We start from the raw sequence: 72,089 nt of genomic DNA, 5'->3' as shown, positions 1-72,089 counted from the left end.
TTTGGGTGATGGAAGTGGATGGGAGTTTGGTGATGGAAGTGGATGGGAGTTGGGTGATGGAAGTGGATGGGAGTTGGGTGATGGAAGTGGATGGGAGTTGGGTGATGGAAGTGGATGGGGATTTGGGTGATGGAAGTGGATGGGAGTTGGGTGATGGAAGTGGATGGGAGTTGGGTGATGGAAGTGGATGGGAGTTGGGTGATGGAAGTGGATGGGAGTTGGGTGATGGAAGTGGATGGGGATTTGGGTGATGGAAGTGGATGGGAGTTGGGTGATGGAAGTCGATGGGATTTGGGTGATGGAAGTGGATGGGGAGTTGGGTGATGGAAGTGGATGGGATTTGGGTGATGGAAGTGGATGGGGAGTTGGGTGATGGAAGTGGATGGGAGTTGGGTGATGGAAGTGGATGGAGTTGGGTGATGGAAGTGGATGGGAGTTGGGTGATGGAAGTGGATGGGGAGTTGGGTGATGGAAGTGGATGGGAGTTGGGTGAGGGAAGTGGATGGGGATTTGGGTGATGGAAGTGGATTGGAGTTGGGTGATGGAAGTGGATGGGGATTTGGGTGATGGAAGTGGATGGGGAGTTGGGTGATGGAAGTGGATGGGGAGTTGGGTGATGGAAGTGGATGGGAGTTGGGTGAGGGAAGTGGATGGGGATTTGGGTGATGGAAGTGGATTGGAGTTGGGTGATGGAAGTGGATGGGGATTTGCGTGATGGAAGTGGATGGGGAGTTGGGTGATGGAAGTGGATGGGAGTTGGGTGATGGAAGTGGATGGGGAGTTGGGTGATGGAAGTGGATGGGGATTTGGGTGATGGAAGTGGATGGGAGTTTGGTGATGGAAGTGGATGGGAGTTGGGTGATGGAAGTGGATGGGGATTTGGGTGATGGAAGTGGATGGGAGTTTGGTGATGGAAGTGGATGGGAGTTTGGTGATGGAAGTGGATGGGATTTGGGTGATGGAAGTGGATGGGGATTTGGGTGATGGAAGTGGATGGGGAGTTGGGTGATGGAAGTGGATGGGGAGTTTGGTGATGGAAGTGGATGGGAGTTGGGTGATGGAAGTGGATGGGGATTTGGGTGATGGAAGTGGATGGGAGTTGGGTGATGGAAGTGGATGGGAGTTGGGTGATGGAAGTGGATGGGAGTTGGGTGATGGAAGTGGATGGGGAGTTGGGTGATGGAAGTGGATGGGATTTGGGTGATGGAAGTGGATGGGAGTTGGGTGATGGAAGTGGATGGGAGTTGGGTTATTGTTCTCCGGAGCAGTTTACCTGGAGAGTGCTGGGTGGTTGATTTTCTTTGGAACTTCTTTGTATTTCCGGTTCATGGGGCTTTTTTTTGTTTTTTATTACCGTAGCGGAAGTTAGGTGAGAGGGTAGTCGGGAAGGGGGAGTGGGGGATGTAAAAAGAAGGCAATAGTAGACAGCGGGCAGCGTCGGGAGCAGGTAGCGGAGTGAGGTGGGAGCAGAGTGAGACTTATAAGGGCTTTGGCTCACTGGGCTTAGGCGAGAGCAGGCTTAGAACATAAGAACATAAGAAATAGGAGCAGGAGTAGGCCATCTAGCCCTTCGAACCTGCCCCGCCATTCAATAAGATCATGGCTGATCTGTCGCTGCTCAGTTCCACATTCTCGCCCTCTCCCCATAACCCTTAATCCCCTCTCTTATCAAAAACCCATCAACCCGCGTCTTAAAAATATTTAGCGAGGCAGCCTCCACCACTTCAACGGGCAGAGAATTCCAGAGATTCACCACCCTTTGAGTGAAGAAGTTCCTCCTCAACTCTGTTCTAAACCGCCCCCCCTTTATCTTGAGGCTGTGCCCCCTAGTCCTACTGTCCTTTCTGAGTGGGAAGAGTCTCTCCACCTCTATCCTATCCATCCCATTCATCATCTTATATGTCTCAATGAGATCTCCCCTCATTCTTCTAAACTCTAACGAGTACAAGCCTACTTTATTCAGCCTCTCCTCATAGCTCAACCCCCTCAACTCCGGTATCAGCCTAGTAAACCTCCTCTGCACTCCCTCCAGGGCCAAAATATCCTTGCGTAAGTGCGGCGCCCAAAACTGCACACAGTACTCCAGCTGCGGCCTCACCAATGCCCTATACAGCTGCAGCAAGGCCTCCCTACTTTTATATTCAATCCCCCTCGCTATGAAGGCCAGCATCCCATTCGCCTTCCTGACCACCTGCTGCACCTGCAAGCTGGGTTTTTGCGACTCATGCACAAGGACCCCGAGGTCCCTCTGCACCGTCGCTTAGGCAAGGTGAGTTACTGTTTCCATCTTTCCTGTGTTCCATTTCTGTATTCATAATTCCAAGGGTGGTCAGGTAAATGGCAGGGTCTATGGGGAGAAACTTCAGCTGTGTTAGGTGCCATATGTGGGAGTTCCTGGAGACAACACGTCTCCCGAAGGCCCACATCTGCATCAAGTGTTTAGAGCTGCAGCGTCCGAGGGCCCGGGTCAGGCAGTTAGAGCTGCGTTTAGAGGATGTATTTCTGGTCCGGGAGAAGGAGGCAATAATGGATATGAACCATGGTCAAGTGGAGGTCCCAGGGGCTGAGGAACAGGATGGATGGATAACTGTTAGGAAGGGGAAAAAGAAGAATAGTCCTGGTCCAAAGACCACCCCAGTGGCCCCCCAAAAGGCATCGACAGGGGTACAAAAGGAAAGACAGGAGGGCCAGAATGACTCAGAGGGAAGGAAGGGGGCTGGCAATGAGATAGTGGTGGGGGACGGGCGGGTCAAAGGAATTGACAGGAGGTTCTGTGGGCAAAAGCGTGACTCCAGGATGGTAGTCTGCCTCCCTGGAGCAGGGGTACAGGACATATCGGAGAGGATAGAGGGAATTTTGAAAGGGGAGGGACCCAGGCAGAAGTAATAATACACATAGGAGAGAAGGACGTAGGAAGCAGAGTAGAGCAGATGTACGCAGGCAATTTAGGGAGTTGGGGTCCAAACTGAAGAGCAGGACCTCCAGGGTGGCATTCTCTGCCTCGTACCAGCAGGGCTAGGAATAATGAGATCATGCAGCTGAATGCATGGCTTAGGGATTGGTGCAAGGTAGAGGGCTTTACCTTTGTAGATCACTGGGAATTATTTGTGCGAGAAGGGCACCTGTACAGGAGGGATGGGGAGAATTTGAATGGGAGGGGGACAAGTGTTTTAGCAGGGAGGTTTAAACTAATAGGGAGGGGGAGTGGGGATGAGACTGATAGCTCATTAGACACTGGAGTCGGGAGTGAGTTGGGTGATAGGGTAGGTTTGGGTGAAAGGAAAATTATCAGGGGGAAGGAGGTTCCGAGTGGGCCTGGAGGGTTGGACTCCGTCTGTTTCAATGAGAGGAGTGTGATGGGTAAAACGGATGAGCTTAGGGCCTTGATGTTCGTGAGGAATTTAGACGTGGTTGCAGGACTGGCAGCTGAATGTTCCTGGGTATAAGTGTTTTAGGTGTGACAGAGGAGGGTTGAAGAGAGGTGGCGGGGTGGCACTGTTAGTAAAGGAGCACATCACAGCAGTGCAGAGGGAGGATAATATAGAGGAGTTAGGGATCGAGTCGCTGTGGGTGGAGTTGAGGAATAAAAAGGGAGAGATTACGATGCTAGGGGTATACTATAGGCCACCCAACAGCCCGAGGTCAGTGGAGGAAGGTATTTGCAGAGGCATTTTAGATAGGTGCAGAAAGAATAAGGTGGTTGTAGTGGGTGACTTTAATCTTCCTGGAGTGGATTGGAAGGTGCCTAGAGCTGGAGTTACGGACGGGGAGGAATTTGTAAAATGTGTGTTGGAAAGGTCCTTGGAGCAGTACGTAACTAGCCTGACTAGGGAGGGGGCTATATTGGATTTAGTGTTGGGTAATGAGCTGGGGCAGGTGGTTGAGGTTGCAGGAGGCGAACACGTGGCTAACAGTAGCCACAAGCCCGTCTACTTTAGGATAAAAATGGAAAGGGATGAGTGCCGTCCGAAGGGGAGGGTGCTGAACTGGGGGAAGGCGAGCTATCGCCGGATTAGGAGGGAGCTGAAGGACACTGATTGGGAGGGGTTGTTAGCGGGCAAGTCCACGGTTGTTAAGTGGGAGGCTTTCAAGGGCAAACTGATAATGTTGCAGGAAAGGCATGTGCCGGTAAAGAGGAAGGATGGAAAAGGCAGGATTAGAGAGCCGTGGATTACAGGGGGTATTGAAGACTTGGTCAGGAAGAAGGGAGAGGCATATGTTAGGTCAAAACAACTGGGAACGGAGAGAGCGCTGGAGGAATATAGAGAGAGTAGGAGGGAGCTTAAAAGGGGAGTTAGAAAGGCAAAAAGAAGGCATGAAATGGCTTTGGCTGATAGGATTAAGGAAAATCCAAAGGCATTTTACTCTTATATTAGGAACAAGAGAGTGGTTAGAGGGAAAATTGGTCCTCTTAGGGGCAAAGGAGGGGAGCTATGCATCGAGTCTGAGGGAATGGGGGAGATCCTGAAAGAATACTTTGCGTCGGTATTCACGAAGGAGAGGAGTTTGGTGTCGTGTAATGTCTTGGAGGGAGCTGTAGATCATTTGTAGGAAATATCCATTACAAGGGAGGAAGTGCTAGGGTTTTTAGGTAGCATAAAAATAGATAAAGCTCCGGGGCCTGATGGTATTTATCCCAGGCTGCTTAGGGAGGTGAAAGATGAAATTGCTGGGCCTCTGACGCAAATCTTTGTCTCTTCTTTGGACACAGGTGAGGTCCCAGAGGACTGGAGGGTAGCTAATGTGGTACCGCTGTTTAAAAAGGGCAGTAGGGATAACCCTGGTAATTATAGACCAGTGAGTTTGACATTGGTGGTAGGAAAATTATTGCAAAAAATTCTTAGGGATAGGATGTATAAGCATTTGGAACATTGCAATCTGATTAGGGATACGCAACATGGCTTTGTTCAGGGGAGGTCTTGCCTTACGAATCTGGTAGAATTCTTTGAGGAGGTGACAAAAACGGTTGACGATGGACGAGCCGTTGATGTCGTCTATATGGATTTCAGTAAGGCGTTTGACAAAGTCCCTCATGGTAGGTTGGGTCAGAAGATTAAAGCTCATGGGATATGTGGTCAGGTATCTAGATGGGTAGAGAACTGGCTTGCAAAGAGGAGTCAGAGAGTAGTAGTGGAGGGGTCCTTTTCTAGCTGGAGGTCTGTCACTAGTGGTGTGCCGCAGGGCTCGGTACTGGGACCTCTTCTCTTTGTAGTGTATATAGATGATTTGGAAGAGGGAGTAGGTGGTGTGATCAGCAAATTTGCTGATGACATCAAGATGGCTGGATTGGCGGGCGGTGAGGAGCAGTGTCTGGCAATACAGCGGGATATTGATAGGCTGGTTGATTGGGCAGATACATGGCAAATGGAGTTTAATCTGGATAAATGTGAGGTGATGCATTTTGGAAGGAATAATGCAGGGAGGAGTTATATGATAAAAGGTAGACCGATTAAGAGTATAGAAATGCAGAGGGACCTGGGAGTGCAAGTGCACAAGTCTTGAAGGTGTCAACACAGGTAGAGAAGGTTGTGAAGAAAGCTTACGGAATGCTAGCCTTTATAGGAAGGGGTATAGAGTATAAGAGTTGTCGTCTAATGCTTCCGTTGTACGGAACGTTGGTCAGACCGCATTTGGAGTACTGCGTCCAGTTCTGGTCACCTTACTACCGGAAGGATGTGGAGACCCTGGAGAGAGTGCAGAGGAGGTTTACCAGGATTGAACATAGAACATAGAACATTACAGCGCAGAACAGGCCCTTCGGCCCACGATGTTGCGCCGACCAGTTAAAAAACAATGACCCTCTAACCTAAACCAATCCCTTTCCATCCATAAACCTATCCACGGATCTCTTAAACGCCCCCAAACTAGGCGCATTTACAACTGCAGCAGGCAGGGCATTCCAATCCCTCACCACCCTCTGGGTAAAGAACCTACCCCTGACATCCGTCCTATAACTACCACCCCTTAATTTAAAGCCATGCCCCCTCGTGCTAGCTTTCTCCATCCAAGGAAAAAGGCTATCACTATCCACCCTATCTAAACCTCTAATCATCTTATATGTTTCAGTAAGATCCCCTCTTAGCCGCCTTCTTTCTAACGAAAACAACCCCAAATCCCTCAGTCTCTCCTCATAGGATCTCCCCTCCATACTAGGCAACATCCTGGTAAACCTCCTCTGCACCCTCTCCAAAGCCTCTACATCCTTCCTGTAATGTGGGGACCAGAACTGCACACAGTACTCCAAGTGCGGCCGCACCAGAGTTGTGTACAGTTGCAACATAACGCTGCGGCTCCTAAATTCAATCCCCCTACCAATAAACGCCAAGACACCGTATGCCTTCTTAACAACCTTATCTACTTGATTCCCAACTTTCAGGGATCTATGTACACATACACCTAGATCCCTCTGTTCAACCACACTAGGATACCAGGATGCTGCCTGGTATGGAAGGACTGGGTTACGAGGAAAGATTGGGTAAATTGGGGCTGTTTTCCTTAGAAAGACGGAGATTGAGAGGGGGATCTAATAGAGGTGTATAAGATAATGAAGGGTATAGATAGAGTCAACAGTGGCAGGCTTTTCCCTACATATTGGATACAAATATCACGAAGGGCCATGGGCTTAAGGTGAGGGGGAAGAGGTATAATTTGGATGCTAGAGGGAGGTTTTTCACACAGAGGGTAGTGGGGGTATGGAATGCTCTGCCAAGTAAGGTGGTGGAGGCAGGCACGCTGGAGTTGTTTAAGAGTAACTTAGACAGGCACATGAACGAAATAGGGATGAGGGATATAGGAGACTGTTTTAAATAAGGATCAGAGCCTCGGGGCGTTCCTGGAAATCAACTGTTACATGCGTTGATGTTTTTCTCTTTTACTCCGCAGGTGTGTCGGTCCACCTTGTTGTCAAACGAGGGGCATACACACAGTGGGTCATGCGTGGACTGCTCTTGAATATTTTGAGAGTGGCCTAGTACTTCGTGTCGTTGTGTGTGCTTAAAACTGGACCAGCAGACGGGCACCACAACAGCTCAGTGACTATCACTGCTAGCTGTGCAGATACATGGATTTGGGCCTGTGTCTGTGGGAGTTTGCGCATTCTCCCCGTGCTTGCGTGGGTTTCCTCCGGGTGCTCCGGTTTCCTCCCACACCCCAAAGATGTGCTATTAGGCTGACTGGTGTAACAAATTGTCCCTAAATTATTCTCCCCTTAATCTGGTTTCCAATGGGGGTCCCATAAGCATAGACATGGGTCAAGGGTGGAGGAGGAAAAACACATTGTTAAGATGGTGGTGTGGGCTCGTTGGGCCGAAGGGCCTGTTTCCCGTGCTGTGTTGTTCTTTGTTCTTTGTTTTGTTGAGGAGGGGATCAGAGAATCACAGTTGGAGTGGTTCCTGCAGGATACTGACAGGGAGTGCAGGGAAAAGGTGTTTATTGGTGGCACCATGCTGGAGTTGGTAGAGGATGATCCTTTGAATGCAGAGGCTGGTGAGGTGAAAAATGACAGCAGAGGGACCCTGTCAATGTTCTGGCCTGCTGTGTGAGGCAAGGGAGGAGATTGTAATTTCAATTTTCAATCCTCTCTGGCTACAGGACAGATGCTGGTGTTGGACTGGGGTAAACACAGGAAGAAGTCTCACAACACCAGGTTAAAGTCCAACAGGTTTATTTGGCAGCACAAGCCACTAGCTTTCGGAGCACTGCCCCTTCATCAGGTGAGTGGGAGTTGTGTTCACAAACAGGGCAAATAAAGACACAAACTCAATTTACAAAATAATGGTTGGAATGTGAGTTTTTATATTAAAATATAAATATTTTAAATTATTAAAGATATTATTAAAAATATTAAAGATAGAAGGATGGTAGGAGTTGAGGGCCTGAATGTGATTACTGTCACTAGAGAGGTAGTGCTTGATAGACTAACGGGACTGATGGTGGACAAGTTCCCAAGACTGGATGGAATGCATCCCAGGGTTCTGAAGGAAATGGCAGAGGTGATAGTGGATGCCTTAGTGATTATTTAGCAAACTTCACTGGATTCCGGGGAAGTGCCAGAAGATTGGAAAATGGCTAATGTTACACTGCTGTTTAAAAAAGGTAGCAGGCAAAAGGCAGGGAATTATAGGCTGGTTAGTTTAACGTCTGTAGTTGGAAAAATGCTTGAATCCGTCATCAAAGAAGAAATAGCGAGGCACCTGGAAAGGAATGGTTTGATAGAGCAGATGCAGCACGGATTCGTTAAGGGGAAGTCGTGTTTGACAAATTTATTGGATTTCTATGAGGATGTGACAAGTGCGGTGGACGGAGGGGAACCGGTGGATGTGGTGTTTTTAGATTTCCAAAAGGTGTTTGATAAGGTGCCTCATAAAAGGTTGATGGAGAGACTTCTGAGGGACAAGATTTACGAGCATTTGGAGAGGTTTGACATGATCAGAAATAGTCAGCATGGATTTGTCAAGGGCAGGTCGTGCCTTACAAGCCTAGTTGAGTTCTTCGAAAATGTGACTGAACACATTGACGAAGGAAGTGCAGTGGACGTGGTTTACATGGACTTCAGCAAGGCGTTTGATAAGGTCCCCCATGCAAGACTTCTTGAGAAGGTGAGAGGGCATGGGATCCAAGGGCCTTTGGCCTTGTGGATCCAGAACTGGCTTGCCTGCAGAAGGCAGAGAGTGGTTGTGGATGGGTCTTTTTCTGAATGGAGGTCAGTCACCAGTGGAGTGCCCCAGGGATCTGTTCTAGGACCCTTGCTGTTTGTCATTTTCATAAATGACCTGGATGAGGAAGTGGAAGGATGGGTAAGTAAGTTCGCTGATGACACGAAGGTCGGTGGTGTTGTGGATGGTCTGGAAGGATGGCAAAAGTTGCAGCAGGACATAAATAGGATGCAGGACTGGGCGGAGAAGTGGCAGATGGACTTCAACGCGGATAAATGTGTAGTCGTCCATTTTGGCAGAACCAACGGGATGAACGAGTACACTATCAAGGGCAGGAGTCTTGGTAGTGTTGAGGAGCAGAAGGATCTTGGGGTCTGGGTCCACAGGACTCTTAAATCGGCCTCGCAGGTGGAGGATGTGGTTAAGAAGGCGTATGGTGTACTGGCCTTCATAAATCGAGGGATTGAGTTTAGGAGTCGGGAGGTAATGCTGCAACTTTATAAGACCCTTGTCAGGCCTCATTTAGAGTATTGTGCGCAGTTCTGGTCGCCTCACTATAGGAAAGACGTAGAAGCTATTGAAAGGGTGCAGAGGAGATTTACAAGGATGTTGCCTGGACTGGGAGGCATGCCTTATGAAGTTAGGTTGAGGGAGCTGGGACTCTTTTCCCTGGAGAGACGAAGGTTGAGAGGCGACCTGATAGAGGTTTATAAAATGTTGAGAGGAATAGATAGGGTGGATTCTCAGAGGCTATTTCCCCGGGTTGAAATGGTCGCTACGAGAGGACACAGATTTAAGGTGCGGGGAGGAAAGTACAGAAGTGATGTTAGGGGTAAGTTTTTCACTCAGAGGGTGGTGAGTGAATGGAATTGGCTGCCGTCAGTGGTGGTGGAGGCGAACTCGCTGGGGTCTTTTAAAAGACTTCTGGATGAGTATATGGGGTTTTATGGGATTGGGGGTTATAGATAGGAGTTGATGTGATCGGCGCAACTCGTGGGCCGAAGGGCCTGTTTGTGCTGTAGTGTTCTATGTTCTATGTTCTATGTTGCTTCAGAAGGTTAAGGGGCATGGAGTTGGGGGTAAGGTGTTAGCGTGGATAGAGGATTGGTTGTCTAATAGGAGGCAGAGAGTTGGTATCAACGGGTGCTATTCTGGTTGGCAGTTGGTGACTAGTGGAGTGCCGCAGGGATCGGTGCTGGGGCCTCAACTGTTTACCATTTATATAGATGATCTGGAGGAGGGGGCTGAGTGTAGGGTGACGAAATTTGCTGATGACATGAAGATGAGTGGAAAAGCAAATTGCGTGGAGGGTGTGGAAAGTCTGCAGAGAGATCTGGATAGGCTGAGTGAGTGGGTGAGGACCTGGCAGATGGAGTATAATGTTAGCAAGTGTGAGGTTATCCACTTTGGCAGAAATAATAGTAGGAGGGATTATTATTTAAAAGGCGAAAAGCTGCAGCATGCTACGGTGCAGAGGGACCTGGGGGTCCTTGTGCACGAGTCGCAAAAACCCAGTCTGCAGGTGCAGCAGGTGATCAAGAAGGTGGATGGAATGTTGGCCTTTATAGCGAGGGGGATAGAATATAAAAGCAGGGAGGTCTTGCTGCAACTGTACAGGGTACTAGTGAGGCCACAGCTGGAGTACTGTGTGCAGTTTTGGTTGCCGCACTTGCGGAAGGATATTTTGGCCTTGGAGGGAGTGCAGAGGAGGTTCACTAGGCTGATACCAGAGATGAGGGGGTTGGCCTATGAAGAGAGACTAAATAGACTGGGTCTGTACTCGTTGGCGTTTAGAAGGATGAGGGGGGATCTTATAGAGACGTATAAGATAATGAAGGGGATAGATAGGGTAGAGGTAGAGAGATTCTTCCCACTTAGAAAGGACAGTAGGACTAGAGGGCACAGCCTCAAGATAAGGGGGGAGCAGTTTAGAACAGAGTTGAGGAGGAACTTTTTCACTCAAAGGGTGGTGAGTCTCTGGAATTCTCTGCCTGTTGGAGTGGTGGAGGCTGCCTCGCTAAATATATTTAAGTCACGGGTAGATAGATTTCTGATAGACAGGGGAATTAAGGGTTTTGGGGAGAAAGCGGGAAAGTGGAACTGATCCACTTCAGATCAGCCATGATCTTATTGAATGGCAGGGCAGGCTCAAAGGGATAGATGGCCTACTCCTGCTCCTATTTCTTATGTTCTTATGTTTTATGTTTTACAGGTAATCAAGTCTTAAAGATACAGAGAATGTGAGTGGAGAGATATTTAAGCGCAGGTTAAAGAGATGTGTATTGTCTCCAGACAGTACAGTAAGTGAGGTTTTGCAAACCCAGGCAAGTCACGGGGGTTACAGATAGTGCGACATGAACCCAAGATCCCTGTTGAGACCGTCCTCATGTGTGCAGAACTTGGCTATCAGTCTCTGCTCAGCGACTCTGCGCTGTCGTGTGTCGTGAAGGCCGCCTTGGAGAATGCTTACCCGAAGATCAGAGGCTGAATGCCCGTGACCACTGAAGTGTTCACCAACAGGAAGGGAACAGTCTTGCCTGGTGATTGTCGAGCGATGTTCATTCATCCGTTGTTGTAGCGTCTGCATGGTCTCCCCAATGTACCATGCTTCGGGACATCCTTTCCTGCAGCGTATCAGGTAGACAATGTTGGCCAAGTTGCAGGAGTACGTACCGTGTATCCGGTGGATGGTATTCTCACGTGAGATGATGGCATCCGTGTCGATGATCCGGCATGTCTTGCAGAGGTTACAGTGGCAGGGTTGTGTGGTGTTGTGGTCACTGTTCTCCTGAAGGCTTGTGCTACCAAATGAACCTGTTGGACTTTAACCTGGTGTTGTGAGACTTCTTACTGTCCAGGAGAGATGCCAGAAGACTGGAGGACAGCTAATGTGGCACCATTATTCTGTGTATTAGACTTGAACTGTCATTTTTTTTTCCATAAAGATAACTTATTGTTGGTTGATTATTGATTGTGTGTCTTAAATAAATATTGGTTGTACTAACAAGACATCTATTCACAGTTATTTGTCCACCATATAAAGATTAAAACAGACTGTGCAGCAGGCACAATAATTGAAGAAGGGAAGTAGGAAAAAAACCAGGTAATCACAGGCCAGTAAGTCTAACGTTAGAACAAAGATCAAAGAAAATTAAGCACAGGAACAGGCCCTTTGGCCTTCTGAGCCTGCACCATGAATTAGTGATAGGGAAATTATTGGAAAAAATTCTAAGGGACAAAATTAATGGAGGGGTAAGGATTAGTGAAAGAGAGATCATGTTTCACAAATTTGATTGAATTTTTCCAGGAGATGACTAGATGAGGATAATGCGGTTGATGTAGTCTACATGGGCTTGGAAACTAATGAAGAAGCTAAGAGCCATGGGATTCAGGGCAATTTGTCAAACTGGCTCCAAAATTGGCTTAATGACAGGAAGATCAAAGATTGTTTCTGTGAATGGAAGCCTGTGTCCAGTGGTGTACTGCGGTGCTAGGTCACTTGCTGTTTGCTGTTGACATTAATGATCTAAACGTGAATGTAGGGGTCTGATCAGTAAGTTCACAGATGACATGAAAATTGATAGTGTGGTAAATAGCGAGGAGGAAAGGCTTGGTTTACAGGATGATATAGACGGGCTGGTCAGATGGACAGAACAGTAACAAATGGAATTTAACCCTGGAAAGTGTGAGGTGACACATTTTGGGAGACTAGCCAGGTAAGGGAATACACAATGAATGGGAGGATGCTAGAAAGCACAAAGGACCAGAGGGACCTTGGGGTTCATGTCCATAGATCCCTGAAGGTATGGGTGATTTTAATACTCACATAGGCTCATAGAGTCATAGAGATTTACAGCATGGAAACAGACCCTTCGGCCCAACTTGTCCATGCTGCCCTTTTTTTTAAAACCCCTAAGCTAATCCCAATTGCCCACATTTGGTCCATATCCCTCCATACCTATCGCACCCATGTAACTGTCTAAATGCTTTTTAAAAGATAAAATTGTACCCGCCTCTACTACTACCTCTGGCAGCTTGTTCCAGTCACCACTCTCTGTGTGAAAAAATTGCCCCTCTGGACACTTTTGTATCTCTCCCCTCTCACCTTAAACCTATGCCCTATAGTTTTAGACTCCCCTACCTTTGGGAAAAGATATTGACTATCTCGCTGATCTGTGCCCCTCATTATTTTATAGACCTCTATAAGATCACCTCTCAGCCTCCTACACTCCAGAGAAAAAAGTCCCAGTTTATCCAGCCTCACCTTATAACTCAATCAAAAAGTCCCAGTAGCATCCTAGTAAATCTTTTCCGCACTCTTTCTAGTTTAATAATATCCTTTCTATAATAGGGTGACCAGAACTGTACACAGTATTCCAAGTGTGGCCTTACCAATGTCTCGTACAACTTCAACAAGACATCCCAACTCCTGTATTCAATGTTCTGACCAATGAAACCAAGCATGCCGAATGCCTTCTTCACCACTCTGTCCACCTGTGACTCCACTTTCAAGGAGCTATGAACATGTACCCCTAGATCTCTTTGTTCTGTAACTCTCCCCAATGCCCTACCATTAACTGAGTAAGTCCTGCCCTGGTGCAATCTATCAAAATGCATCACCTCACATTTATCTAAATTAAACTCCATCTGCCATTCGTCAGCTCACTGGCCCAATTGATCAAGATCCTGCTGCAATTGGAGATAGCTTTCTTCACTGTCCACTATGCCTCCAATCTTGGTGTCATCTGCAAACTTACTAACCATGCCCCCTATATTCTCATCCAAATCATTAATATAAATGATAAATAACAGTGGGCCCAGCACTGATCCCTGAGGCCCACTGCTGGTCACAGGCCTCCAGTTTGAAAAACAACTCTCTGCAACCACCCTCTGATTACACATAGATCGGAAAAATCAAATCGGCAAGGGTAGCCTGGAGACAGAGTTCATTGAATGCATTAGAGATTGTTTCTTGGAACAGTATGTTGTGGAACCAACCAGGGAGCAGGCTACTCTGGATTTGGTACTGTGTAATGAGGAGTGATTAATTGATCACCTCATAGTTTAAAGATCCTCTGGGGCGGAATGATTGTAGTGTGATAGAATTCAAAATTCAGCTAGGGGCTGAGAAAGTGGAGTCCCACACGAGCATTCTGGAATTAAACAAAGGAAATTACGTTGGCTTTGGGACAGATTTGGCCCGAGTAGAGTGAGCGGGAAGGTTAAAAGATCAGACAATTGTTTAAGGAAATACTTAAATCCTCACAACTAAAATATATCCCAGTGAGGAAGAAAAATGGTAAGGGGGGTGTGGAGCGAATAAATATCCAAGGCTAAACAAGGAGGTCAAGGACAATATAAAGACAAAAATTAAGGTATACCATATTGCAAAAGCCAGTGGTAGGCTGGAAGATTGGGAAACTTTCAAACATAAACAAAGGGATACTATTAAAGTAATAAAAAGAGCCGAGGTAAATTACGAATGAAAACTAGTGCAAAATATCAAGAAGGAAAATAAAAGCTTCTGTAGGTATATAAAAGGGAAGAGAGTCACTAGGGTGGATGTTGGGTCCCCTGGGAAATGAAACTAAAGAGTTAATAGCAGGGAACACTGAAATGACAGAGATGCTAAATCAATACTTGCCTCAGTTTTCAGACTGGAGGAATGTGTAAATCAGAGACAATAGATAGGGCAGAACTTAGAATATTTTCATTTCTTGTGGATCTGCACATAGATGATCTTGTTGATCCTTAAGAAGCTCTACTCTTTCCCTTGTTACTCTTTTGCCCTTTATGTATTTGTAGAAGCTTTTTGGATTCTCCTTTGCCTTATCTGCCAAAACAATCTCATGGCCCCTTTTTGCCCTTCTGAATTTCTTTCTTAACTTTACTCTGACAGCCTCTATATTCTTGAAGAGATTCACCTGATTCCAGCTGCCCGGGTATGCCATGTGCCTCCTTTCTCTTTTCGACTGGGACCTCAATATTCTGAGCCACCCAGGGTTCCTGATTTCTACCAGCCTTACATCCTCAAAGATTCCAACAGATTTGTCAAGTATGACTTCCCTTTTGTAAACCTGTTTTGACTCTATTCGACCCTGCCACCATTTTCCAAGTGTTTTACTACAAAATCTTTGGTAATGGATTCTAAAATTTTCCCAACATCAGACTGACTGATTTATATCCTGTTTTCTCTCTACCTCCCTTTTTAATTACATTCATTACCGTCCAATCTGTAGGAACTACTCCAGAGTCGATAAAATCTTGGAAGATGATCACCAGTGGATCCAATATTTCTCGGGCCACTTCCTTAAGTACTCTGGGATGTAAATTATCGGGCCCTGGGGATTTATTAGCCTTCAGTCCCATCAGTTTCCTCAACACAATTTGTCTACTAAAACTGATTTCCTTCAGTTTCTCCCACTCTATCTTCCCCAACATTTCTGGTATTTTATTTGTTTCCTTTGTGAAAACAGAACCAAAGTATGGATTCAGCTGCTCGGCCATTTCTTTATTCCCCATTATAAATTTCCCTGTTTCTGACTGTAAGGGACCTACATTTGCCTTCAATCTTTCTCTCTTTACAAAATGATAGAAACTTTCACAGTCAGTTTATATGTTCCCTGCAACCTTATTTTCATTTTCTATTTTTCCCTTTCTGAATTAATCCCTTGGTCCTCCTTTACTGAATTTAAATTGTTCCCAATCATCAGGTCTGTTGTTTCTCTGGCCAATTTGCATGTCTCCCTATTGGATCTAATATTATCTCTAATTTCCCTTGTAAGTCACTGTTTGGCCACCTTTCCAGTTTTACTTTTGGGCCAGACAAGAATAAACATTGTTACAGTGGACGATCCACTTCACGAATGTGTCTGGGGCGGTGGATAGAGGAGAGCTGGTGGAAGTGGTCTTTCTTGATTTTCAGAAGGCGTTTGACAAGGTACCTCACAAGAGGTTGTTGCAGAAGGTCGAGGGACATGGAGTTGGGGGTAGGGTGTTAGCGTGGATAGAGGATTGGTTGTCAAATAGGAGGCAGAGAGTGGGGGTTAATGGGTGCTATTTGGATTGGCGGTTGGTGACTAGTGGGGTGCCCCAGGGGTCGGTGCTGGGGCCTCAGCTATTTACCATTTATATAGATGATCTGGAGGAGGGAACCGAGTGTAGGGTGTCGAAATTTGCTGATGACACCAAGATTGGTGGAACGGCAAATTGTGCGGAGGGTGTGGAGAGTCTGCAGAAGGATCTAGATAGGCTGGGCGAATGGGCCAGGAAATGGCAAATGGAATTTAATGTTGGCAAGTGTGAGGTGGTCCACTTTGGTAGGAATAATGGTAGGAAGGACTATTACTTACGTGGCGAAAAACTGCAGCAGGCGACGGTGCAGAGGGACCTCGGGGTCCTTGTGCATGAGTCGCAAAAACCCAGCCTGCAGGTGCAGCAGGTGGTCAGGAAGGCGAATGGGATGCTGGCCTTCATAGCGAGGGGGATTGAATATAAAAGTAGGGAGGTCTTGCTGCGGCTGTATAGGGCATTGGTGAGGCTGCAGCTGGAGTACTGTGTGCAGTTTTGGGCGCCGTACTTACGCAAGGATATTTTGGCCTTGGAGGGAGTGCAGAGGAGGTTTACTAGGCTGATACCGGAGTTGAGGGGGTTGAGCTATGAGGAGAGGCTGAATAAACTAGGCTTGTACTCGTTAGAGTTTAGAAGAATGAGGGGAGATCTCATTGAGACGTATAAGATGATGAATGGGATGGATAGGATAGAGGTGGAGAGACTCTTCCCACTCAGAAAGGACAGTAGGACTAGGGGGCACAGCCTCAAGATAAAGGGGGGGCGGTTTAGAATGGAGTTGAGGAGGAACTTCTTCACTCAAAGGGTGGTGAATCTCTGGAATTCTCTGCCCGTTGAAGTGGTGGAGGCTGCCTCGCTAAATATTTTTAAGACGCGGGTTGATGGGTTTTTGATAAGAGAGGGGATTAAGGGTTATGGGGAGAGGGCGGGAATGTGGAACTGAGCCACGACAGATCAGCCATGATCTTATTGAATGGCGGGGCAGGCTCGAAGGGCTAGATGGCCTACTCCTGCTCCTATTTTGATGTTCTCATGTTTGCCAAGAGGTACTCAACTACTGTCTGAGAGTATGGTGGAGACAGATCCACACAGCGAGTAGTTAGGATCTGGAATGTACTGTCTGAGAGTGTGGTGGAGACAGATTCACACAGTGAGTGGTTAGGATCTGGAATGTACTGTCTGAGAGTGTGATGGAGACAGATTCACACAGTGAGTGGTTAGGATCTGGAATGTACTGTCTGAGAGCGTGGTGGAGATAGGTTCACACAGTGAGTGGTTAGGATCTGGAATGCACTGTCTGAGAGTGTGGTGGAGATAGATTCACACAGTGAGTGGTTAGTATCTGGAATGTACTGTCTGAGAGTGTGGTGGAGACAGATTCACACAGCGAGTGGTTAGGATCTGGAATGTACTGTCTGAGAGTGTGGTGGAGACAGATTCACACAGTGAGTGGTTAGGATCTGGAATGTACTGTCTGAGAGTGTGATGGAGACAGAGTCACACAGTGAGTGGTTAGGATCTGGAATGTACTGTCTGAGAGTGTGGTGGAGACAGATTCACACAGTGAGTGGTTAGGATCTGGAATGTACTGTCTGAGAGTGTGGTGGAGACAGATTCACACAGTGAGTGGTTAGGATCTGGAATGTACTGTCTGAGAGTGTGGTGGAGACAGATTCACACAGTGAGTGGTTAGGATCTGGAATGTACTGTCTGAGAGTGTGGTGGAGACAGATTCACACAGTGAGTGGTTAGGATCTGGAATGTACTGTCTGAGAGTGTGGTGGAGACAGATTCACACAGTGAGTGGTTAGGATCTGGAATGTACTGTCTGAGAGTGTGATGGAGATAGATTCACACAGTGAGTGGTTAGGATCTGGAATGTACTGTCTGAGAGTGTGGTGGAGACAGAATCACACAGTGAGTGGTTAGGATCTGGAATGTACTGTCTGAGAGTGTGGTGGAGATAGGTTCACACAGCGAGTGGTTAGGATCTGGAATGTACTGTCTGAGAGTGTGGTGGAGACAGATTCACACAGTGAGTGGTTAGGATTTGGAATCTACTGTCTGAGAGTGTGGTGGAGACAGATTCACACAGCGAGTGGTTAGGATTTGGAATGTACTGTCTGAGAGTGTGGTGGAGACGGATTCACACAGTGAGTGGTTAGGATCTGGAATGTACTGTCTGAGAGTGTGGTGGAGACGGATTCACACAGTGAGTGGTTAGGATCTGGAATGTACTGTCTGAGAGCGTGGTGGAGATAGGTTCACACAGTGAGTGGTTAGGATCTGGAATGCACTGTCTGAGAGTGTGGTGGAGATAGATTCACACAGTGAGTGGTTAGTATCTGGAATGTACTGTCTGAGAGTGTGGTGGAGACAGATTCACACAGCGAGTGGTTAGGATCTGGAATGTACTGTCTGAGAGTGTGGTGGAGACAGATTCACACAGTCGTTAGGATCTGGAATGTACTGTCTGAGAGTGTGGTGGAGACAGAGTCACACAGTGAGTGGTTAGGATCTGGAATGTACTGTCTGAGAGTGTGGTGGAGACAGATTCACACAGTGAGTGGTTAGGATCTGGAATGTACTGTCTGAGAGTGTGGTGGAGACAGATTCACACAGTGAGTGGTTAGGATCTGGAATGTACTGTCTGAGAGTGTGGTGGAGACAGATTCACACAGTGAGTGGTTAGGATCTGGAATGTACTGTCTGAGAGTGTGGTGGAGACAGATTCACACAGTGAGTGGTTAGGATCTGGAATGTACTGTCTGAGAGTGTGGTGGAGACAGATTCACACAGTGAGTGGTTAGGATCTGGAATGTACTGTCTGAGAGTGTGGTGGAGATAGGTTCACACAGCGAGTGGTTAGGGGCCTGGAATGCACTGTCTGAGAGTGCGATGGAGACAGATTCACACAGTGAGTGGTTAGGATCTGGAATGTACTGTCTGAGAGTGTGGTGGAGACAGATTCACACAGTGAGTGGTTAGGATCTGGAATGTACTGTCTGAGAGTGTGGTGGAGATAGGTTCACACAGCGAGTGGTTAGGATCTGGAATGTACTGTCTGAGAGTGTGGTGGAGATAGGTTCACACAGTGAGTGGTTAGGGTCTGGAATGTACTGTCTGAGAGTGTGGTGGAGACAGATTCACACAGTGAGTGGTTAGGATCTGGAATGTGCTGTCTGAGAGTGTGATGGAGACAGATTCACACAGTGAGTGGTTAGGATCTGGAATGTACTGTCTGAGAGTGTGGTGGAGATAGGTTCACACAGCGAGTGGTTAGGATCTGGAGTGTACTGTCTGAGAGTGTGGTGGAGATAGGTTCACACAGTGAGTGGTTAGGGTCTGGAATGTACTGTCTGAGAGTGTGGTGGAGACAGATTCACACAGTGAGTGGTTAGGATCTGGAATGTACTGTCTGAGAGTGTGGTGGAGATAGGTTCACACAGTGAGTGGTTAGGGTCTGGAATGTACTGTCTGAGAGTGTGGTGGAGACGGATTCACACAGTGAGTGGTTAGGATCTGGAATGTACTGTCTGAGAGTGTGGTGGAGACAGAGTCACACAGTGAGTGGTTAGCGCCTTGGTGAGACCAAGTATACATTTACTTGGACTCCAAGGATGAAATTATGAGGAGAAATTACACAAACAGGGTTTGTGTTAATGGAGTAATTTAATCAAATGTTTCTAGACATTAAGGGAAGGAGGTAGGTAGGTAGAGAGAAACTATTTCTACTGATTAAGGAGTCGAAGAGCACAGTCTAAAAGTAAGAGGTAAACAGTTGGAAATAGTTCTATACAAAAAGGGTGGCAGTAGTTTGCAATTCTCGTCTGCCATCAGCTACTGATGTTCGACCAAAGTGAGATATATGGAGTTAGGTGACAGAGCTGTCATCATCTGACTGAGCAGTGACACAAGCTCCAGGGGCCAAATGGTCTCCACTACCAACATTTCTAATAGATTAGATTAGATTCAGGATCTTTCTGTCCCGCCAACAGCAGCAACCCACCCCCACCCGCCCCCCCCCCCCCCCCCCCCCCCCCACCGAACCCTGCCACAGCGGCACTCATTGAGAAAGCTCTTTGAGAACGGTGGAACCAGAGACCTGGATGCAGGTTAACTGTGGGCCGACTCTGCCTCTGTGAAACAGATGGTGGATCGCACAGAAAATCCCACCCAAGCTTAACCCTGTATCTATCTCCACAGACACTGCCAGACCTGCTGAGTTTATCCAGCTTTTTATGTTTTTATTTCAGAATTCCAGCACCAGTATCAGGCGTTTGCTTTTATTCCTGCAGGAAAACCTTGTGGTCAGTGAGTGATTGTGTTTGTTTGATTTTGGATGGAATGAGCAGCCATAATGGAAAGATTTGAAGTTTTATTCTCTCAATTTCATGCCCACTGTCAGAGCGATGAAAGAAACTACAGAAACAGAATTTGCTTTGAGACAGTTAGAGACAAGTCTGATTGGTGACACTCACATTCGTGTCCAATGACAGCTGGCTCCAACAATTCCATTGGCTTGAAGGAGATTACCACAGGTTTCAGCCGAAGCCAATAGAGACTTGTCAATCACTCATGGATCGCAGCTTATGGATCGGCTCTGACCTCGGGCTGGTTCCCCAGCTTTTCCTCATGGATCACCGGGATTGGTCGGTCTTGCTGGTTTAAATCATCTCCTGTTCTGATTTTTGGGCAGCAGAGAGTCAGCAAACCGTCATTGGACAGCGAGCAGGTCATCGATGCCAGGTCCAGGTTACTGGGCAGATGGTAAATGCGGCGAAACTCACGGGAAACTCGACCTTGCTCCTCCTGTACAGAGGGAAATGTTAATCAATCCACATTAGCAGAAACTCTCCTTTCACTGTCATGTACCTGGGATGGTCATTTACAACTCCTTTCACACGGGGGTACCTGGGAGACTGAACCCCACTGGGGACCAAGGGGAGCCACAGAACATTGGTAGAATTTGTAACGAATACGTCAGATCTGTCTTCACCCAGAGAAGTGGGAGGTGATGGCTGAGTGGTATCATCGCTTGATCATTAATCCAGAAAGCCAATTAATGTTCTGGGGACTCAGGTTCGAATCCCACCATGGCAGATTTGGAATGAGGAATCTACTAATGACCATGAAACCACTGTTGATTTTCAGAAAAACCCATCTGGTTCACCAATGTCCTTTAGGGAAGGAAATTCACTGTCTTTACCCAGTCTGGCCTACATGTGACTCCAGAGCCACAGCAATGTGCCTCTCAACTGCCCTCTACAATGGCTGAACCAGTCACTCAGTTCCAAAAATCACTACAAAGAAAATAAAAAGAAATGAAACTGGACAGACCACCTGGCATCGACCTTGGCACCGGAAAAGACTGGCAAAAGGGGTAACTAAGAAGGTAGATGAGGACAGTGCAGTTGATGTTGTCTACATGGACTCTAACAAGGCCTTAGACAAGATAATGCTTGGTAGATTGTTGCATAAGGTTAAATTTCACGGGATCCAGGGTCAGGTATCTAAATGGATACAAAATTGGCTTCTTGACAGAAGCCAGAGGGTGGTTGTAGAGCGTTGTTTTTCGAATGGGAAGCCTGTGATCAGCAGTGTGTCTCAGGGATCAGTGCTGGGCTCAATGTTATTTGTCATTTATATTAATGATTTGGATGAGAATATAGGAGGCATGGTTAGTAAGTTTGCAGATAACACCAAGATTGGTGGCATAGTGGACAGTGAGGAAGGTAGAGGCGGACACATTGGGATCATTTAAGACTTATCTAGATAGCCACATAAACAGACTGGGAATGGAGGGTACAAACGAATTTTCGTTGGGCGCATGAGCTGTGCAGGCTTGGAGGGCCAAAGGGCCTGTTCCTGTGCTGTATTGTTCTTTGTTATCTCCAATTGCAATGGGATCTTGATCAATTGGACCAGTGGGCTGACAAATGACAGATGGAGTTTAATTTAGACAAATGCAGGGTGATGCATTTTGATAGATTGAACCAGGGCAGGACTTACTCAGTTAATGGTAGGGTGCTGGGGAGAGTTACAGAACAAAGAGATCTAGGGGTACATGTTCATAGCTCTTTGAAAGTGGAGCCACAGGTGGACAGAGTGGTGAAGAAGGCATTCGGCATGCTTGGTTTCATTGGTCAGAACATTGAATACAGGAGTTGGGACGTCTTGTTGAAGTTGTACAAGACATTGGTAAGGCCACACTTGGAATACTGTGTACAGTTCTGGTCACCCTATTATAGAAAGGATATTATTAAACTAGAAAGAGTGCAGAAAAGATTTACTAGGATGTTACTGGGACTTGATGGATTGAGTTATAAGGAGAGGCTGAATAGACTGGGACTTTTTTCTCTGGAGCGTAGGAGGCTGAGGGGTGATCTTATAGAGGTCTATAAAATAATGAGGGGCACAGATCAGCGAGATAGTCAATATCTTTTCCCAAAGGTAGGGGAGTCTAAAACTATAGGGCGTAGGTTTAAGGTGAGAGGGGAGAGATACAAAAGTGTGCAGGTCTTTTCACACAGAGGGTGGTGAGTGTCTGGAACAAGCTGCCAGAGGTGGTAGTAGAGGCAGGAACAATTTTATCTTTTAAAATGCGTTTAGACAGTTACATGGATAAGATGGGTATAGAGGGATATGGGCCAAATGCGGGTGATTGGGATTAACTTAGGGGTTTAACAAAAAAAGGGTGGCATGGACAAGTTGGGCTGAAGGGCCTGTTTCCATGCTGGAAACCTGTATGACTCTAAAACAAACAGCCTTGTTGATTGTGCAAAGTCCCTCTTACTTACTTCTGGAGCCAAGTGCCAAAATTGGGAGAGCTCTCGCACACACTGGTCAAACAACAGCCCAACACAGAATGATACCTTACAGATACCCAGTTTGCAGGTGCAGCAGGTACACCTGCATATTGAGGAGAATTGTTTGATAGAGCTGAAGCAGCACGGTTTCGTTAAGGGGAAGTCGTGTCTGACAAATTTATTGGAGTTCTATGAGGATGTGTCTAGGGCGGTGGATAGAGGAGAGCCGGTGGATGTGGTCTTTCTTGATTTTCAGAAGGCGTTTGACAAGGTACCTCACAAGAGGTTATTGCAGAAGGTCAGGGGACATGGAGTTGGGGGTAGGGTGTTAGCGTGGATAGAGGACTGGTTGTCAAATAGGAGGCAGAGAGTGGGGGTCAATGGGTGCTATTCGGATTGGCGGTTGGTGACTAGTGGAGTGCCGCAGGGATCGGTGCTGGGGCCTCAGCTATTTACCATTTATATAGATGATCTGGAAGACGGGGCTGAGTGTAGGGTGTCGAAATTTGCTGATGACACAAAGATGAGTGGAAAAGCAAATTGCGTGGAGGGTGTGGAGAGTCTACAGAGGGATCTGGATAGGCTGAGCGAATGGGCCAGGAACTGGCAGATGGGGTACAATGTTGGCAAGTGTGAGGTTATCCACTTTGGCAGGAATAATAGTAGGAGGGATTATTATTTAAAAGGCGAAAAACTGCAGCAGGCGACGGTGCAGAGGGACCTCGGGGTCCTTGTGCATGAGTCGCAAAAACCCAGCCTGCAGGTGCAGCACGTGGTCAGGAAGGCGAATGGGATGCTGGCCTTCATAGCGAGGGGGATTGAATATAAAAGTATGGAGGTCTTGCTGCGGCTGTATAGGGCATTGGTGAGGCCGCAGCTGGAGTACTGTGTGCAGTTTTGGGCGCCGCACTTACGCAAGGATGTTTTGGCCTTGGAGGGAGTGCAGAGGAGGTTTATAGAACATAGAACATAGAACATTACAGCGCAGAACAGGCCCTTCGGCCCACGATGTTGCGCCGACCAGTTACAAAACAATGACCCTCTAACCTAAACCAATCCCTTTTCGTCCATAAACCTATCCACGGATCTCTTAAACGCCCCCAAACTAGGTGCATTTACAACTGCAGCAGGCAGGGCATTCCAATCCCTCACCACCCTCTGGGTAAAGAACCTAACCCTGACATCTGTCCTATAACTACCCCCCCTTAATTTAAAGCCATGCCCCCTCGTGCTAGCTTTCTCCATCAGAGGAAAAAGGCTATCACTATCCACCCTATCTAAACCTCTAATCATCTTATATGTTTCAATAAGGTCCATATAAGATGACTATGCTGATACCGGACTAGGCTGATACCGGAGTTGAGGGGGTTGAGCTATGAGGAGAGACTGAATAGACTCGGTCTGTACTCATTGGAATTTAGAAGGATGAGGGGAGATCTCATTGAGACGTATAAGATGATGAAAGGGATAGATAGGGTCGAGGTGGAGAGGTTCTTCCTGCTTAGAAAGGACAGTAGGACTAGAGGACACAGCCTCAAGATAAGGGGGGTGGCAGTTTAGAACGGAGTTGAGGAGGAACTTCTTCACTCAAAGGGTGGTGAATCTCTGGAATTCTCTGCCCGTTGAAGTGGTGGAGGCTGCCTCACTAAATATATTTAAGTCACGGGTAGATAGGTTTCTGATAGACAGGGGGATTAAGGGTTATGGGGAGAAAGCGGGAAAGTGGAACTGATCCACTTCAGATCAGCCATGATCTTATTGAATGGTGGGGCAGGCTCGAAGGGCTAGATGGCCTACTCCTGCTCCTATTTCTTATGTTACTATGTTCTGATCGAGCTGGTGGGGTTCTAATGGATATAACTGCTAGACTGGGTCTGCAGCAGGTGGTGAAGGAACCAACAAGAGGGAAAAACATAGTTGACCTCATCCTTACCAATCTGTCAGCTGCAGATTCATCTGTTCATGACAGAATCGGTAGGAGTGATCACTGCACAGTCCTTGGGGAGATGACATTGAGAATAAACTCCATTGTGTTGTGTGGCACTATCACCGTGCTAAATGGGACAGACTTCAAACCAATCTAGCAACTCAAGACTGGGTATCCATGAGGCTCTGTGGGCCATTAACAGCAGCGGAATTGTACTCCAGCACAATCTGTAACCTCATGGCCAGGTATATCCCCCACTCAACCATTACCATCAAACCAGGAGATCAACCCTGGTTCAATGGAGAGTGCAGGAGGGCATGCTGGGAGCAGCACCAGGCATACCTAAAAATGAGGTGTCAATCTGGTGAAGCTACAATACTAGACTACTTGCATGTCAAAAGGTAAAAACAGCAAGTGATAGACAGAATGAAGTGATCCTACAACCAATGGATCAGATCTAAGCTCTGCAGTCCTTCCACATCCAGTCGTGAAAGATGGTGAACAATTAAACAATTGAGGGGGAGGCTCCACAAATATCCCCATCCTCAGTGATGGAGGAGCCCAGCACATCAGTGAAATAGACAAGGCTGAAATATTCGCAGTAATTTTCAGCTAGAAGTACCGAGTGGATCCATCTCAGCCTCCTCCAGTGGTTCCCAGCATCACAGGTACCAGTCTCCAGCCATTCGATTCACTCCACATGATACCAAGAAATGGCTGGAGGCACTGGATACTGAATAGTACAGCACAGGAAACAGGCCCTTCAGCCCTCCAAAGGCAATGGGCCCTGACAATATTCCAGCCATAGTACTGAAGACTTGTGCTCCAGAACTTGCTGCTCTCCTAGCCAAGCTTTTCCAGTACAGTTACAGCACTGGCATCTACCCAGCAATGTGGAAAATTGCCCAGGTATGTCCTGTACACAAAAAGCAGGACAAATCCAACCCGGCCAATTACTGCCCAATCAGTCTACTCTCGATCATCAGTAAAGTGATGGAAGGGGTCATCGACAGCGCGATCCAGCAGCACCTGCTCAGCAATAACCTGCTCAGTGACACCCAGTTTGGGTTTCACCAGGGGGTCACTCAGCTCCTGATCTCATTACAGCCTTGGTTCAAACATGGATAAAAGAGCTGAATTCCAGAGGTGAGGTGAGAGTGACAGCCCCTAACATCAAGGCTGCATTTGACCCAGTGTGGCATCAAGGAACCCGAGTGAAACTGGAATCAATGAATATCAGGAGGCAAACTCTCGGCTGGTTGGGGTGACACCCGGTACATAGGAAGATGGTTGTGGTTGTGGAGGATCAGTCATCTCAGTTCCAGGAGTCCTTCAGGATACTGTCCGAGGCCCAACCATCTTCAGCTGCTTCATCAATGACCTTCCCTCTGTGATAAGCTCAGACGTGGGGATGTTCGCCAATGATTGCACAATGTTCAGCACCACTCGCGACTCCTCAGATATTGAAGCAGTCCATGTCCAAATACAGCAAGACCAGGACAATATCCAGGCTTGGGCTGACAAGTGACAAGTAACATTCACACCACACAAATGCCAGGCAATGCCCATCACCAACAGAGAGAATATAATCATTGCCCTTTGACATTCTCTGCAACTGGATCTGAACTTCCGAACCCACAGATTGCAATCAGTAAGGATAGGCAACAACACCTCCTCCACAATTTTCCTCAACACCAATGCCCCACAAGGCTGTGTCCTCAGCACCTTCCTATAGTCTTTATGCTCAAGAGTTGGCAAATTATGTGGCAGCTATAAAAACCTTGGTTAGAACACATTTGAAGTATTGCGTGCAGTTCTGGTCACCACACTGCCAGAAGCTCATAGAACATAGAACAGTCCAGCACAGTACAGGCCCTTCAGCCCTCAATGTTGTGCTGAGCTTTGCCCAACCCCAAGATCAGGCTATCCCACTCCCTATCATTCTGGAGTGCTCCATGTGTCTATCCAATAACCGCTTGAAAGTTCCTAAAGTGTCCGACTCCACTATCACAGCAGGCAGTGCATTCCACACCCCAACCACTCCCTGAGTAAAGAATCTACCTCGGACATCCCTCCTATATCTCCCACCATGAACCTTATAGTTATGTCCCCTAGTAACAGCTACATCCACCCGAGGAAATAGTCTCTGCACGTCCACTCTATCAATCCCCCTCATTATCTTATAAACCTCTATTAAGTCGCCTCTCATCCTCCTCTGCTCCAAAGAGAAAAGCCTCAGCTCCCTCAACCTTTCCTCATAAGACCTACCCTCCAAACCAGGCAGCATCCTGGTAAATCTCCTCTGCACTCTCTCCAATGTTTCCACATCCTTCTTATAGTGAGGTGACCAGAACTGAACACAATATTCCAAATGTGCTCTCACCAAGGTCTGGTATAGTTGCAGCATAACCCCACGGCTCTTAAACTCAAACCCCCTGTTAATAAACACTAAGAATTCTAATTGTGGGTAAATTGAGTGGGAATCTCCCCAGTCTCCAAATGAATTTCTGAATTTGAAAATGCTGGAAAATCTCGGCAGGTCTGGCAGCATCTGTAAAGAGAGAAAAGAGCTGACGTTTCAAGTCCAGATGACCCTTTGTCAAAGCTAAAAGGCATAGAAAGTGGGAGATATTTATACTGGAGGGTGAGGGACACTCACATTTCATTCCCTTATTCTGCAGTATAAATACCAGTTACACTGAAGGAGAACTTAGCATGGTACATTGGGTAGCACTGCTGCCTCACAGCGCCAGGGATCCGGGTTCGATTCTGGCCTCGGGTCACTGTCTGTGTGGAGTTTGCACATTCTCCCCATGTCTGCATGGGCTTCCTCTAAGTGCTCCGGTTTCCTCCCACATGCACAATGTGTGGGTTAGGTTGTTTGGTCACGGTAAATCGTCCCATAGTGTCAGGGGGACTAGCAAGATAATTACATTGGGTTAAGGGGATAGGTACTGGGTGGGATTGTGGGCAGTGCAGACTTGATGGGCCAAATGGCCTCTTTCTGCACTGTAGGGTTTCTATGATAAAGAAATTGACAAGGGAGAGGGAGAAAAACTATTTCACCTAAAGAGGAAGAGTGTAGGACAAGACTGGGGTGTGTATTTTGATCTGATTTATTATTGTCAGATGTATTAACATTACAGTGAAAAATATTGTTTCTTGCGCTATACAGACAAAGCATACCGTTCATAGAGAAGGGAATGAAAGGGTGCCGAATGTAGTGTTACAGTCATAGCTAGACTGTAAAAAAAGATCAACTTAATATAAGTTCAACTTTAGAATTAGCGCTGGCCTTTCTAGGTGATATCAGGAAATACTTCTTCACGCAAAGCGAGGTGGAAATCTGAACACAGAGGAATTTATCTTCATGTAAATGCCACAGGATTTTTAGCACATGTTCTTCTGAGAACCAGTTCAGAGCTGTAGCTTAAAGTATTTCTCTGGCTGAATTACTTCCTGCAGGTTAACCCTGGAATGTAACTAACTGACGTCTTTGGTGGGGAGTGGGGGGGAAGAGGTTACTACTACACCGGTTGAAGAGAGTTTAAATTAATATAACAGGGGGGTGGGAATCTTTGCAAGAGATGGGTGAAATCCTAAATGAATATTTTTCATCAGTATTTACTGTTGGGAAAAGCATGGATGTTAGGGAACTTGGAGAAATAAAGTGAAGTCTTAAGGAGTGTACAGATTACAGAGAAGGAGATGCTGGAAGTCTAAAAGTGCATCAAGGTAAATAAATTTGTGGGACCTGATGAGGTAAATCCCAGGACGTTGTGGGAAGCTAGGGAGGAAATTGCGGATCCTCTAGCCGAGATATCTGAATCATCGATAGTTCACGGGTGAGATACCTGAAGATTGGACAGCAGCAAACGTTGTGCTCTGTTTAAAAAGGGCTGCAGGGAAAAGCCTGGGAACTACAGGCCAGTGAGCCTCACATCTGTGGTGGGTAAATTGTTGGAAGGTATTTTGAGAGACAGGATCTACAGGCATTTAGAGATGCAAGGACTGATTAGGGACAGTCAGCATGGCTTTGTGACTGCAAATCATGTCTCACAAATTTAATTGAGTTTTTAGAAGGGGTAAACAAGAAGGTAGATGAGGACAGTGCAGTTGATGTTGTCTACAAGAACTTTAGCCAGGCCTTTGACAAGGTACTGCATGGTAGATTGTTGCATAAGGTTAAAGTTCATGGGATCCTGGGTCAGGTATCTAAATGGATACAAAATTGGCTTCTTGACAGAAGCCAGAGGGTGGTTGTAGAGAGTTGTTTTTCGAATGGGAAGCCTGTGATCAGCAGTGTGTCTCAGGGATCAGTGCTGGGCTCAATGTTATTTGTCATTTATATTAATGATTTGGATGAGAATATAGGAGGCATGGTTAGTAAGTTTGCAGATGACACCAAGATTGGTGGCATAGTGGACAGTGAGGAAAGTTATCTCCAATTGCAGCAGGATCTTGATCAATTGGGCCAGTGAGCTGACGAATGGCAGATGGAGTTCAATTTAGATAAATGTGAGGTGATGCATTTTGATAGACTGAACCAGGACAGGACTTACTCAGTTAATGGTAGGGCACTGGGGAGAGTTACAGAACAAAGAGATCTAGGGGTACATGTTCACAGCTCCTTGAAAGTGGAGTCACAGGTGGACAGAGTGGTGAAGAAGGCATTCGGCATGCTTGGTTTCATTGGTCAGAACATTGGATACAGGAGTTGGGACGTCTTGTTGAAGTTGTACAAGACATTGGTAAGGCCACACTTGGAATACTGTGTACAGTTCTGGTCACCCTGTTATAGAAAGGATATTATTAAACTAGAAAGAGTGAAGAAAAGATTTACTAGGATGCTACTGGGACTTGATGGATTGAGTTATGAGAGGTTGGATAGACTGGGATTTTTTTCCCTGGAGTGTAGGAGGCTGAGGGGTGATCTTATAGAGGTCTATAAAATAATGAGGGACACAGATCAGTGAGATAGTCAATATCTTTTCCCAAAGATAGGGGAGTCTAAAACTAGAGAGAGTAGGTTTAGGTGAGAACTGAAGGGCTTTGGCTCAATGGAATCGGGCGAGGCAGAGTAGGTTTAGTTCTTAGTTTGTAAAAGCTTCAAAACTAAGTGAATAAAATAAGGATGGAGAGTCATGTGATGTGCTGTCCTTGCATGAAGTGGGAGCTAGTGGACCCTGATGTGATTCCCAGTGAGCATGTCTGCAGTAAGTGTTAGTTGCTTGAGGAACTCTGGCTCAAGGTTGACGAGCTGGATTCTGAGCTTCAGACACTGCGACACATCAGGGAGGGGGAGATTTACCTGGATGCTATGTTTCAGGAGACAGTCACACCCCTTAGACTAACTAATTCAGCCGGTGGTCAGGGACAAGAGGGTGTGGCTGCGAGTCAGGCAGGGAGTGGGAAGAAGAAAGCAGGAAGTGGGATCCAGGAAGGAGAGTTCCAAGAGCCTCAGCCCCTGAATCTGTACAAGAGGTTTGAGATTCTTGCTCCCAGTGTGGACGGGAACGGGGATAGCAAGGAGGATGAGCAAACTGCCCATGGCACTGTGGTGCAGGGAGCCGTTCAAGAAGAGGGAGAAAAAAGAAATGTAGTAGTGATTGGGGATAGTGTAGTTAGGGGCATTGACAATGTTCTTTGTGACCAGGATCGAGAATCCCGAAGGTTGTGTTGCCGGCCTGGTGCTCGGGTCCAGGATATCTCATCTGGGCTGCAGAGGAACTTGGAGTGGGAGAATAAGAATCCAGTTGTCGTGGTCCACATAGGTGTCAATGACATAGATAGAACAGGAACAAAGGGTCTGCTAAGGGAATATGAAAAGCTAGGAGCTAAATTAGAAAGCAGAACCAACAAGTTAGTAATCTCTGATTACTACCTAAGCCACGAGTGAATTGGCGCAGGGTCAATAAGATTAAGGAGGTAAATGTGTGGCTCAAAGATTGGTGCGGGAGGAATGGGTTTGAATTCATGGGACATTGGCACCAGTATTGGGGAAGATGGGACCTGTTGTGATGGGATGGTCTTCGTCTGAATCGTGCTGGGACCATAGTCCTGGCGAATCGTATAACTAGGGCTGTAAATAGGGCTTTAAACTAAATAGTGGCGAGGAGGGTTCAGGGGTATGGGGAATTACAAAATCAAAGGTAAAGGAGAGGGTACGAGTGCCAGTTAATGATGAGGACATTCAACTAGTTAAAGGAGTCGAGGGCTCAGGAGAGGTTAGTAGCGTTTCCAGACCATGTGAAAGGACAGAGAGTATAGAAGGTGGCAGGAATCTAACCTCAGGCAGAGTAAAAAAGGCAACAAACACAAGAAGAGAGGCGGTCAATGCAGTGCAGGGAGATGGTCTGGGGAAGGATAGCCAGTCTGTGACAGGTAGGGACAGAGCGTGCAAACACAAGAATGCACTCAAAATCGGGTCCAGATAAAGGCTAGCATGAAGACACTTTACCTGAATGTACATAGCATTCGAAACAAAGAGAATGAGTTGATGGCATAAATCAGTACAAATGGGTATGATCTAGTGGCCATTACAGAAACGTGCTTGCAGGGTGACCAGGACTGGGAACTGAGTATCCAGGGGTATCAGACATTTTGGAAGGATAGACAGGAAGGAAAAAGAGGCAGGATAGCTCTATTAATCAAGGATAACATAGATTTACAAGGACGTTGCCTAGATTGGATGGCATGCCTTATGAGGATAGGTTGAGGGAACTAGGTCTTTTCTCCCTGGAGAGACAAAGGATGAGAGGCGACTTGATCGAGATTTATAAGGTATTGAGAGGTATAAATAGGGTGGATTCTCGGAGGCTATCTCCCAGGGCTTAAATGGTCGCTACGAGAGGGCACAGTTTTAAGGTGCTGGGGAGTAGGTACAGAGGAGATGTCAGGGGTAAGTTTTTCACTCAGAGGGTGGTGAGTGAGTGGAATCGGCTGCCGTCGGTGGTGGTGGAGGCGAACTTGTTGGGGTCTTTTAAGAGACTTCTGGATGAGTACATGGGATTTAATGGGATTGAGGGTTATAGATAGGCCTGGTAGGTAGGGATATGATTGGCGCAACTTGTGGGCTGAAGGGACTGTTTGTGCTGTAGTGTTCTATGTTCTACGTAACATCAGAGCAGTAGTGAGAGAAGATATAGGCTCTAAGGAGCAAAATGTGAAATCAATGTGGGTGGAGATAGGGAACAGTAAGGGGAGAAAGTCACTGGTGGGTGTGGTCTATAGGCCCCCAAATAATAACTTTGAGGTGGGACGGGCTATAAGCAAGCAAACAATGGATGCGTGCAAAAACGGAACGGCAATAATCATGGGGGATTTTAACCTGCATATTGATTGGTTGACTCAAGTCGGACGCAGTGGACTTGAGGAAGAGTTCTTAGAATGCTGTCGGGATAGTTTCCTCAAACAGTATGTTACAGAACCTACAAGGGAGTGAGCTATCTTGGATCTGATCCTGTGTAATGAGACAGGTAAAATTAAAGATCTTCTTGTGAGGGATCCTCTTGGAATGAGTGATCACAATATGGTTGAATTTCTAATACAGATGGAGGGTAAGAAAGTAGGGTCCCAAATCAGTGTCCTCTGCTTGAACACAGGGGAGTGTGATAGGATGAGGGTGGAATTGGCGAATGTAGATTGGGAGCGCAGACTGGTTGGTAGGACAGCTGACGAACAGTGGAGGATTTTTAAGGAGATTTTTCTCAGTACTCAGCAAAAATATATTCCGCTGATAAAGAAGGAATGTAAGAAAAGGGATAACCAGCCATGGATAATGAAGGAAATAGAGGAGAGTAATAAATTAAAAACCAATGTGTACAGAGTGGCCAAAACTAGTGGGGAATTAGAAGATTGGGAAAGCTTTAAAAAACAACAAAGAATTACTAAGAAAGCGATAAAGAAAGGAAAGCTAGATTATGAAACTAAACTAGCGCAAAATGTATAAACTGATAGTAAAAGTTTTTACAAATATATAAAAAGGAAAAGAATGGCTAAAGTGAATGTTGGACCCTTAGAAGATGAGAAGGGGGATTTAATAATGGGAAATGAGGAAACGGTCGAGGCCTTAAACAAGTTTTTTGTGTCGGTCTTCACAGTAGAGGACACAAATAGCATAGCGAAAATTGACAGTCGTAGGACTGTAGGGGGTGAGGACCTTAAAACAATTACTATTACGAAAGAGGTAGTGGTTGGTAGGCTAATGGGACTAAAAGTAGACAAGTCCCCGGGACTGTGTGGAATGCATCCCAGGGTACTAAAAGAAATGGCAGAAGTAATAGCAGATGCCTTAGTTGTAATTTATCAAAATTTGCTGGACTTTGGAGAGGTACCAGATGATTGGAAAACAGCTAACGTGACACCACTGTTTAAAAAGGGAGGGTGACAAAAGGTGGGTAACTACAGGCCAGTTAGTTTAATGTCCGTAGTTGGGAAAATGCTGGAATCCATCATCAAAGAAGAAACAGCGAGGCACCTAGAAAAGAATGGTTTGATCAAGCAGATGCAGCATGGATTCATGAAGGTAAATCCAGAAAATTTACTGGATTTTTATGAAGATGTAACAAGTGAGGTTGACAGAGGGGAATCGGTGGATGTGGTGTTTTTAGATTTTCAAAGGGTGTTTGATAAGGTGCCTCACAAAAGGTTGCTACAGAAGGTCAGGGTGCACAGAGTTGGGGGTAAGGTGTTAGCGTGGATTGAGGTTTGGCTGTCTAATAGGAAGCAGGGAGTTGGTATCAATGGGTGCTATTCTAATTGGCGGTTGGTGACTAGTGGAGTGCCACAGGGATCGGTGCTGGAGCCTCAGCTATTTACCATTTATATAGATGATCCGGAGGAGGGGGCTGAGTGTAGGGTGACAAAATTTGCTGATGACACGAAGATGAGTGGAAAAGCAAATTGCGTGGAGGGTGTGGAAAGTCTGCAGAGAGATCAGGATAGGCTGAGTGAGTGGGCGAGGACCTGGCAGATGGAGTACAATGTTAGCAAATGTGAGGTTATCCACTTTGGCAGAAATAATAGTAGGAGGGATTATTATTTAAAAGGTGAAAAGCTGCAGCATGCTACGGTGCAGAGGGACCTGGGGGTCCTTGTGCACGAATCGCAAAAACCCAGCCTGCAGGTGCAGCAGGTGATCAAGAAGGTGAATGGGATGTTGGCCTTTATAGCGAGGGGGATAGAATATAAAAGCAGGGAGGTCTTGCTGCAACTGTACAGGGTACTGGTGAGGCCGCAGCTGGAGTACTGTGTGCAGTTTTGGTCGCCACACTTGCGGAAGGATATATCGGCCTTGGAGGGAGTGCAGAGGAGGTTCACTAGGCTGATACCGGAGATGAGGGGGTTGGACTATGAGGAGAGATTGAGTAGATTGGGTCTGTACTCGTTAGAGTTTAGAAGGCTGAGGGGGGATCTTATAGAGACATATAAGATAATGAAGGGGATAGATAGGGTAGAGGCAGAGAGATTATTTCCACTTAGAAAGGAAAGAAGAACTAGAGGGCACAGCCTCAAAATAAGGGAGAGTCAATTTAGAACAGGGTTGAGGAGGAACTTCTCTCAGAGGGTAGTGAATCTTTGGAATTCTCTGTCCATTGAAGCAGTGGAGGCTATCTGTTTAAATGTGTTTAAGTCACAGGTAGATAGATTCATGTCACACTATCTGTAACTCCCACAACTTGCCTGGGTTTGCAAAATCTCACTAACTGTCCTGTTTGGAGACAATACACATCTCTTTAACCTGTGCTTAACCGTCTCTCCACTTGCATTGTCTGTACCAATAAAGTCTTGATTATCTGTAAAGACTCGCATTCCAACCATTAACTTGCAACTGAGTCAGTGTCTATATATGTCATGTTTGTGAACCCAACTCTCCACTCACCTGATGAAGGAGCAGTGCTCCGAAAGCTCATGCTACCAGATAAACTTATTGGACTTTAACCTGGTGTTGTGAGACTTACCCCAGTCCAACGCTGGCATCTCCATATCACACCTACAATGTATGAGACAGGAGTGTAATGGAATCTTCTCCACAGGGATTGTAGTGTTCAATAAGGTGACTCATCTCCACCTTCTCAAGGACAATGAGGAATGGGCAGTAACTGCTGGCCCAGTCAGAGACGCCCACACCCCATCAATGATTACATTTTAAAAAGCTGCTTTATAGGCAGGAGGCCCCCGAGTCAGCCTCACTCACAAAACCACTTTGCTCAGGGCAGTCCAGCAAGCCTAAGGCATCATGGTTAGTGCAGGTCCACAGTCAGGGAGAAGAGGCAAGAACAGTAGTGATAGGAAGCTGATTAGTGAAAGGGATAGATAGTCTCTCTGTAGCTGTAGATGTGACTCCAGGAGGATGTTACTCTCCTGCTGCCAGGGAACAACATCAGTAAAATGAGGGATCTGAAAGCAGATTAGAGAGTGCTAGAAAAGAGACTTAAAATACAGGACTTCAATCTCAGGATTACTCTAAGTAGTGTGTTTCTGTGATTACAGAAATAGGAAGAAACAGCAAATTAAGATGTGGCTGGACAGGAGGGTTGGGTTTTCCATTTCTGAGGTCCTGGGGCCACTTCTTGGGCAGTTGGGACCTGAACAAGAAAGAAGGCAAACACCTGGACCAATAATCTCACAGGGAGATTTGCACTGTTGGAGAGGGTTTATATTGTGAGGGGGAAGGGGAACCCGAGAGGGAATTCAAATCAGAAAAAAGCTGATCATCGGGAGAAAAGTAGCAAATGAAGTGAGAAAGCAGTGAAAACAAAGGTCAAACTAAGGTCAAAATCACAAAAAATGTTATGAAGGCAAAATTAAAGGCTCTCAAGTTCAAAACATTTGCAACAAGGTGGAGGAAACAAGGATGTTGGAATGGCCATTGGAGAGACATAGCTGAAAGGTGAGTCAGGCTGGAAACTGAAGGTTTAAGGTTATTCAACATTTAGGGAAGGCCAGGAAAGGAAGAGAAGATAGGCTAGCGCTGTTAATAAAAGATTAGATTCGTGCAGGAGTGAAACAGGACCTTAGATCAGAGGATTAAGATGTAGCATCAGATTGGCTGGAGCTGAGAAAAAAGAGGGGGCAAACATTGGTAGGTGTTGTTTGTATATCACCCAACAGCAATGACAGTGTGGGGCATGGTATAAAGAAGGAAATTACAGGTACATGTGACAATCTGAATATAGACCGGCAAAACCTACTTGTCATTAATGCTGTGAAAGATAAACCTGGAATGTGTATGCAATGGTTTTCTCCAACAAGATGTTGAGATCTGAATTAGGCAACAGGCTATTTTACTGTGAAGTAAGAAATGGATAATTAACAATCTAGTTATCTAGTTAACAATCTTGTAAAGGGAAGAGTCACCATAATATAGAACCACAGAATCTCTGATCTGGAAAAGCATCGTTTGTCGATATGGCAAGTTATTCCTAGTAATATACCACAGGGATCAGTGCTGGAACTTTAACTCTTTACAATTTCTATAAATGACTTGGACGAAGTGATTGAAGGGATGGTTCTAAATTTGTTGATGATACAAAAATAGGTTCTGAAGAGGACATTAAGAGGTTACCAAAGGGGTAGGGTAAATGAGTGGGCAAAGATAGAGCAAATAGAATATAATGCGAGAAAATATGAAATTGTCCATTTTGGCATGAAGAATAAAAAAAGCATACTATCTAAACAGTGAGAGATTGCAGAGCACTAAGGTTCAGAGGGATCTGGGTGTCCTAGTGAATGCATTACAAAAGGTTAGTAAGTAGGTACAGTGAGTATTTAGGAAAGCTAATAGAATATTATTGTTTATTATGAGAGGAATTGAACACAAAAGTAGAGGTTATGCTTCAGTTGTACAGGGCAATGGTGAGACCATATTTTTTTAAATTCATTTGTGAAACATGGGCGTCGCCGTTGGCCAGCATCTATTGCCTGTCCCTAGTTACCCTGGAGAAGATGGTGGTGAGCTGTCTTCTTGAATCACTGCAGTCCACAATGACATTAGGGAGGGAATTCCAGGATTTTGACCCAGCGACTGTGAAGGAACGGTGATGAGTCAGGATGATGAGTGACTTGGAGGGGAACTTGCAGGTGGTGTTGTTCCTATTAGCTGCTGCCCATGTTCTTTTAGATGTAAATTGTCGTGTGTTTGGAAGGTGCTGTCTAAGGATCTTTGATGAATTGTTGCAGTGCATCTTGTAGATAGTACACGCTGCTGCTATTGAGGCTGGAGGTGGAGGGATTGAATGTTTGTAGATCTGGTGCCAATCAAGTGGGCTGCTTTGTCCTGGTAAAGTGGAAAGCTTCTTGAGTGTTGTTGGAGCTGCACCATCAAGGGAAATGGGAAGTATTCCATCACACTCCTGACTTGAGCCTTGTAGATGGTGGACAGGCTTTGGGGAGTCAGGAGGTGAGTTCTTGCAGCTACTGTTATGCGATGAGTCCAGTTGAGTTTCTGGTCAATGGTGACATCAAGGATATTGACAGTGGGAGATTCAGTGACGGTTACACTGATGGTGATGATTAGAGTGTCTCTTATTGGTGATGGTCACTGCCTGGCATTTGTGTAGCGCGAATGTTACTGTTACATGTTGGCCCAGGTCTGGATATTGTCCAGATCTTGCTGAATAAATAACAAAGAACAGTACAGCACAGGAACAGACCCTTCGGCTCTCCAAGCCTGTACTGATCACACCTACCTGTCTAAACCAACCGCCTGTATCTCTGTATTCCACTTCTGTTCCTGTGTCTATCAAGGTAAGTCTTAAATGTGGCTAATGTAACTGCCTCAACCTCATCACTTGGCAGTGCACTCCAGGCTCTCAACAACATCTGTGTAAAAAACTTCCCCTGCACATCTCCACTGAACTTTCCCTCCCTTACTTTGAACTTATGCCCCTTTTGTGATTGTCATTTTTGCCCTGGGAAAAAACTTCCAACTGTTCACCCTATCTTTACCTCTCATAATTTTATAAACTTCTGTCAGGTCTCACCTCATTCTCCGTCTTTCCAGGGAGAACAACCCCAGTTTACCCAATCTCTCTTCATAGCTAATACCCCCCCATACCAGGCAACATCCTGGTAAACCTTTTCTGCACTCTCTCCAAAGCCTCCACACCCTTCAGGTAGTGTGGTGACCAGAATTGGACACAGTATTCCAAATGTGGCCGAACCAATGTTCTATATAGCTGTAACATCATTTGCCAATTTATATACTCAATGCCCCAGCCAATGAAGACAAGCATGCCATATGCCTTCTTCACCACCTTTTCCACCTGTGCTGCCACTTTTAAGGATCTGTGGACCTGTACTCCCAGATCTCTCTGTGTGTCTTTGCTTCTAATGGTTCTGCCATTTATTTTATAGCTCGCACCTGAACTGGATCTACCAAAATGCATCACCTTGCATTTGTCTGGATTAAATTCCATCTGCCATTTCTCTGCCCAATTTTCCAACCTATCTATATCCTGCTGTAATCTCTGACAATCTTCATCACTATCCGCAACTCTGCCAATCTTAGTATCATCCACAAACTTGCTAATCAGACCAGCTACGTTTTCTTCCAAGTCATTTATGTATATTACAAACAGCAGAGATCCCAGCACTGATCCCTGCGGAACACTACTAGTTACAGAAAAACACCCTTCCACTGCTACCCTCTGGCCTCTATGAACAAGCCAATTCTGAATCCATCTAGCTAGTCCACCCTTGATTCTGTGTGATTTAACCTTTTGTACCAACCTGCCATGAGGGACCTTGTCAAATGTTTTACTAAAGTCCATGTAGACAACACCCACAGCCCTTCCCTCGTCAATCATTTTTGTCACTTTCTCAAAAAACTCAATTAGTGAGACATGATCTCCCATATACAAAGCCATACGGTCTGTTGCCAATAACACCATTTAGTTCCAAATGTGTACAGATCCTATCCTGAAGAATCTTTTCCAACAATTTCACTATGACTGACATCAAGTTCAATGGCCTACAATTACACTGGTTATCCTTGTTACCCTTCTTAAATAACGGGACAACATTGGCTATCCTCCAATCCTCTGGGACCTCACCTGTGGCCAACAAGGAAACAGAGATTTCTGTTAGAGGCCCAGCAATTTCATCTCTTGTCTCCCTCAGTAGTCTGGGATAGATGCCATCTGGCCCTGGGAATTTCTCTACCTTAATGCTTTTTAAATCACTTAATCTTCCTTCCTCAAAATGATAGAAACATAGAAACACAGAACTACAGCACAAACAGGCCCTGCCCCAAACATGTCCCTACCTTAGAGATTACTAGGCTTACCTATAACCCTCTACCTTACTAAATTCCATGGACTTATCTAAAAGTCTCTTAAAAGACCCTATCGAATCCACCTTCACCATCATTGCCGGCAGCCCGTTCCACGCACCCGCCACCCTCTGAGTGAAAAACTTACCCCTGACATCTCATAAGAACATAAGAAATAGGAGCAGGAGTAGGCCAACTAGCCCTTCGAGCCTGCCCCGCCATTCAATAAGATCATGGCTGATCTGTCGTGGCTCAGTTCCACATTCCCGCCCTCTCCCCATAACCCTTAATCCCCTCGCTTATCAAAAACCCATCAACCCACGTCTTAAAAATATTTAGCGAGGCAGCCTCCACCACTTCAACGGGCAGAGAATTCCAGAGATTCACCACCCTTTGAGTGAAGAAGTTCCTCCTCAACTCCGTTCTAAACCGCCCCCCCTTTATCTTGAGGCTGTGCCCCCTAGTCCTACTGTCTTTTCTGAGCGGGAAGAGTCTCTCCACCTCTATCCTATCCATCCCATTCATCATCTTATACGTCTCAATGAGATCTCCCCTCATTCTTCTAAACTCTAACAAGTACAAGCCTAGTTTATTCAGCCTCTCCTCATAGTTCAACCCCCTCAACTCCGGCATCAGCCTAGTAAACCTCCTCTGCACTCCCTCCAAGGCCAAAATATCCTTGCGTAAGTTCGGCGACCAAAACTGCACACACTACTCCAGCTGCAGCCTCACCAGTGCCCTGTACAGTTGCAGCAAGACCTCCCTACTTTTATATTCAATCCCCCTCGCTATGAAGGCCAGCATCCCATTCGCCTTCCTGACCACCTGCTGCACCTGCAGGCTGGGTTTTTGCGACTCATGCACAAGGACCCCGAGGTCCCTCTGCACCGTAGCATGCTGCAGTTTTTCGCCATGTAAGTAATAATCCTTCCTACCATTATTCCTACCAAAGTGGACCACCTCACACTTGCCAACATTAAATTCCATTTGCCAGTTCCTGGCCCATTTGCCCAGCCTATCTAGATCCTTCTGCAGACTCTCCACACCCTCCGCACAATTTGCCGTTCCCCCAATCTTGGTGTCATCAGCAAATTTCGACACCATACACTTGGTTCCCTCCTCCAGATCATCTATATAAATGGTAAATCTCCTCTGTACCTACTCTCCAGCACCTTAAACCTGTGCCCTCTCGCAGCGACCATTTCAGCCCTGGGAAATAGCCTCTGAGAATCCACCCAATCAATACTTCTCAACATCTGATAAACCTCTATCAGGTCACCTCTCAACCTTCGTATCTCCAGGGAGAAGAGTCCCAGCTCCCTCAACCTATCTTCATAAGTCATGCCTCCCAATCCAGGCAACATCCTTGTAAATCTCCTCTGCACCCTCTCAATAGCTTTCACATCCTTCCTGTAACGACTTGTTCTAAAGGGTTTACATTTACCTCTGAGACACCATCAATCAAAGTGTCCCTGTCCTTTGTGAATACAGATGCAAATGACTCATAAAGGATTTCACCCACTTCCTTTGGTTCTATGTATAATTTCCCTCCTTGTTTCTTAAGTGGACCAACTCTTCCTTGAGCTACCCTCTTGTTCCTAATATATGTATAAAATGCGTTGGAATTCTCCTTAATCCTGCCTGCCAAGGATGTTTTGTGACCCCTTTTGCCCTCCTAACTCCCTGTTTGAGCTCTTTTCTACTTTCCCTGTATTCTTCAAATGCTAAATCTGTTTTTAGTTGCCTACACCTCATGTATGCATCCTCTTTCTTTTTGACCAGACTTGCAATTTCCCTGGCCATCCACGGTTCCAGAATCCTGCCTTTCCATTCTTTCCTTTTCACAGGCACATGCCTGTCCTGTACTCCAAATGATTGTTCCTTAAAAAACTCCCACATGCCAAAAATGGATTTGCCCTCAAACAGCCTCTCCCAAACAACAGCCTTCAAATCCTGCCTAATCTGGTTGTAGTTAGCCTTCCTCCAGTTTAGCACCTTAACCCTAGGGCAACACTTATACTTTTCCATGAGTACCCGAAAACTTACGGAATTATGGACACTGTTCGCCATGTGTTCCCCCCACTGCAACTTTGATGACCTGACCAGGCTCACTCCCTATTGCCCGGTCTAGCTGAGTCCCCTCTTTAGTCAGGCTGTCCACGTATTATTCCAAAAAACCTTCCTGGACAAATTCCTTATCATCTGGACCCTTAACACTAAGGGATTTCAATATGAGGAAAATTAAAGTCTCTCACTACAACAACCCTATTATTTCTACATCTGTCCAGAATCTGCTTATGTATCCGTTCCTCAACATCCCGTGGGCTGTTGGGAGGCCTGTAGTGGACCCCTGTCACGGTGACTGCTCCTCTCCTGCTTCTGAACTCTACCCACAGTGTCTCGTTACATGATTCTTCAAGGTGCTCCTCCTTCTATACAGCTGTAATATGTTCCCTAACTCCCATAAGACCATAAGACATAGGAGCAGAATGAGGCCACTCGGCCCATCGAGTCTGCTCTGCCATTCAATCATGGCTGATATTTTTCTCATCCCCATTCTCCTGCCTTTTCCCCATAACCCCCGATCCCCTTATTAATCAGGAACCGATCTATTTGCTGCAAATGGCTGTGGAGGCCGGGTCACTGAGTGTCTTTAAGACAAAGAATTCCACACATTCCCCACTCTCTGACTGAAGAAATTCCTCCTCATCTCTGTTTTAAAGGATCGTCCCTTTACCCTGAGGTTGTGCCCTCTCTGGTTCTAGTTTTTCCTACTAGTGGAAACATCCTCTCCACACCCACTCTATCCAGGGCCTCACAGTATCCTGTAAGTTTCAATAAGATCCCCCCTCATCCTTCTAAACTCCAACGAGTACAGACCCAGATTCCTCAATCGTTCCCCCATCTCTCTTACCTTCTCCTCTGTCTCACCTAAAGCATTAATATCCTAGAATACTTAGCTGCCAGTCCTGTCCCTCTTTTAACCAAGTCTCCGTTATTGCAACCACATCCAAGTTCCACACAAGAATCAAGGCTCTAAGTTCATCTGTTTTACCTGTTATACTCCTTGCATTTAAGCAGATGCATTCCAGGCCTCCAGGCCCAGTCAGCTGCATTTGAACATGAACTGCTTCAGTATCAGGAGTTGCTAAGTATTGTGTATTGGAGTATTGTGTACAGTATTGGCCTCCTTATTTAAGGAAAAATGTAAATGCATTAGACATCGTTCAGAGAAGATTTACCAGACTAATACCAGGAATGGGTGGGTAATGGGCAGCACGGTGGCACAGTGGTTAGCACTGCTGCTTCACTGCACCAGGGACCTGTGTTTGATTCCCGGCTTGGGTCACTCTGTGTGGAGTCAGCACGTTCTCCCCATGTCTGCATGGGTTTCCTCTAGGTGTTCTGGTTTCCTCCCACAGTCTGAACCATGTGCTGGTTAGGGTGCATTGGCCACGCTAAATTCTCCCTCAGTGTAACCTGAACAGGCAACAAGGGGAATATCATACTAACTTCACTGCAGTGTTAATGTTAGCCTACTTGTGACTAATAAATAAACTTTAACTTTAACTTACCTAATGAGGAAAGGCTGAACAGCTGAGGGTAGTTCTCCAGTGGAATTCAGAGGAGTAAAAGATGACCAGATTGAGATCCTGTGAGTTATTAAAAGGATGGATGTGGAAAGAATGTTTTCACTTCTCAGATCATCTAGAACTAGTGGCCATTGTTTAAAAATAAGATGTTATCCATTTAAAAGGGAAATGAGGCAAAATTCTCTCTCTCAGTGGGTCACGAGCCTTTGGAACTCTGTTGTAAAGGCGGTGGATTCAGAGTTTGTGCACAGTTTTAAGGCAGAGGAGGATAGATTCTGAGTAAGAAAAGGGGTGATAGGTTAACGGGGGGAAGGCAGGATGGAGGTTTGAGGTTACTATCAGATCAGCTGTGATCTTATTGAATGATGTGGAGATGCCGGTGTTGGACTGGGGTAAGCACAGTAAGAAGTCTCACAACACCAGGTTAAAGTCCAACCAGTTTATTTGATAGCACGAACTTTTGGAGTCTCAGACTCCTTCACCAGGTGACTCATGAAAGCTCGAGCTGCCAAATAAACCTGTTGGACTTTAACCTGGTGTTGTGAGACTTCTTACTATCTTATTAAATGGCAGAGCAGGCTGGAGGGGCTGAATGGCCTACTCCTGCTCCTTGTTCATATGTTTGTCAGGAAGCAAATAGTATGTTGGCCTTCATCATGAAGGGTTACAGTACAGGAGTAAAGATGTCTTGCTGCAGTTGTATCAAACTTTGGTGAGGCCACACGTAGAATATTGTGTACTGTTTTGGTCTCTGTACCTAAGAAAGATTATACTTTCCAAAGAGAAAATAAATGTCCACCAGACTCATCTCTGGCATATCTGGATTATTCTTTGTGCAAAGTTTAAAGTTTATTAGTGTCACAAGTAGGCTTATGAAATTAAACTTGCAGCAACACTGCTATTAAACAATAGCTATCGGGACTTGATGGATTGAGTTGTAAGGAGAGGCTGGATAGACTGGGACTTTTTTCTCTGGAGTGTAGGAGGCTGAGGGGTGATCTTATAGAGGTCTATAAAATAATGAGGGGCACAGATCAGCAAGATAGTCAATATCTTTTCCCAAAGGTAGGGGAGTCTAAAACTAGAGGGCATAGGTTTAAGGTGAGAGGGGAGAGATACAAAAGTGTCCAGAGGGGCAATTTTTTCACACAGAGGGTGGTGAGTGTCTGGGACAAGCTGCCAGAGGTAGTAGTAGAGGCAGGTACAATTTTATCTTTTAAAGAGTATTTAGACAGTTACATGGGTGTGATGGGTATAGAGGGATATGGGCCAAATGTGGGCAATTGGGACTAGCTTAGGGGTTTTAAAAAAAAGGGTGGCATGGACAAGTTGGGCCGAAGGGCCTGTTTCAATACTGTAAATTTCTATGACTCCATGAATTAAGTTACTGTGAAAATCCTTTAGTTGCCACACTCTAGCACCTGTTCAGGTATACTGAGGGAGAATTTAGCATGGCCAATCCATCTAACCAGTACGTCTTTCAGACTGTGGGAGGAAACCCACGCAGACATGGGAAGAATGTGCAGACTCCACACAGACAGTAACCCAAGCCAGGAATGAGTAATTTTAAGGAGGAGTTAGACAGATTTTTAATTGATAAAAAGTTGAAAGGTTATGGGGAGAGTACAGGAATGAGATCGAGAATCTGGTGAACTGATGCGGCAACAATAATCTCTCCTCAATGTCAACAAAACAAAGGAGCTAGGCATTGACTTCAGGAAGTGTAGTGGGGAACATGCCCCTGTCTACATCAACGGGGACAAAGTAGAAACAGTCCAGAGCTTCAAGTTTTTAGGTGTCCAGATCACTGACAACCTGTCCTGGTCCCCCCCATGCTGACACTATAGTTAAGAAAGGCCACCAATGCCTCTACTTTCTCAGAAAACTAATAAATTTGGCATGTCAGCTACGACTCTCACCAACTTTTACAGGTGCATCATAGAAAGCATTCTTTCTGGTTGTATCACAGCTTGGTCTGGGCTCCTGTTCTGCCCAAGACCGCAAGGAACTACAAAAGGTCATGAATGAAGCCCAATCCATCGCACAAACCAGTCTCCCATCCATTGACTCTGTCTACACTTTCCCCTGCCTCAGAAAAGCAGCCGGTATAATTAAGAACCCCACCCTCCCCCCCCGACCATGCACCCTGGACATTCTCTCTTCCACCTTCTTCCTTTGGGAAAAAATACAAAACTCTGAGGTCACGTACCAACCGACTCAAGAACAGCTTCTTCCCTGTTGCTGTCAGACTTTTGAATGGACTTTCCTTGTATTAAGTTGATCTTTCTCTACACCCTAGCTATGACTGTAACACTACATTCTGCACTCTCTCCTTTCCTTCTCTATGAATGGTATGCTTTGTATAGTGAGCAAGAAACAATACTTTTCACTGTATTCTAATACATGTGACAATAATAAATCAAATCAAATCAAAAATCAGGAAATTGGGGATGAGGAGCACATCAGCCATGATCGAATGGTGGAACAGACTCGAAGGGCCAAATGGCCTAATTCTGCTCCTATATTTTATAAACTTATGAAATGAAGAGAAATGTCTTCACTCAGAGGTTGGTGGATGTTTTGAATTCTTTGCTCCATAGAGTTGTGAAGGTTCAGTCATTGAGTTCCAGAAAGAGATCGATAGATTTCTAGATTTTAAAGATATCAGGAATATTGGGATAGTGCACGAGAATGGCATTGAGTTGGAAGATCAGCCATGATCTAGCTGAATAACAGAGCAGGCTCAAGGGGCAGAATGGCCTCCTCCTGTTTCTATTCTTTATGTGTAACAGGATGTCAGATCTTCCACAAATTCACAAAGAGCAGCAGAAATTTCACACTTTGCTTCTATCTCAGTGAGAGTAGTCCCAGGGTATCCGGCTGTGTCCCAAATATGCCTCCAACCCTATCCACCGGGATATCCGACTCTGCGTCCAGATACCTCAGCCACCCCCATGATATCTGAATCCACCCCCCCCACCTCCCCAAACATGATGAATCTTACCAGGCCTAGCTTAGGGACCCCATCATTCTTAGCCAGTTCTGCTGATACACGTCATACATAAGAACACACAACAACAGCAGGAGTAGGCCACCTGGCCCCTCAGGCCTGCTCCACCATTCAGTAAGATCATGGCTGATCTTTTCATGGACTCAGCTCCACTTACCCGCCTGCTCACCATAACCCTTAATTCCTTTACTGTTCAAAAATTTATCTATCCTTGCCTTAAAAATATTCAATGAGGGAGCCTCAACTGGGCAGGGAATTCCACAGATTCACAACCCTTTGTGTGAAGAAGTTTCTCCTCAACTCAGTCCTAAATCTGTTCCCCTTATTTTGAGGCCATGCCCCCTAGTTCTAGTTTCACCCACCAGTGAAAACAACTTCCCTACTTCTATCTTGTCTATTCCCTTCATAATCTTATATGTTCCTATAAGATCTCCCTTCATTCTTCTGAATTCCAATGAGTATAGCCCCAGTCTACTCAGTCTCTCCTCATAATCCAACCCTCTCAACTCTGGAATCAACCTAGTGAATCTCCTCTGTCCCCTCTCCAGTACCAGTATATCCTTTCTCAAGTAAGGAGACCAAAACTGTACACAGTAACTCCAGGTGTGGCCTCACCAGCACCTTATACAGCTGTAACATAAGCTGTACCTACACACCAACTTTTTGCAATTCATGCTGAGGCAAAGGGCTCTTGTAGGCTGCAAAGAGACATTGATAGGATGCAGAGCTGGGCCGAAAAGTGACAGATGGAGTTTAATCCTGATAAGTGTGAGGTGATTCATTTTGGTAGGACAAACTTGAATGCGGATTACAGGGTCAACGGCAGGGTTCTGAGGAATGTGGAGGAACAGAGAGATCTTGGGGTTCATATCCACAGATCTCTGAAGGTTGCCACTCAAGTGGATAGAGCCGTGAAGAAGGTCTATAGTGTGTTAGTGTTTATTAATAGGGGTTTGAGTTTAAGAGCCGTGGGGTTATGCTACAACTATACAGGACCTTGGTGAGACTACATTTGGAATATTGTGTTCAGTTCTGGTTACCTCACTATAAGAAGGATGTGGAAGCATTGGAGAGAGTGCAGAGGAGATTTACCAGGATGCTGCCTGGTTTGGAGGGTAGGTCTTATGAGGAAAGGTTGAGGGAGCTGGGGCTTTTCTCTTTAGAGCGGAGGAGGATGAGAGGCGACTTAATAGAGGTTTATAAGATAATGAGGGGGATTGATAGAGTGGACGTGCAGAGACTATTTCCTCAGGTGGATGTAGCTGTTACTAGGGGGGCATAACTATAAGGTTCATGGTGGGAGATATAGGAGGGATGTCCGAGGTAGATTCTTTACTCAGAGAGTGGTTGGGGTGTGGAATACACTGCCTGCTGTGATAGTGGAGTCGAACACTTTAGGAACTTTCAAGTGGTTATTGGATAGACACATGGAGCACTCCAGAATGATAGGGAATGGGATAGCTTGATCTTGGGATTGGACAAAGCTCAGCACAACATTGGGGGCTGAAGGGCCTGTACTGTGCTGGACTGTTCTATGTTCTATGCACAAGGACACCCAGGTCCGTCTGCACAGCAGCATACTGCAATTTTTTACCATTTAAATAATAGTCCATTTTGCTGATTTTTTCTGCCAAAATGGATGACCCCACATTTATCAACATTGTACTCCATCTGCCAGACCCTCACCCATTCACTTAGATTATCTATATCCCTTTACAGACTTTCAGCATCCTCTGCACACTTTGATCTGCCAGCCATCTTAGTGTCATCTGTGAATTTTGACACACTACACTTGGTCCCCAACTCCAAATCATTTATGTAAATCGTAAACAATTGCGGACCCAACACTGATCCCTGAGGCACAGCACTAGTCACTGATCGCTAACCAGAAAAACACCCATTTACTCCCCACTCTTTGCTTTCTGTTAGTTAACCAATCCTCTATCCACGCTAATACATTACTCATAACACAGTGCACCTTTATCTTATGTAGCAATCTTTGGCACCTTGTCAAATGCTTTCTGGAAATCCAGATACACCACATCCACAGGTTTTCCATTGTCCACCATGCTTGTAATGTCTTCAAAGAATTCCACTGAATTAGTTAAACATGCCCTCCCCTTCATGAACCAAGCTGTGTCTGCCCAATGGGGCAATTTACAAAGACAGTGAAGTCTGCCACTGATTAATGGGAGGATCAAGGTTCTTGTGACCAGTAAGTGACACTGGCAGGAGGGTTGAGTTTGGGTTACAAAGCCATCCCATACACAATCCCACTCGGTGAAAGGTAATTGAAAGTTAAGAGGCAATTTGAAGAGTGAACCCGTGAACTCACCTGTCGTTCTGCGTGTTTCCCATGAATCTCCACAAAGTCATCAACAATTTTGACATTTAGATCCTCAGGTGAGAAGTGTTTGACGTGCAGATTAATTATAAATCTGTCCTTCTCAGAACGAACCTGAAACACAATATTTGTAGCCAGTAACACACAGCCCACATACAAAATATTCCAGCTTGGAACTTTCCAGGAAGAATCTGTGTCGCACTTCAGCAGAGTATTCAATGAGGAAAATCATTCAATATATTCATGGATGCAGATCGAAAATGTAACAGAGAAACAGGGCATTCAGTTTAACCAATCTACACGAACCGTTAACTCCCTCAGGTATACATTGATCCAAATAGATTTACCCCGTGCTGTACCTGTCCTGGGAGTGTTTGATGGGGACAGTGTAGAGGGAGCTTTACTCTGTATCTAACCCCGTGCTGTACCTGTCCTGGGAGTGTTTGATGGGGGACAGTGTAGAGGGAGCTTTACTCTGTATCTAACCCCGTGCTGTACCTGTCCTGGGAGTGTTTGATGGGGGGACAGTGTAGAGGGAGCTTTCTCTGTATCTAACCCCGTGCTGTACCTGTCCTGGGAGTGTTTGATGGGGGACAGTGTAGAGGGAGCTTTACTCTGTATCTAACCCTGTGCTGTACCTGTCCTGGGAGTGTTTGATGGAGACAGTGTAGAGGGAGCTTTACTCTGTATCTAACCCCGTGCTGTACCTGTCCTGGGAGTGTTTGATGGGGGACAGTGTAGAGGGAGCTTTACTCTGTATCTAACCCCGTGCTGTACCTGTCCTGGGAGTGTTTGATGGGGGACAGTGTAGAGGGAGCTTTACTCTGTATCTAACCCCGTGCTGTACCTGTCCTGGGAGTGTTTGATGGAGGGACAGTGTAGAGGGAGCTTTACTCTGTATCTAACCCTGTGCTGTACCTGTCCTGGGAGTGTTTGATGGGGGGACAGTGTAGAGGGAGCTATACTCTGTATCTAACCCTGTGCTGTACCTGTCCTGGGAGTGTTTGATGGGGGGACAGTGTAGAAGGGGCTTTACTCTATATCTAACCCCGTGCTGTACCTGTCCTGGGAGTGTTTGATGGGGGGACAGTGTAGAAGGGGCTTTACTCTGTATCTAACCCCGTGCTTTACCTGTCCTGGGAGTGTTTGATGGGGGGACAGTGTAGAGGGAGCTTTACTCTGTATCTAACCCCGTGCTGTACCTGTCCTGGGAGTGTTTGATGGACAGAGTGTAGAGGGAGCTTTACTCTGTATCTAACCCCATGCTGTACCTGTCCTGGGAGTGTTTGATGGGGACAGTGTAGAGGGAGCTTTACTCTGTATCTAACCCTGTGCTGTCGTGTCCTGGGAGTGTTTGATGGGGGACAGTGTAGAAGAAGCTTTACTCTGTATCTAACCTCGTGCTGTACCTGTCCTGGGAGTGTTTGACGGGGACAGTGTAGAAGGGGCTTTACTCTGTATCTAACCCCGTGCTGTACCTGTCCTGGGAGTGTTTGATGGGGGGACAGTGTAGAGGGAGCTTTACTCTGTATCTAACCCTGTGCTGTACCTGTCCTGGGAGTGTTTGATGGGGGGACAGTGTAGAGGGAAATGATGAGATTGAAAGATGACAACTGCCTCGGACCAGGTTTTGTCGCCCCCGTGTTTTAAATGAAGTCAGTGAGAAGATTACAGAAACCTTGGGGTGGGGTGATTGTCTGATGGCAGGTTGGTTTGGGGGATACGTGGGTTGGGATTTCACGGGATTTGTGTGTCTCGTAGAGCGGGAGAACAGGGGTAATTGGGACTGCACTTCCCGCTGGTTTTCGGAGGGTAGAGTGGTAAGTGATTTTAATCTGTTTTAAATATATTTTTAATCTATTTTAAATGTCACTATCAGGCCCGGCACGGAACCTGCCGAGTCTAATAGCACCTCCCATCCCGGCAGGAGCCTTTCATTCCAGCGGGATTTACAGTCGTTCCCTGCATACTGAGAGCTTGTGGGAGACAAATAAAGGAAGAGTGATGGGAACCTCACAGGGGGTCAGGTGGCTGGGGGTGGTGTCCCCTGTGCATGGGCACCTGGGCAGTGCCAGCCTGTGACCCAGCACTGCCAAGGGTGTGCGCTATTGTGGGCAGGGCCTGGGAGGCTGTCCGCGGTGGTCTTGTTGACTCTCAGCATGGGGATCTGTTGGTCTGCAGGAACACAGTAAGAAATCTCACAACCAGGTTAAAGTCTAACCAGATCCCCACTCACATTGTCTGCACCTTGAATAGCAGATTAGCTGTAAAGACTCGCATTCTAATCAGTACCCTGTAAACTGTGTGTGACTTTATATGCCCTTCTCTGATCAGAACTTTCCACTCACCTGATGAAGGAACAGCGTTTCTGAAAGCTTGGGGGTTTACTATCAAAATAAGCCTGTTGGACTTTAACCTGGTGTTGTGAGATTTCTTACTGTGTTTACCCCAGTCCAACACCAGCATCTCCATATCAGGTCTGCAGGGAGGCCAGTGACTGGGGTGGACTATGGGGCGGGTTCTCAGCCGGGGGGTTGCCTGTCTCCCATTGGGAGGTTCTGCCTTCAGGAGGGAGTTGGTCTGTTGGGAGTGTGTTGGGGGGGGGGGCGTCAGCTAGACTAGCGGGTGGAATTCTGAAGGCTGTAGACCGAAACATAAAGTTGGAAAGAGGTATTGATAGAATCAGACAATCCCTACAGTGCAGGAAGAGGCTATTTGGTCCATCGAGTCTGCACTAACACTCTTACAGAGCACCTTAACATAGAACATAGAACACTACAGCACAAACAGGCCCTTCGGCCCACTAGTTGCGCCGATCACTTCTATACCTACTAAGCCATAGACCTATCTATAACCCCCAATCCCATTAGATCCCATATACTCATCCAGAAGTCTTTTAAAAGACCCCAGCGAGTTCGCCTCTACCACCACCGACGGCAGCCGATTCCACTCACTCACTACCCTCTGAGTGAAAAACTTTCCCCTAACATCACTTCTGTACTTGCTTCCCAGCACCTTAAACCCATGTCCTCTCGTAGTGACCATTTCAGCCCTGGGAAATAGCCTCTGAGAATCCACCCTATCTATTCCTGTCAACATTTTATAAACCTCTATCAGGTCGCCTCTCAACCTTCGTCTCTCCAGGGAGAAGAGTCCTAGCTCCCTCAAACTATCTTCATAAGGCATGCCTCCCAATCCAGGCAATATCCTTGTAAATCTCCTCTGCACCCTCTCAATAGCTTCCACGTGCTAAACACTGAGAAAAGGGAGAGTTATTTTTATTTATTCATGGCACTTGGGTGTCACTGGCTGGCCAGTATTTTTTGCCCAAACATAGTTGCCCAAGGACGGTTGAGGGTCACCCACATTGCTGTGGCTCTGGAGTCACATGCTGGCCAGACCAGATAAGGACAGCAGATTTCCCTCCCTAAAGGACGTGAGTGAACCAGATGGGTTTTTCCCAACAATTGATAATGGTTTCATGGTCATCAGTAAGATTCTTAATTCCAGATTTTTTTTATTGAATTCAAATTCCACCAGTTGCCGTGGTGGGATTCAAATCCAGATTCCCAGAACATTAGCTGAGTCTCTGGATTAATAATTTAACGATAATACCACGAGGCCATCACCTCCCCTAGTTCTGGCACCTACTTCAATGGGTTTGCCTCAGGGAGCTGCAAACCTGTACAACTTAAATGTGATGAAAGTAAATGCAGTAAACTGTGTCCAGGCAGCATGTTCAAACACCTGACAGCAGAGCTCAGACTACCTCAGTCCCCAGACATATTTTATTATTTTATTAACCAAGCCCTATCCCCATAACCCCATGTATTTACCTCATTAACCCCCTAACCTGCACAGCTTAGGACAGTAAGAGGCAATTTAACATGGCCAATCCATCTAACCTGCACATTTTGGAGATGAAGGAATAGATTAAGAAATTAGACACAGCTCTTGGGGCTAAAGTGATCAATGGATACCAGGGGGGGGAAGGTGGCATCAGGGTATCAAATTCACGGATCAGCCAAGATCATAATGAATGGTGGAACAGGCTTGAAGGGCCAAATGGTCTATTCCAGCTCTTATTTTCAATGTTTCTCTGTAAGTGAAGGAGCGAAATGAAGGTACCGTGTGCAGTCCTGGTCGCCTCACTACAGGAAGGATGTGGAAGCTATTGAGAGGGTGCAGAGGAGATTTACAAGGATGTTGCCTGGATTGGGAGGCATGCCTTATGAAGATAGGTTGAGGGAGCTGGGTCTCTTCTCTCTGGAGAGACGCAGGTTGAGAGGCGACCTGATAGAGGTTTATAAAATGTTGACAGGAATAGATAGGGTGGATTCTCGGTGATTATTTCCCAGGGCTGAAATGGTCACTATGAGAGGACACAGGTTTAAGGTGCTGGGAAGCAAGTACAGAGGAGATGTTAGGGGTAAGTTTTTCACTCAGAGGGTAGTGAGTGAGGGGAATCGGCTGCCGTCAGTGGTGGTGGAGGCGAACTTGCTGGGGTCTTTTAAAAGCCTCTGGATGAGTACATGGGATTTAATGGGATTGGGAGTTATAGATAGGTCTATGGCCTGGTAGGTAGGGATATGATCGGCGCAACTTGTGGGCCGAAGGGCCTGTTTGTGCTGTAGTGTTCTATGTTCTATGTTAAGGCAATTGCAGACTCAACATTATCACATGACAGCCACTTCCAGCAGCCAGAGTGAGACACACTCCCTCCTGCTCTTCAATCTGTTTCTCTTTCTCTGCCTGCCCAGACTGGGGTAAACACCAGGTTTTAGTCCAACCGATTTATTTGATAGTAAACTCACAAGCTTTCGGGATTTACCCTTTGTCAGGTGAATGGAGAGTTTTGGCATTGGGGAGACCATGCAGACACTATGACAACGGATGAATGAACATCGCTCGACAATCACCAGGCAAGACTGTTCCCTTCCTGTTGGCGAACACTTCAGTGGTCACGGGCATTCAGCCTCTGACCTTCGGGTAAGCATTCTCCAAGGCGGCCTTCACAACACACGACAGTGCAGAGTCGCTGAACAGAGACTGATAGCCAAGTTCCGCACACATGAGGACGGTCTCAACAGGGATCTTGGGTTCATGTCACACTATCTGTAACCCCCGTGACTTGCCTGGGTTTGCAAAACCTCACTTACTGTACTGTCTGGAGACAATACACATCTCTTTAACCTGTGATCAGTGCTCCTTCCACTCACATTGTCAGCCACTTCAGGTCTTGAACAGCAGGTTAGGTGTAAGGATTCGCATTTTAATCAGTAATCTCTAAACTGTCTGTGCTTTATGTGCTCTGTCTGAGGCCAGAACTCTCCATTCACCTGACGAAGGGGGTAACCTGAAAGCTTGTGAGTCTATTATCAAATAAATCGGCTGGATTAAAACCTGGTGTTGTCAGACTTTTTACTGTGTTTACGCCAGTCCAACGCCGGCATACCCACATTGTGCCCAGACTGGCACTAGGCAGCATTTACCCACACCAGGTCCACCCAGCCTGCTGCCAAAACACCCATCAGCACCCACCCCACCCTCATCCCAGAACCCACCCCCACCCCCAGCACCCACCCTCAGCCCCACCCCACCCCCACCCCAGCACCCACCCCCACCTCCAGCACCCACCCCACCCTCATCCCAGCACCCACCCCCAGCACCCACCCCCAGCACCCACCCTCACCCCCGCACCCACCCCCACCCCCAGCACCCACCCCAGCCTCATCCCATCATCCACCCCCGTCACCCACCCCACCCTAGTACTCACCCTCACCTCCAACCCCATCCCCAGCACCCACCCCATCCTCACCCCCACCCCACCCCCAGCCCATATACCCTCATCAAAGGTCAGGAATAAGAGCAACAGAATCTCTCGCCTTGAGCTGATTCTAAATTTATTTTGATAACTGTTTACTCTGACAAGTTATTACTGAATTCAAAGGAAATTTTGAGCTGAAATTTTAGGAGATGGAATTGGCTAACTATCTGAAATAAATCATACTGTTCCTGATAAAACTCACTCAATATCACGGGATTTCTGCTGCCTCACTACACAAGCTTTTAATTCATAATCCTTGCAATTACAAAGTGAGATTTTACCTCCGAAATGCCTGAATCCAGAAAGTTGCGGAATGCTGGCAGCCTGTAGTAGGGGCTGACAGTGGAAGAGAAAAAAGGAAAGAGATCATAATCGAAAGGCCCTTCTCCAAAAAACTGATCAAAAAGGCGGCTTGGATAGAAAGATGTCAGCGAATGCCTGAACCAAGGGTACTGAATTGTAAGATCCATATTGCTGGCGATTTGCGACCTTGTCTCCACACCAGGCTCCATCCCAGCAGCTAGTCCCATTTATATACTAGTGATACTGAATACCCCGGAAATCTGGATGCTTCTGGAATAAAGAACTCATGACTAAAGTTGGAAAAACTGTTGGTTGTCAGCAGATGGTGGATGGGTGAGTGGACAGGACACTGGCAGCTTTGCTGACACTGGAAACACAGTCTGCAAATCAACTTGTTTCTCTTGAGCAAAAGGCAGCCTGTTCAGGCAAAGGAAGGACAGAAACTCAGCACATTCCCTCATCAGACTGCACTGTAAAACTCCAGCTCTGGATCTCCACAGTTTGTGTTACATTAGAAAGCAGCAAGTGTAGTTTTAAAATTCATTTTTGGGATGTCAGCATTACTGGCAAAGCTAGTATTTATTATCCACCCTTTAATTAGCCTTCACGTTCCCGAACTGCTGCAGCCCATGAAGTGTAGGTACACCCACAGTGCGGTTAGGGAGGGAGTTTCAGTACTTTGACCCAGCCACAGTGAAGGAATGGTGATATATTTCCATCAGGATAGCAGGTGGCTTGCAGCTGGTGGGTGTTCCCAAGTATGTGCGAGCATTGTCCTTCTAGGTGGTATCGGTATGGGTTCGGAAGGTGCTGCTTAAGGAACCTTGGAAAGTTCCTGCATCCTGCATTACATCTTGTAGATGGTGCATAAAGCTGTTATTGTGCATTGATGGTGAAGGGATTGAGTGTTTGTGGAAGGGGTAGCAATCAAACAACCTGCTTTGTCCTGGATGGTGTCGAGCTTATTGAGTGTTGTTGGAGCTGCACCCATCCAGGCTAGTGGGGAGTATTCCATCACACTGCTGATCTGTTCCTTGTAGATAGTGGACAGGCTTTGGGGAGTCAGGAGGTGAGTTACTCACTGTGGGATTCCCAGCCTCTGACCTGCTCTTGTTTCCACAGTATTTATACAGCCAGCCCAGTTCAGTTTCTGGTCAATGGTAACCACCAAGTTTTTGCGTGTGGGGATTCAGCGAAGATTGAATGTCAAAGGATGATGGTTAGATCCTGTCTTGCAGATGGTCGCTGCCTGGCACCTGTGTGGTGTGATTGTTACTCACCACTTATCAACACAAATAAAAAGTGAAAAATAAAAGCCTGGATATTGTCCAGATTTTGTTGCATTTGAACGTGGACTGCTTCAGTATCTGAGAAGTGGTGAATGGTGCTGAACATTGTGTAATCATCAGCGAACATCCCCACGTCTGAGCTTATCACAGAGGGAAGGTCATTGATGAAGCAGCTGAAGATGGTTGGGCCTCGGACATTCCCCTGAGGAACTCCTGTAGAGATGCCCTGGAGCTGAGATTAATGGACCTCCAACCACCAGGGCAGCAATGCTGCTGGAGAGCACAAGGATGGGGTCCTGGTCCAGAAGTTTCAGTTGGTTTGGCTGCAGTGGAGTTGCGGAGAATCCGGATGGGATATATCCTGGGATACTCTGGGAGGCAAGAGATGAGATTGCGGAACCTTTCGTTTTGATCTTTGGGACCTCACTGTCCACAGGGATTGTAAAAAGTCTGACAACACCAGGTTTTAGTCCAACCTATTTATTTGATAATATACTCACAAGCTTTCGAGGGGACTGCCTCTTCGTCAGGTGAATGGAGAGTTCTGGCCTCAGACAGAGCATATAAAGCACAGACAGTTTAGAGATTACTGATTAGAATGCGAATCCTTACACCTAACCTGCTGTTCAAGACCTGAAGTGCCTGATAATGTGAGTGGAAGGAGCACTGATCACAGTTTAAAGAGATGTGTATTGTCTCCAGACAGTACAGTAAGTGAGGTTTTGCAAACCCAGGCAAGTCATGGGGGTTACAGATAGTGCGACATGAACCCAAGATCCCTGTTGAGACCGTCCTCATGTGTGCGGAACTTGGCTATCAGTCTCTGTTCAGCGACTCTGCGCTGTCGTGTGTCGTGAAGGCCGCCTTGGAGAATGCTTACCCGAAGGTCAGAGGCCGAATGCCCGTGACCACTGAAGTGTTCGCCAACAGGAAGGGAACAGTCTTGCCTGGTGACTGTCGAGCGATGTTCATTCATCCGTTGTCGTAGCGTCTGCATGGTCTCCCCAATGTACCATGCTTCGGGACATCCTTTCTTGCAACGTATCAGGTAGACAATGTTGGCCGAGTTGCAAGAGTATTTACCATGTAGCTGGTGGATGGTATTCTCACGTGTGATGATGGTGTCCATGTCGATGATCCGGCATGTCTTGCAGAGGTTGCTGTGACAGGGTTGTGTGGTATTGTGGTCACTGTTCTCCTGAAGGCTGGGTAGTTCGCTGCGAACAATGGTCTGTTTGAGGTTGTGCGGTTGTCTGAAAGCAAGAAGTGGGGGTGTGGGGATAGCCCTGGCGAGATGTTCGTCTTCATCAATGACCTTCGGGTAAGCATTCTCCAAGGCGGCCTTCACGACACACGACAGCGCAGAGTCGCTGAACAGAGACTGATAGCCAAGTTCCGCACACATGAGGACGGTCTCAACAGGGATCTTGGGTTCATGTCACACTATCTGTAACCCCCGTGACTTGCCTGGGTTTGCAAAACCTCACTTACTGTACTGTCTGGAGACAATACACATCTCTTTAAACTGTGATCAGTGCTCCTTCCACTCACATTATCAGCCACTTCAGGTCTTGAACAGCAGGTTAGGTGTAAGGATTCACATTTTAATCAGTAATCTCTAAACTGTCTGTGCTTTATATGCTCTGTCTGAGGCCAGAACTCTCCATTCACCTGACGAAGAGGCAGTCCCCTCGAAAGCTTGTGAGTATATTATCAAATAAATAGGTTGGACTAAAACCTGGTGTTGTCAGACTTTTTACTGTGTTTACGCCAGTCCAACGCCGGCATACCCACATCACAGGGATTGTGCCAGAGGAATGGAGAGTGGCGAATGTTGTTCCTCTCTTCAAAAAAGGAAATAGGAATGACCCTGGTAATTATAGGCCAGTTAGTCTTACTTCAGTGGTAGGTAAGTTAATGGAAAAGGTCCTGGGAGATAGGATTTATGAGCATTTTGAAAGATGCAGCTTAATCCAGGATAGTCAGCACGGTTTCATGAGGGGTAAGTTCTGCCTCACAAATTTGATTGAATTCTTTGAGGAGGTAACTAAGTGTGTAGATGAAGATAGAGCGGTTGGTGTTGTATACATGGATTTTAGTAAGGCGTTTTCTAAGGTTCCCCATGGTCGGCTCATGAAGAAAGTAAGGAGGTGTGGGATAGAAGAAAATGTGGCTGATTGGATAAGTAACTGGCTGTCTCATAGAAGACAGAGGGTGGTGGTGGTGGTGGAGGGAAAATTTTCAGACTAGAGGCCAGTTCCCAGCGGTGTACCACAGGGATCAGTGCTGGATCCTCTGCTATTTGTGATTTTTATCAATGACTTGGAGTAGGGGGGCTGAAGGATGGTTAGTAAATTTGCTGATGACACCAAGATTGGTGGAGTAGTGGATGAGGTGGAGGGCTCTTGTAGGCTGCAAAGAGACATTGATAGGATGCAGAGCTGGGCTGAAAAGTGGCAGATGGAGTTTAACCCTGATAAGTGTGAGGTGATTCATTTTGGTCGGACAAACTTGAATGCGGATTACAGGGTCAACGGCAGGGTTCTGAGGAATGTGGAGGAACAGAGAGATCTTGGGGTTCATATCCACAGATCTCTGAAGGTTACCACTCAAGTGGATAGAGCCGTGAAGAAGGTCTATAGTGTGTTAGTGTTTATTAACAGGGGGTTTGAGTTTAAGAGCCGTGGGGTTATGCTGCAACTATACAGGACCTTGGTGAGACCACATTTGGAATATTGTGTTCAGTTCTGGTTACCTCACTATAAGAAGGATGTGGAAGCATTGGAGAGAGTGCAGAGGAGATTTACCAGGATGCTGCCTGGTTTGGAGGGTAGGTCTTATGAGGAAAGGTTGAGGGAGCTGAGGCTTTTCTCTTTGGAGCAGAGGAGGATGAGAGGCGACTTAATAGAGGTTTATAAGATAATGAGGGGGATAGAAAGAGTGGACGTGCAGAGACTATTTCCTCAGGTGGATGTAGCTGTTACTAGGGGACATAACTATAAGGTTCATGGTGGGAGATATAGGAGGGATGTCCGAGGTAGATTCTTTACTCAGAGAGTGGTTGGGGTGTGGAATACACTGCCTGCTGTGATAGTGGAGTCGGACACTTTAGGAACTTTCAAGTGGTTATTGGATAGGCACATGGAGCACTCCAGAATGATAGGGAGTGGGATAGACTGATCTTGGGATTGGACAAAGCTCAGCACAACATTGAGGGCCGAAGGGCCTGTACTGTGCTGTACTGTTCTATGTTCTGGAATTGTAATGGAATTATTATTCCATCTCAGAGGCAGCCTGCTGTCTGTGAGAAAGAAAAATCACAGCCTCAGCTTCCCCCTAGCTTCTCTCTTTCTTCTCTCTCTTTGGCAGAATGGGGGAACTGAGTTCATGGGAACAGAGGCACTGGCACAATGATATCATCACTGCACTGGTAATCCAGAGACCGAGAACAATCCTCTAGGGACCCGGGTTTAAATCCAATAACAACAGATGATGGAATTTAGAAACTCAATAAAATATCTTAAATTAAAAGTCTAATGATGACCATTACAACCTTGTAGATTGTATTAAACCCACCTGGTTCACTAATGCCCTTTAGGGAAGGAAATCTGTCATCTTTACCTGGACTGGCCACACCAATGTGTTTCTGACTTTGAAATAAGGGTGGCACAGTGGTTAGCACTGCTGCTTCATAGCTCCAGGGTCCTGGGTTCAATTCCCGGCTCGGGTCACTGTCTATGTGGAGTTTGCACATGTTCCCTGTGGGTTTCCTCTACGTGCTCCGGTTTCCTCCCACAGTCAGAAAGACCTGCTGTGCTAAATTCTCCATCAGTATATCCAAACAGCTGCCAGAGTGTGGCCAATAGGGGATTTTCACAGTAACTTCATTGCAGTGTTAATGTAAGCCTACTGTGTCACTAATAAATAAACATTTTTAAAAGTTGTTGGAAGTGCCTAGTAAGGCACTCAGCTCTTTTTGACCATTACAAAGAAAACACACAAGAGTGAAACTGGATGGACCATCCAGCTTTGACCTAGGCACTGGAAGTCACAATGGCAAACCAGCCCTGCCAACCCTGCAAAGTTCTCCTTACTTTGGAGGCAAGGGAAGAAATTGCTGGAGCCCTGTATAAAATCTGCATCCTTTTTAGCCACAGGGAAATCCCAGAGGACTGGAGAATAGCCAACGTTGTTCCTTTGTTTAAGAAAGTCAACAGGGATAATCCAGGAAATTATAGGCTGGGGAGCTTTACGTTACTAGTAGGGAAATTATTGGGGAAGATTCTTAGAGACAGGATTTATTCCCATTTGGAAAAATATGGACTTATTAGTGATAGAGTTTTGGGAAGGTTGTGCCTCACAAATTTGATCGAGTTTTTTGAGATGAAGATGATTGATGAGAGTAGGGCAGTGGATGTTGTCTACATGAACTTCAGTAAGGCCTTTGACAAGGTCCCTCATGGCAGACTGGTACAGAAGGTGAAGTCAAATGGGATTCGGGGTGGGCTGGCAAGGTGGATACAAAACTAATTTGGTTATAGAAGACAATGAGTAGCTGTGGAAGGTGTTTTTCAGAATGGAGATCTGTAACTGGTGGTGTTCCGCAGGGATTAGTGCTGGGACCTCTGTCGTTTGTAATATATATAAATGATCTGGAGGAAAATGTGGGTGGTCTGATTAGTAAGTTTGTGGATGACACGAAGATTGGTGGAGTTGTTGACAGTGCTGGGGATTGTCAGAGGATATAACAGGATAAAGATAGATTGGAGACTTGGGCACAGAAATGGCAGATGGAATTTCATAAAATCTGAGAAACCCTACAGTGCAGAAGAGGCCATTCAGTCCATTGTGTATCCACCAACTCTGTGACAGAGTGTCTTATCCACGTCCTCCTCCCCACCATATCCCTGTAATGTCGCAAATTTACTATGGCTAATCATCTAACCAGCATATCTTTGAACACAATGTGGCACTCTAGCATGGCCAAACCACCTATCCTGCTCATCTTTGGAAGCTGAAGCACGCAGACATGGGAAGAACATGGAAACTCCACTCTGATAGTGAATACAACAGACTAAATAAAAGGCAGTGCAAGTGAAACTCTGCTTCATCTGAAAAGAGTGTTTGGGCTGTTGGATATTGAGGAGGGAGGAGGTGAAGGGACAGCTAGTGCACCTTTTCCAATTCATGGGAAGGTACTCTGGGAAGGGGATGAAGTGTTGGGGGTGATAGAAGAGTGGACCAGGGTGTCATAGACTGAGTGGTCCCTGTGGACAGAGGAAGCGAGGGGAAGATATGTTGAGTCATGACATTATGGAGTTAGCAGAAATGACGAAGGATGATCCTTTGAATGCTGAGGCTGGTGGGGTGAAAAGTGAGAACAAGAGGGACCCTCTCCTGGTTCTGGGAGGGAGAGGAAGGGGTGAGGGCAGAGGTGCAGGAGATGAGTTGGACATGGTTGAGTTCCGTCACTCAAAGTGGGGGGAATCCTCAGTTGAGGAAAAGACAGACATGTCAGAAGTGCTGTTTTCAAAGGTGACATCATTGGAACAGATGCAACAGAGATGGAGGAACTGGGAGAACGGGATGGAGTCCTTACAGGGAGTGGGATGTAGGAAGCTGCAGTCGAGCTAGCTGTGAGAGTGGGTAAGTTTGTAATGAATATTGGTGGTCAGTCTATTGCCAGAAATAGAAATGGAGAGGTCAAAGAAGGGAAGAAAAGTGCTGGACACGGACCATGTAAAGGTGAGAGAGGGGTGGAAACTGAAAGCAAAATCATTAAAATCTTCCAGTTGTGATGAATATGAATCTGCTCCGATGTCTCTGATGTAACAGAACATGAGATGTGGGCAGAGGCTTGAGTAAAACTGGAATGGTGATTGGCTGGGTTTGACTTGCTCTGTGTGGACAGGTTGTATCTGGGCAGGTTTCCAGGTTGCCTGCTTCCTGTTCATTTCTATTTCAACCAATCATGGGGAGAAAACGGGAAAGTGGAACTGAGCCACGACAGATCAGCCATGATCTTATTGAATGGCGGGGCAGGCTCGAAGGGCTAGATGGCCTACTCCTGATCCTATTTCTTATGTTCTTATGTTCTCTCACACAATATAACAATAACTCCCTCTGGATGCTCTGACCAGGAGTCATCCAGACTCAGAACATTAGCTCTATTCTTTCTCCATAGATGTTGTCAGACCAGCTGAGATTTTCCAGCATTTTATATTTTTGTCTCACATGCAAGCTTCCTCCCTCACATAGGCGAGCTGAGTGGACCTCAAAAATGTTACAAAAATAGTTCATGACTCACAACAAAGATATATCCCAGCGAGGAAGAAGAATTCTAGATAAGGGACAAATCAACAATGGTTACAACATAAGAAGCTCAGGACAGTATTAAACTGAAAGATATTTGTTGTGGAAGGCCAGGGAGGAAATTGCAGGTCCCCTAGCTGAGATATTTAAATCATCGATAGTTCACGGGTGAGATACCTGAAGATTGGACAGCAGCAAACGTTGTGCTCTGTTTAAAAAGGGCTGCAGGGAAAAGCCTGGGAACTACAGGCCAGTGAGCCTCACATCTGTGGTGGGTAAATTGTTGGAAGGTATTTTGAGAGACAGGATCTACAGGCATTTAGAGATGCAAGGACTGATTAGGGACAGTCAGCATGGCTTTGTGACTGCAAATCATGTCTCACAAATTTAATTGAGTTTTTAGAAGGGGTAAACAAGAAGGTAGATGAGGACAGTGCAGTTGATGTTGTCTACAAGAACTTTAGCCAGGCCTTTGACAAGGTACTGCATGGTAGATTGTTGCATAAGGTTAAAGTTCATGGGATCCTGGGTCAGGTATCTAAATGGATACAAAATTGGCTTCTTGACAGAAGCCAGAGGGTGGTTGTAGAGAGTTGTTTTTCGAATGGGAAGCCTGTGATCAGCAGTGTGTCTCAGGGATCAGTGCTGGGCTCAATGTTATTTGTCATTTATATTAATGATTTGGATGAGAATATAGGAGGCATGGTTAGTAAGTTTGCAGATAACACCAAGATTGGTGGCATAGTGGACAGTGAGGAAGGTTATCTCCAATTGCAGCAGGATCTTGATCAATTGGGCCAGTGGGCTGACGAATGGCAGGTGGAGTTTAATTTAGATAAATGTGAGGTGATGCATTTTAGAACATAGAACATTACAGCACAGTACAGGCCCTTCGGCCTTCAATGTTGCGCCGACCAGTGGAACCAATCTAATGACCCTCTAACCTAAACTATTCCAACGTTATCTATATTCCTATCCACTGACCATTTGAACGCCCTTAAAGTTGGCGAGTCCACAACTGCTGCAGGCAGGGCATTCCACGCCCTTACTACCCTCTGAGTAAAGAACCTACCTCTGACATCCGTCCTATAATTACCACCCCTTAATTTAAAGCTATGTCCCCTTGTGTTAGCCATCACCATCCGAGGAAAAAGGCTCTCACTGTCCACCCTATCTAACCCTCTGATCATCTTGTATGCCTCAATCAGGTCACCTCGTAACCTTCTTCCCTCTAACGAAAACAGCCTCAACTCCCTCAGCCTTTCCTCATAAGACCTTCCCACCATACCAGGCAACATCCTGGTAAACCTCCTCTGCACCCTTTCCAATGCCTCCACATCTTTCTTATAATGCGGTGACCAGAACTGTACGCAATACTCCAAGTGCGGCCACACCAGAGTTTTGTACAGTTGTAACATGACCTCACGGCTCCGAAATTCAATCCCTCTACCAATAAAAGCTAACACACCGTACACCTTCTTAACAACCTTATCAACCCGGGTGCCAACTTTCAGGGAGCTATGCACATGTACCCCGAGATCTCTCTGCTCGTCGACACTACCAAGAACCTTTCCGTTAGCCCAATATTCTGTAATCCTGTTACTCCTTCCAAAGTGAATCACCTCACACTTTTTCACATTAAACTCCATTTGCCACCTCTCGGCCCAGCTCTGCAGCTTATCTATGTCTGCAAACTGTAACATCCATCCTCACTGTCTACAACTCCTCTGACTTTAGTGTCATCCGCAAATTTACTAACCCATCCTTCTACACCCTCATCTAGGTCATTTATGAAAATGACAAACAGCAGTGGCCCTGAAACACATCCCTGAGGTACACCACTTGTAACTGAACTCCAGGTTGAATATTTCCCATCAACCATCACCCTCTGTCTTCTATCAGCTAGCCAATTCCTGATCCAAACTGCTAAATCACCCTCAATCCCATGCATCCATTCATCAGTCCTTGGTGGCTGTATTAAGTGTTGTAAAGCTGGAGCTTTGCCAATGAGGCTTCTTGGTTGTGTTTGTCATAGAAACTAGAAGCAGGAGTAGGCCATTCGGCCCTTCAAGCGTGTTCCACCATTCATCTTGATCATGGCTGATCATTGAGTTCAATATCCTGACCCCCCCCCCACACATCCCTTGATCCCTTTAGCCCCAAGAGCTATATTTAATTTCTTCTTAAAATCAGGTGTTTTGGTCTCAACTACTTTCTGTGATAGTAAATTCCACACGCTCGCCACCCATTAGTGAAGACATTTCTCCTCACCTCAGTCCTAAGGGCTTTACCCCTTATCCTCAAACTATGACCCTTAGTTCTGGACCTCCCACCATTGAGAACATTCTTTCTGAACCTACCCTGCCTAACCCTGTTAGAATTTTGAGTTTCTATGAGATCCCCTCTGTCTTCTAAACTCCAGTGAATGTAGCCCTAATTGACTTAGTCTCTCTCCATATGACAGATCTGCCTTCCCAGGAATTAACCTGGTAATCTTTTGCTATACTTCCTCTAGAATAAGGGCATCCTTCCACAGATAAAGGCACCAAAACTGCATACAATACTCCAGGTGTGGTCTCACCAATGTCCTATACAATTGCAGTAAAACATCCCTATCCCTATACTCAAATCCTCTCGCTATGAAGGCCAACATACCATTTGCCTTCTTTACTGCCTGCTGTACCTGTACGCTTATTTTCAGTGACAGGTGCATGAGGACTCCAAGGTCTCGCTGAGTATCCCCCTCTCTCAGTTTACACCCATTCAAATAATCTGTCTTCCTGTTATTGCTACCAAAGTGGAAACATCACATTTATCCACATTATACTGAATCTGCTGTGCAGATACCCACACACTCAGATTGTCCAAATTACCCTGAAGCATCTCTGTATTAAAAGAACAAAGAACAATACAGCACAGGAAACAGGCCCTTCGGCCCTCCAAGCCTGCGCCGCTCATTGGTCCAACTAGACCATTCGTTTGTATCCCTCTGTTCCCAGTCTGCTCATGTGACTATCCAGATAAGTCTTAAACGATCCCAGCGTGTCCGCCTCTACCACCCTGCTTGGCAGTGCATTCCAGGCCCCCACCACCCTCCGTGTAAAAAACGTCCCTCTGATATCTGAGTTATACCTCATCTCTCACCTTGAGCCCGTGACCCCTCGTGATCGTCAGCTCCGACCTGGGAAAAAGCTTCCTACTGTTCACCCTGTCTACGCCCTTCATAATTTTATACACCTCTATTAGGTCTCCCCTCATTCTCTGTCTTTCCAGGGAGAACAATCCCAGTTTACCCAATCTCTCCTCATAGCTAAGACCCTCCATACCAGGCAACATCCTGGTAAACCTCCTCTGCACTCTCTCCAAAGCCTCCACGTCCTTCTGGTAGTGTGGTGACCGGAACTGGACGCAGTGTTCCAAATGTGGCCTAACCAGCGTTCTATACAGCTGCAACATCAGACTCCAGCTTTTATACTCTATACCCCGTCCTATAAAGGCAGGCATGCCATATGCCTTCTTCACCACCCTCTCCACCTGTGCTGCTACCTTTAAGGATCTGTGGACTTGCACACCCAGATCCCTCTGTGTGTCTATACTCCTGATGGTTCTGCCATTTATTGTATAGCTCCCCACTACATTAGATCTACCAAAATGCATTGCTTCGCTTTTATCTGGATTAAATTCCATCTGCCATTTCTCCACCCAATTTTCCAGCCTTTCTATATCCTGCTGTATTCTCTGACAATGTTCATCATTATCAGCAACTCCAGCAATCTTTGTGTCATCCGCAAACTTACTGACCACACCAGCTACATCTTCTTCCAAATTATTTATATATATCACAAACAGCAGAGGTCCCAGTACAGAGCCCTGCGGAACACCACTAGTCACAGACCTCCAACCGGAAGAAGACACCTCCACTGCTACCCTCTGTTTTCTATGGCCAAGCAAGTTCTCCACCCATTTAGCTGGCTCACCTTTTATCCTGTGAGATTTAACCTTTTGTACCAACCTGCCATGAGGGACCTTGTCAAACGTTTTACTAAAATCCATATAGACGACATCCACGGCCCTCCCCTTGTCAATCGTCTTTGTCACCTCCTCAAAAAACTCAACCAAATTTGTGAGGCATGATCTCCCTCGTACAAAACCATGCTGTCTATCGCTAATGAGATTATTCAGGTCTAAATGTACATACATCCTATCTCTAAGAATCCTCTCCAACAATTTCCCTACCACGGACGTCAAGCTCACCAGCCTACAATTATCCAGGTTATCCTTACTATCCTTAAATAATGGGACCACATTTGCTATCCTCCAGTTCTCTAGGACCTCACCTGTGTCCAGTGAAGAAACAAAGATTTTTGTCAGAGGCCCAGTGATTTCATCTCTTGTCTCCCTGAGCAGTCTAGGATAGATGCCATCAGGCCCTGGGGATTTGTCAGTTTTAATGTTCCCTAAAAAACCTCCCTTGCAATGGAGATTTTCTCTAACGGGTCAACACTTCCCTCTGAGACACTCCCAGTCAACACATCCCACTCCTTTGTGAATACTGACACAAAGTATTCATTTAGGATCTCCTCTACTTCTTTGGGCTCTAAGCATAATTCCCCTCCTTTGTCCCTGAGAGGTTGAATTTTTTCTCTGACAACTCTTTTGTTCCTAATGCATGAATAAAATGCCTTAGGACTCTCCTAAATCCTGTCCACCAAGGACACTTCATGATCCCTTTTTTGCCCTTCTAACTCTCCATTTGAGTTCTTTCCTACTGTCTCTGTATTCCTCCAGTGCTGATGTGGGTATGCCGGCGTTGGACTGGCGTAAACACAGTAAAAAGTCTGACAACACCAGGTTTTAGTCCAACCTATTTATTTGATAATATACTCACAAGCTTTCGGGGTTACCCCCTTCGTCAGGTGAACGGAGAGATCATCGACATGGATACCATCATCACACGTGAGAATACCATCCACCAGGTACATGGTAAATACTCTTGCAACTCGGCCAACATTGTCTACCTGATACGTTGCAAGAAAGGATGTCCCGAAGCATGGTACATTGGGGAGACCATGCAGACGCTACGACAACGGATGAATGAACATCGCTCGACAGTCACCAGGCAAGACTGTTCCCTTCCTGTTGGCGAACACTTCAGTGGTCACGGGCATTCAGCCTCTGACCTTCAGGTAAGCATTCTCCAAGGCGGCCTTCACGACACACGACAGCGCAGAGTCGCTGAACAGAGACTGATAGCCAAGTTCCGCACATGAGGACGGTCTCAACAGGGATCTTGGGTTCATGTCGCACTATCTGTAACCCCCGTGACTTGCCTGGGTTTGCAAAACCTCACTTACTGTACTGTCTGGAGACAATACACATCTCTTTAAACTGTGATCAGTGCTCCTTCCACTCACATTATCAGCCACTTCAGGTCTTGAACAGCAGGTTAGGTGTAAGGATTCGCATTTTAATCAGTAATCTCTAAACTGTCTGTGCTTTATATGCTCTGTCTGAGGCCAGAACTCTCCATTCACCTGACGAAGGGGGTAACCCCGAAAGCTTGTGAGAATATTATCAAATAAATAGGTTGGACTAAAACCTGGTGTTGTCAGACTTTTTACTGTGTTTCCTCCAGTGCTCCATCTGTTTTTAGCTGCCTGGACCTAACGTACGCCTCTCTTTTCTTTTTGATCAGATCCTCAATTTCCCTGGTTATCCACGGCTCTCGACTCCTACCTTTCCTATCCTTCCTTTTTATAGGCACATGCTTGTCCTGCAGCCCCATCAACTGTTGTGGATTTACCCTCGAACAGCCTCTCCCAATCAACAGTCACCAAATCCTGCCTAATCCGGCTATAGTTAGCCTTCCCCCAATTCAGTACCCTATCGTAGGACAACACTCATCCTTTCCCATTACTATCCTAAAGTTTACAGAATTGTGGTCACTATTTGCCACATGTTCCCCTACTGAAACTTTGATGACCTGACCAGGCTCATTCCCCAGTACTAGGTCCAGTGTAGCCCCCTCTCTAGTTGGGCTATCTACATATTGTTCCAAAGAACCTTGCTGTACGCATTTTACAAATTCCTCCCCATCCAGACCCCCAGCCCTAAGCACTTTCCAGTCTATACCAGGGAAATTAAAGTCTCCCACCACAACCCTATTTTTTCTGCACCTATCCAGAATCTCCCTACATATGCGTTCCTCCACTTCCTGTGGTCTGTTGGGAGGCCTGTAGTATACCCCCAGCATAGTGACTGTGCCCTTCCTGTTTCTGAATTCCACCCACAGTGACTCATTACATGACCCCTCTAAATTGTCCACCCTCTGCACCGCTGTAATATGCTCCCTAACCAGTATTGCTACTCCCCACCTCTTTTAGCCCCTCCTCTGTCTTGCCTAAAACACTTATACCCTGGAATATTCAGCTGCCTGACCTGTCCTTTTAACCAAGTCTCTGTCACTGCAACCACATCCAAATTCCGCTTAAGCATTAAAGTCCCAAGTTCATTTGTCTTACCTGTTACGCTCCTTGCATTGAAGCAGATGCACTCCAGACCTCCAGGCCCACTGAGGTTATCCTCCTCAGAATTGCTCTTCTTCTTTGATAGCCTTGTCCTGGCCCCAAGCTCATCCGCAGCCTTTATGCCTACTGACCTATTGTTTTGATCCCCACCCCCCACCACATTAGTTTAAACCCACCCGAACCACACTAGCAAAACTCCCAGCCAGAATATTCGTGCCCTTCCAGTTTAGGTGTAACCCGTCCTTCTTGTGCAGGTGCCATCCTCTCTTGAAGATTTCCCAGTGATCCACGAATTTGAAACCCTCCCTCCTGCACCAGTCCTTTAGCCACGTGTTCAGTTGTACAATCTCCCTGTTCCTAGCCTCACTCACACTAGACACTGGGAGTAATTCAGAGATTGCTACCCCAGAGGCACTACTTTTTAGCCTAGCACCCAACTCCCTGAATTGCTCTCATAGGACCCACCCTGCTCTTTCTACCTACGTCATTTGCACCAAGGTGGACAATGACATCTGTCTGATTACCCTCCCCTTTTAACATGTTTCCTACCTGCTCAGAGACATCCAGTACCCTGGCCCCAGGGAGGCAGACTACCATCCTGGAGTCTCGTTCACGCCCACAGAACCGCCTGTCTGTGTCTCTAACCATCGCATCACCCTATTGCTCTCCTAGTCTCCCTCTTTCCCTTCTGAGCCACAGAGCCCGACTCTGTGCCAGTGACCTGGTCACCATCGCTCACCCCTGGAGGGTCATTTTACCACCACCACCCCCCCCCCCCCCCCCCCAAACCCCCACAGTATTCAAAACGGTATCCTTATTTTGGAGGGGGACAACCACAAGGGATCCCTTCACTGCCTGCTCATTCCCCTCCCCTCCCCTCTCCCATCTGTCACCCAGCCCTTGAGGGAGACAGCCACTGGGGTACTCTGTGGTAGGTGACTTTTACCCTTCCTAACCGTGACCCACGTGTCTTCCTCCCATGGCTTTGGTGTGACCACCTGTCTGTAACTTCTCTCTATTAATTTCTCATTCTCTCTGACTAAACTAAGGTCATCGAGCCGCAGCTCCAGTTCCCTAACACGGTCCCTCTGGAGCTGCAGGCTAAGCGACGCCAGGAACTCCCACATCCAACACCTTAAGCAACAAACTGGTCTCTCACTCCTCACAGCTCATCCTCCCATCCTATTTTTCTACCTGCTAACCAGCTTTCTGTCCATCTGAAGACATTACCCTCAATCCTATGTGCTTTAACTTTACATAGTAATCTGTTTTGTGAGACCTTGTCTGAAAGTCTAAATAAACCACATCCACTGGTTCTCCTTGGTCAACTCTACTGGTTACATCCTCAAAGAATTCCAATAGATTTGTCAAGCATGATTTCCCTTCTGTAAATCCATGCTGACTTTGTCTGATTATATCACTGCCTTTCAAAAGCTGAGTTATAAAATCCTTGGTAATGGACTGTCGCAATTTCCCCAGTACTGACATTAGGCTCACTGGTCTAAGAAAGAATTCTACCATATTATGGTCACTCATCCCCAAGGATTCTCTCAGAACTAGATTGCCAACTAATCCTTTCTCATTGCACAACACCGAGTCCAAGATAGCCTGTTCCCTTGCTGGTTCCTCAGTGTATTACTCCAGAAAACCATCCTGTATGCACTCCAGAAATCCCCCCTCTATTGTACTGTGACTAATTTGATTCACCCAATCTATATGCAGATCAGAGTCTCCCATAACCACAGATAGTGCTTTATCACATTCAACAGACAGTCAGAGTTTCTTTAAATATATAAAATTGAAGGGAGAGGCCTGAGTGAACACATCCGGGGAAATAATATTGGGGAATCAGGAAACGGCAGAGGAGTTTAACAAATATTTTGGTCAGTCTTCACTTAGAAAACACTAATATCATTCCAAAAATACTAAATAATCAAGAGGCAAAATGAGGGGAGGAAATAAAATACAACAACAATCACTGGAGAAAAGGTATGCGGGAAACGAAAAGGATTAAAGACTAATCGGTCTTCATTATCCTGCATCCCAGGATATTAAAACAAGTCACTACAGAGATAGTGGATGTGCTGGGAATAACCTTCCAAGAATCCTTAAATTCTGGGAAAATCCAGCAAGGTTATAAAATTACCAATGTAACACCCTGTCACAGGGATCAGTGCTGCAGCCACAGTTATTTACAATATATATTAATAACTTGGACAAGGGAAGTGAATGTACTGTTGCCAGGTTTGTGGATGACACAGAAGTAGATGGGAAGGTGAGTGGTGAGGATAATACAAAGAACCTGGAGAGCAGTATAGACAAATAAGGACAGTGGACAAAAACTTTGCAGATGGAATACAATGCAGGAAAACTTGAAGTTATTCACTTTGGTAAGAAAAATAATGGGACTGAATGCTATTTAAATGGAGAAAGACTGCAGAAAGCTGCAGCACCGAGGGATTAGGGGGTCCTCACACATAAATCACAAAAAACTAGTATGAAATTTCAGCAGGTAATAGGGAATGATGGCCTTTATTTCAAAGAGAATGGAGTATTAAAATCCAGGTGTCTTATTAAACTAAAGAAGGCTCTAGTTAGACCACACCTGGAATACTGTGAACTGTTTTGATCCCCTTATTGAAGGAAAGATATACTGGTATTGGAGGCAGTGCAGAGAAGGCTCACTAGGTTGATCCTGGGTAAATATAGAAAAGGACAGTTAGAGTTTTTACAAATATATAAAGAGGAGGAGACTGGCTAGGGTGAATGTTGGACCCTTAGAGGATGAGAGGGGGGATTTAGCGGTAGGAGATGAGGAAATGGCTGAGGCTTTAAGTAAGTTTTTTGCCTCGGTCTTCACGGAGGAGGACACAAATAGTTTGCCGGATATTAAAGATAGAAGGATGGTCGGAGTTGAGGGCCTGAATGCGATTACTGCCACTAGCGAGGTAGTGCTTGATAGACTAATGGGACTGAAGGTAGACAAGTCCCCGGGACCAGATGGAATGCATCCCAGGGTTCTGAAGGAAATGGCAGAGGTGATAGTAGATGCCTTAGTGATTATTTACCAAACTTCGCTGGATTCCAGGGAAGTGCCGAAAGATTGGAAAATGGCTAATGTTACGCCGCTGTTTAAAAAAGGTAGCAGACAAAAGGCAGGGAATTATAGGCCGGTTAGTTTAATGTCTGTTGTAGGAAAAATGCTTGAATCCGTCATCAAAGAAGAAATAGCGAGGCACCTGGAAAGGAATGGTTTGATAGAGCAGATGCAGCACGGATTTGTTAAGGGGAAGTCGTGTTTGACAAATTTATTGGATTTCTATGAGGATGTGACTAGTGCGGTGGACAGAGGGGAATCGGTGGATGTGGTGTTTCCAGATTTTCAAAAGGTGTTTGATAAGGTGCCTCACAAAAGGTTGCTTCAGAAGGTTAGGGTGCATGGAGTTGGGGGTAAGGTGTTAGCGTGGATAGAGGATTGGTTGTCTAATAGGAGGCAGAGAGTTGGTATCAATGGGTGCTATTCGGATTGGCGGTTGGTGACTAGTGGAGTGCCGCAGGGATCGGTGCTGGGGCCTCAGCTATTTACCATTTATATAGATGATCTGGAGGAGGGGGCTGAGTGTAGGGTGATGAAATTTGCTGATGACACAAAGATGAGTGGAAAAGCAAATTGCGTGGAGGGTGTGGAAAGTCTGCAGAGAGATCTGGATAGGCTGAGCGAGTGGGCGAGGACCTGGCAGATGGAGTATAATGTTAGCAAGTGTGAGGTTATCCACTTTGGCAGGAATAACAGTCGGAGGGATTACTATTTAAAAGGCGAAAAGCTGCAGCATGCTACGGTGCAGAGGGACCTGAGGGTCCTTGTGCATGAGTCGCAAAAACCCAGTCTGCAGGTGCAGCAGGTGATCAAGAAGGTGAATGGGATGCTGGCCTTTATAGTGAGGGGGATAGAATATAAAAGCAGGGAGGTCTTGCTGCAACTGTACAGGGCACTGGTGAGGCCGCAGCTGGAGTACTGTGTGCAGTTTTGGTCACCGCACTTGCGGAAGGATATTTTGGCCTTGGAGGGAGTGCAGAGGAGGTTCACTCGGCTGATACCGGAGATGAGGGGGTTGGCCTATGAAGAGAGGCTAAATAGACTGGGTCTG

General features: G+C 46.2%; 1 protein-coding gene across 1 annotated transcript; it reads right to left on the bottom strand.

Moving 5' to 3' along the window:
- Positions 1 to 20,315: 20,315 nt before the first annotated feature.
- Positions 20,316 to 53,986, bottom strand: cryaa (crystallin, alpha A). Its single transcript, XM_080182538.1, has 3 exons — positions 53,792 to 53,986; positions 47,675 to 47,797; positions 20,316 to 20,537 (listed from the first exon to the last, which is right to left on the bottom strand). The coding sequence occupies exons 1-3, from the start codon at positions 53,978 to 53,980 to the stop codon at positions 20,316 to 20,318; spliced, it is 534 nt and encodes a 177-aa protein (XP_080038664.1). The 5' UTR covers positions 53,981 to 53,986.
- Between the last annotated feature and the right edge of the window lie 18,103 nt (positions 53,987 to 72,089).

This window comes from Carcharhinus amblyrhynchos, unplaced genomic scaffold, assembly GCF_965287045.1.
Source record: "Carcharhinus amblyrhynchos unplaced genomic scaffold, sCarAmb.v2.hapA scaffold_65, whole genome shotgun sequence".
Taxonomy (NCBI): domain Eukaryota; kingdom Metazoa; phylum Chordata; class Chondrichthyes; order Carcharhiniformes; family Carcharhinidae; genus Carcharhinus; species Carcharhinus amblyrhynchos.
Note: the sequence above shows the minus strand (reverse complement) of the source record. Positions and strands in the feature narration are given on the sequence as shown.

Bases quoted from the DNA above. Each gene is read 5' to 3' on its own strand.
- cryaa (XM_080182538.1), bottom strand. From the start codon at position 53,980: ATGGATCTTACAATTCAGTACCCTTGGTTCAGGCATTCGCTGACATCT. The intron at 47,798-53,791 runs GTAAAATCTCAC...ATTGTGTTTCAG, and splicing joins TGGATTCAGGCATTTCGGAG to GTTCGTTCTGAGAAGGACAG. The intron at 20,538-47,674 runs GTGAGTTCACGG...CCCTCTGTACAG, and splicing joins GGAAACACGCAGAACGACAG to GAGGAGCAAGGTCGAGTTTC.